Here is a 70,360-nt window from a genome sequence, read left to right on the forward strand (position 1 = left end):
GCCACCTGCTCCAGCAGCCATCCTCCCATTTCTGCAGTATAACTGTGTGAGTAGCTGTGCAACAAGGAGATATAAATGCTGCAGGGAAGATTTGGAGGGCTTTGAGGCATGCAGCTGTGATGAGTGTAGCAAGTGGGTATTGAACACATCAGAGCGATTCTGAGGGGTGTGTTAGAAACATTTCAACTATGCAAATTACTGTGACTTTTTCTGAGTGAATATAGCTCAAAGGAGAGTTGCATTAGACATGCAGTAGCTCATAGTGCTATGTAGGGTTACATAAGACTATGTGGTTATACTTTGTTGTTCACACAAGACATTCTACAGCCCTTCTACTATGAGTCATTACTGTTCTATAAGTAGTTTACATTTACTGTTCTTGTATTCAGTGATAGTAAGATAATTACAATTGTATTATGTGGGTTTTAGACTTTTCTCCAGCTTGAGCACATAACATCAAAACTTAGAGGTCTTAGTTGCATAATGTCATAAAAATAGTAGACAGATAAAACTTTTCTCAGCCCAGTCCATTCTATAAATGGCAAGATGGCGTGTGACTGCACACTTTAGCTTTAACGGCAGCCCAAAAAGTATAGGAAGATGCATAAAATATATCAGCTAGGGCTAAACAGTTTCCAGACATTCCAAAGCAGTCCTGTTTTGAGTACATTGTTGCATTATCAATTGTATTTAGAAGCTTTCTGCCAATTTTGATCAAAATTAAACAATGCTTTTACAAGTTATGGCCCTTTTTGTGATTTTATGATTTTTTTTTCAGGCAGGCACAGGAAGAGGACTGCATGCTCCCTGACAAGTCAGCAGGCTGGTTGGCTATGGGGAACAGGTGAGAAGATGGAATTTTTGCTCTTTAAGGTCCTGCTTTGAACCCAACCCAGGTCAGTACTGGCCAGAAATTGTCACCATCTGAGGCGGCAGCATGGTCTAGTACAGTGCTTCTCAAAGTGGTGGTCCACAGACTGCTGCTGGTCTGCGAGCTATCGGCTGCCGGTCCACGGCGAGTTTCCTCATAAGGGCGTCGAATAGGATGATAATAATATGGCACCGGTCCCCCACATCGGATAGCTTGAGAAGCTCTGGTCTAGTAGACAAGGCCGTGGCCAGGGAGTTGAGACCTGGGGCAGTCACTCCCCACTCTGCCTGTGTTGTCTATTTAGATGGTGAGTTCTTCTTGTACAACGTGCACATACAGTGCCTAGCACAATGGAGCCTCTAGGGGCCACAGTAATAGCCACTTAGTAGCCTAATGAATTGGTCCAGGTGCCAATGGGTACTTTAGCTTCCATGGTGTTTACCGCAGCATGTTTCCCTAGCAGTAAGATTCATATGGAATATTTAATTTAAAAGAGACACAGGTTTTATGGAGTCTAGATTCACAGATGGTACGGCCAGAAGGGACCATTATGATCATGTAGCCTGACCTCCTGCATAACACAGGCCAGAGAACCTCAACTACAGCCAATCATTTGTGACTGAACTATAGCCTATCTTTTAGAAAGGCCTGGAGTTTTTAAAATCAAGACTGGAAGTGATAGAGGCTGCAGGGCTGGAGGTTAATTCAGAGAAGAGAGAAAGCAATAGTCCATCTATTTGAAGACCCTTAGTAAATAATAATCATTATCTCTAGCCCTTATGTATAGGTGGTTGTCCAAAGACCTCAAAGCACTTTACAAAGGAGGTCAGTATCATTATCCCCATTTGACAGATGAGGCACAGGAAGGTGAAGTGACTTGCCCAAGGTCACCCAACAGTCCAGTGACTTCACTTACACCCCTTCTCTCCCCCGCCAACAAATAAAATAGCTTCTGGCACACGTTTTAGTTGGGTTTTTGTTTTTTAATTAGTCATGTTAAACTAATGACCATTGGGTCGCTCTCTCAGAGAAAACAACAAAAGGCACACACAAAAAAAGTAAAGTCAGAATGCCTGAGACAACAACTCCAGATTAGGAAAGCAACTCTTGAGACACTGGTTGGAGTTTTATTGGCAACACAGCTCTCACTTTTACGTTCTCAGATCCTCCAGCCTCTCCAGCAATTGTTATTTGACTAATGCCACTGGGACTCTCTTTCCAATAAGAACAACAACTCAAATAATAACCAGTGCACTTTGGTCCCCCGGGGATATGCCGAGATCATCCCTTGGAGCTGAGGGAGGATCTCCCCCTGTGAAGAAATTGGCCCCAAGAGATCAACATTTGGCACTGAGATGGCGCCTTCCAGCAGGAATAAAATGTTACATTAAAACATTCAAATCTGGGTTTTTAAAAGCACATTGAGGCAAGGTCTGTGTGTGGAGCATAGAGAGGGAGGAGTCATGTGGGCATAAGCCATCTCCTCTGTTTGCTCTGTTCTCCAGGAGCGCAGACAGACACACAAGAGAGCCCAGGTCTTTCTCTTCATGGCCCTGAAGAGTCAATGGGACAATCTGATAGAGAGGCAGGAGAAAAGAAGCAGATTGATGCACATTCCCCTTTAACAAGGATACTGCAGCGGCGTACAGTAATGGCCCAAACTGCCACAGCAGATGATAACCACACTGCAGTGCTTGGGGAGATCACTGGAGTACTCTTCACAAGGGCACGGCCAAGTGTGGAGAAGGCTGGCCGACACCCCACAGTTCACATCTCTGCTCTTCCAGGGGCTGCTCCTCCCCCATCTCCTCAAAATACCCAGCCCCTCTTGCACTGGAGGCCACTTGAAACTGATTTGTAAGTTTCTAGTTGAGTTTTCCTAATAGGAATTCAACACTCGTCTCTTAATGTGCTAGTGCAGAAATGCCTACAGCTCGGCAACCCCGAATGCCAGAGAAGACTGGAGCCCTACCGTACTTGTACCTAGGCAGCCTTTGCACGCATGAGACGCATATTATAAATATAAAATGATATCTGCTACAAACAGAAGACGTATATTGTACATCTCTTACCCATATACACAAGACCACAATATACACATATGCCTTGGAGGAAGAGGAGTGTCGTCATGGAAAGAGGATTTCAAAAGGCACAGCTCCCCCCCTGCCAGCCCTGCTGGGGGGTGGGGTGGGGGCTGTGCGCACAGCAGGTCAGATCAGTCACAGGAGGAGTCTTGTCCAGTGGACATGTGTCACTCAGGACAGTGCATGGATGGGCCAGTCTCCCTCACACACATGCACCCCCCACAACATGTGTGCACCCATGTGCTGCATGAGAGGAAGAGAGAGAGTGCGCAAGCATGTTGCCTGTGATCCTTGAAGCGCTGCATTTCTTCAGATACTTGGAGTGAAGCTAGGCCCTGAGAGCTTTTTGCATCCTACAGCACTGGCACCCTCGGAAAGGGTTCCACCCAGGCAGGTCTCTGGTAAGGCATTTTCATCTGGGAGTTGGATCAAACTGTGTCTGAAGGGAAAATGGACCCAGCTGGGAGTGTGTGCACGCGTGTGCCTGGGTGGGTTAACAAGAGGCAGCAAGGCTAACATGGCTGGTGACAGCCAGGCCTGGCCTGCAGGGGCATCCAGAGGCTCAATCCTTGGCTCAGTTTATACTTAAAGCCACAGAAGCTGCCACTCTCTGCCTCCTTTCCCCCCAGACTTGGGCCACAGAACGGCGTGGAATACTGATGGTCGTTTGAGTGGCACATCCACACATGGAGTGGCAGGCAGGCACACATAAAAGTTACGACAAAAGTCGATGTGAGCTTTGTACAGCTAGGAGTGGCTGCTGGCCAGCGTGTCCAAGGACTTCGATGATGAAGTGCCACAGTGATTAGATCAGGCCGGGATGGGGAGACCGAGTCCTGGCACCTATCGGCGGTAGTGATTGGGGGCATCCGCAAACATGTACTTGAGTCTGTAGGCTTCAGCAAGGAGGAGTCCAATCTCTTCGTTGCCCCAGTGTATTGTGGGTAGGTTTTGTAACAACATTAGAAGACCCTGAAACAAGGGGAAAAGGGCTTCTTATTTTGGGAGGCAGTGGAGCAGGGATTTCAGCTGTAGGGCAAATTTAGATCTGGTGTAAGCAGGCACAGCAGAACTGAATAATGATATGTTCTAGCTTTAGTATACAGAGCACTTTCCATCCATTAATCTCAAAGTGCTTTACAAAGGTGGTCTGAAGGGGAAACTGAGGCACAGAGAGGGGATGTGACTTGCCCAGGGTCACTCAGCAGGCCAGCAGCAGAGTTGGGAATAAGACCCAGGTCTCCTGAGCCCGAGTCCAGTGCCCTGTTCATGCCTAGCATGATGCCTCCATCATGTCAATGGAGTTGCACCTGTTTACACTAGATCTGAACACAGTCCTGAAGGTAGAGATAGACATAGCTTCATCAGCACTGCACATACACAGACACACACATCACTCCTGCATGCTGGTGGCCACCCAAAGGTGGACAGCGCACCCTTTATTAACCATCCTCACTTATCCATGGAAAATGGGGTCACATCCCCCAGCCCTTTTCCTGATGCACTGAAGCCTTCATACCTCAAGTCTGCAGCACACAAGTGTTTATAGCAAACAGGCCTGATATCAGCACACATGAACTGCTCCCTCGTTATCCAAATGGATTTCACATTCCCTGGTCCATTGAAACGATAGCACTGCTCAGACCCCAGCAGCAGCAATAACTGCATATCCAGCTCTGTGAGAGTCGGATACACACCCTGGTACACCTCTCTTCAGCTTCCAGAGGATGTCAAAGCACTTGTCAGAGGTGCACTAACGGATCCTTACAACCCCACTGTGAAATACAGCATTAACACTCCAGCTTTACAGATGAGAACCACAGCACAAAGAGACACAAGGTCAGACAGTGAGTCTGTGGTAGAGGATTCCGGAGCACTTGGCTCGGCCCTATGCTCAGTGTAACCAACTATGTGTCCTCTGTTACGTGGTTATGGGGTGGAACCTGGGTGTAGATTTTATGATCTGATATATCACTTGTGTGCAATTAACACACACGCACAGCTGCATGCAGTGCATCTCACTGCTTGATGTTTAACCACCTACATATAAACCACCCAACAGGGGCAATTACGTCGGCCACCCTCCTCCCCACCAGTAGGGCTGCCCCCCCAGGGATTCACCTGGAAGTCCTCCTCATCCAAGATCTCTTTTCGCCACTTGATCAGGAAGGCGGCACAGACATACAGGTGGAAATGGGAGAATCCTTCTGGCTCCGACTGGAAAGGACACAAAACTCTGGGTCAATCCTTGCAGCAGAGTCAGTGTGAGGATAGCACTGGCAGGCTCAGCTTAGCCTGCCTTTGCTCCAAGCTCTCCCCACAGCAGGCCTGTGGCAGGCACTCAAGGCTGCGCTGCACGAGGCAGACAAGAGGAGGGAGCAGGTCACTTTGCTGCTGCTCATCTCTGAGCGCCAGAGCCTTCCTAGCACTGCAGTTGCCTCACACCCACCACTGGTGAAGCTGTGCTGGGGCCCTGCCCTAGGGCAAAAAACAGGGAGGCTGGGAAGTTTTAGTCCTATGTACCTGGTAGGTGTCCCACAAGCGGATGGTGCAGCGCAGAGGGAGCTCCCTCATCAGCAGATTGTTCATCCAGCGAAAGGCAAACTGCAGGTATTCGACCTCATACTTCCTAAAGTGATTGTGTACCTGCTCTGAAACAGCACATTCCATTACACATCTGGATCCCCATAGGGCCCAAGGCTCTGTGTGCTAATGCCCTGCCCCTCAAAGCACTCTCAGGACCAATCCCCTCCCCTGTCCAAGTACATTTCAACCCAATCCCCTATCCCCATTAAACCAAGCCTCCTCCTACTATGTGCATTAAAGTCCCCTGTTCTGTTAAATGACGCCCCCCCGCCACATGCATTTCAACCAAGTCCCTCCTACCATGTGCTCTCTGGTGAAATGAGTCTGACTCATGCCAAACCATGCCCTCACTCACATGCCTTCCAGCTGAGCCCTCTCCCCTGCCAAGCCATGGCCCCAACTGTGTGCCTTCCACCCGAGTCCCTTCTGCCACCAATTCACCCCACCAAAACCATGTCACCTCCTGAATGCCTTCTAGCCAACCCAGCCCCCTTCCTCATCAAGCCACACCCGTCCCAACTAACTCTGTCCCACTTCCCCTCTCCAAACCAAGCCCCACTTCCAGCCCCTTCCCATGGTTTGTAGCTTCTGTTCTGATTTGGATACCCTCCGGCACGACCACTGGTCTATGGGAACCTCGTGGGGAATGGGAGAGGAATCGTTACAGCACAAGCCTGCTCTCTACCTCAGGGTGTATGCTAGAATTCCAGAGGGAAATCATGTCCATCAACAATTTCCACCCTGTTGAATTTTCCAGAAAAGACCCATCATATCACTGCAATCAGGGATTACTAAACAGTAATAAGTCACCAGGACCAGATGCTGTTCACCCAAGACTTCTGAAGGAACTCAAATGTGAAATTGCAGAACTACTAACTGGTATCTATCGTATCATTTAAATCAACTACTGTACCAGATGACTGGAGGATAGCTAATGTGACACCAATTTTTAAAAAAGGCTCCAGTGGTGATCCCAGCAATTACAGGCCAGTAAGCCTAACTTCAGTACTAGGAAAACTGGTTGAAACTATAGTTAAGAACAGAATTATCAGACACATAGATGAACACTATTTGCTGGGGAAGAGTCAACATGGCTTTTGTAAAGGGAAATCATGCCTCACCAACCTACTAGAATTCTTTGAAGGGATCAACAAGAATGTTGGAGAAGGGTGATCCAGTGGATATAGTTTACTTAGATTTTCGGAAAGCCTTTGACAAGGTCTCTCACCAAAGGCTCTTAAGCAAAATAAGGAGTCATAGGATAAGAGGGAAGGTTCTCTCATGGATCAGTAACTGGTTAAAAGAGAGGAAACAAAGGGTAGGAATAAATGGTCAGTTTTCAGAATGGAGAGAGGTAAATAGTGGTGCCCCCAGGGGTCTGTACTGGGCTCAGTCCTGTTCAACATATTCCTAAATGATCTGGAAAAAGGTGTAAACAGTGAGGCAGCAAAATTTGCAGATGATACAAAACTACTTAAACTAGTTAAGTCCAAGCAGACTGTGAAGAGTTACAAAGGGATCTCACAAAACTGGGTGGCTGGAGAACAAAATGGCAGGTTAAATTCAATGCACACTGGAAAACATAATCTCAACTATATGTATAAAGTGATGGGGTCCAAATTAACTGTTCCCAAGATCTCTTTCTTGACTGGTGTCATTGTGGGTAGTTCTCTGAAAACATCCATTCAATGTGCAGTGGCAGTCAAAGCGAACAGAGTGTTGGGAATCATTAGGTAAGGATAATAAGACAGAAAATATCATTTTGCCTCTATATAAATCCATGGTACACCCACATCTTGAATGCTGTGTGCAGACGTGCTCGCCCCATCTCAAAAAAGATATATTGGAATTGGAAGAGGTACAGAAAAGGGCAATAAAAATGATTAGGGGTATGGACCAGCTTCTATATGAGAAGAGATTAGTAAAACTGGGACTTTCAGCCTGGAAAAGAGATGACTAAGGGGGGGATATGATAGAGGTCTATAAAATCATGACAGATGTGAAGAAAGTAAATAAGGAACTGTTATTTACTCCTTCTCAGAACACAAGAACTAGGGGTCACCAAATGAAATTAACAGGCAACAGGTTTAAAGCAAATAAAAGAACGTATTTCTTCACACAATGCAGAGTCAACCTATGGAACTCTGTCAGAGGATGTTGTGAAGGTCAAGACTATAACAGGGTTCAAAAAAGAACTAGAAAAATTCATGGCGGATCGGTCCATCAATGGCTATTAGCCAGGATGGGGAAGGATGGCGCCCCTAGCCTCTGTTTGCCAGAAGCTGGGAATGGGTGACAGGGCCTGGATGACTTGATGATTCCCTGTTCTGTTCATTCCCTCTAGGGCACCTGGCATTGGCCACTGCTGGAAGATAGGACACTGGGTTAGATGGACCTTTGGTCTGACCCGGTCTGGCCGCTCTTATGTTCTTATCAAACTGCAAGGGGTGAGAAACAAGAGGTGTGTACAGCAAGACCTCCTCCTCCTGTCTTGCTCCCATTTGGATCTCCTCACCACCTACCATCGATCCGGCTGACTAGCTCCTCCAGTGCTTTGACCTTCTTCTGGATCCCTGGCTGTGCAAAGGTGTAGTTATCCTGCAGGAAGACAGTGAGAGTCAAAGGCAGCAGCTACTGTAGTGAAAGCATCCTGGGGCTTGGGACCCAGCTAAGAGACCTGCTCTCCTTCTGCCTACGCTTGGGATCACTAAGATCAGCTGTCACACTTTTGCTAAGAGTCCCTGGATGTGAATTGTCCAGAAGACAGTGAGTTTGGTCTTGAATTCACTTCCCTGTTGGGGAAGCTTGTTGCCAGACCAAGCCCAGTGTAAGCCAGAATCCCTAGAAATCATGAGCATTAGGGTTTTGCTTAGTGAGCAGGGCGGTCTAGTAGTTAGATATACAGACTGAGAATCAGGAGACTTGAGATGAAATCCTGACCCTACTGGGTCTTGTGCTGTAGACTTCCATAAGACCAGGCTTTCCCGCCTGGATTCTATTCCCAACTCATGCTGTGACTTTAGGTGAGTCCCTCAACCCCTCTGTGCCTCAGTTTCCCCATCTGTAAAGCAGGGGCAATTTTGTAAGGTGCTTTGAGATCCCCCAATTGGTGCTAAGTGGTAATTACCCTATTTTAAGTAGAAGGTGTTCGACTTTGATGTGTCTAATTGTGTTTTGTTTCTTGCTGTGTACGGGGGGCTCAGATCACAAGAGAGCACGCTTGAGAAATCTCGAAATAAGTGAATTTGTGTCAGGCTGCAAGGAAAGCAATCTTGAGCTTACAGAGCAAAATTCCTTTTTAATGGGGACATAAATAGGCAGAGAAAGAGAGAGTACTTAATTCTCACTTTGTTAGGAAAGTCGATCCTGATAAAAGAGGGGAGTGTTGTTAATAAAGGAGACAGAGGACATCTGTTACTGCCACTTGTAAGTCCATGTTTCTTTCTGGGATCCTGATCAAGGAGGTCCGCAGGCCTCTGTGGGACCACAAGCCAAGGAGGGAGGGGTAGAAGTCTACAGCTCTACAGGGCAATGACAGGCAGAGAAGTGTGGAGCTGCACATGTCTGGAGAACAAGATGCAGCATGTTTATTAGGGGACAAGAGGCATGAGAGATCGGAGAGCATACGCATGGGGACAGTTCTCATCAGAGAGGAGGGGTGTTGGATGTGGGAGTCGCGTGTGGGAAAGTAGGATAGCAGCCAACCGCTGAACAAGCCGTTTCAGAAGCCAGGCTAGAAGGGGGTCAAGAATAACCTTAGCACAACAGCCCTGGGAGGAACAAAGGGGGACTAGACACAGATTAGTGACTTGGACAAGGCTACTGAGTAATCAGTAGCTGAGCCAGGATTAGAACTCAGAAGTTCCTGGCTTTGAGTTCCCAGCCTCTAAAACTAGGCAGGATTCAGCCTGTAACCAGAGGGGTTAGGTACAGGGAGATCACTAGGAATGTCACTCAAGTTGGGGGTGTGGCCTGAAGGTGGAACAAATGGCGGACACTGAGACTGCTATCTAAGAGAGAGGGGGGAGCAGAGGGAAATCTGCTCAGGCCCATTTCCCGGTGCACTTACCTGTATGCCATCCAGTAGTTTGCTCATACACCAGAAGCTGTCGGCTTCGATACTCCGCAACACATCCTGAGACAGGGTCGTCACGTCAAAGTTCTCCACATCCTCTTCTATAAAAAAAAGGGGGAGAGAATCCAGAGGACGTGTTTCCAAGGTTGTGGTGAGAGGAGGAGAGAGGTCACGTAAGCACCTAGTATCTTAGTCAGGATCCTTTAATGTGGAGGAATGCCAGGCTGAGTTCCCCATAGTGCCACCCTCCTTGTAGCAAACACATTTCTGTGTCCCTGGCTTTGAGTCACTCTTCTGCAGCTGGGATCAAGGGGGAAAGGGGTGGGTAGAACTGGTTCATGGCAGCTCTGGCTTCTAGAACAAGATCTGTAATAAAACTGCAGCACAGCGAAAAATCAGCCTGGGAAATCTGGAAAGCCCAGTCCCCCAGCACATGGAACACCACGCTGCCTTGGGTTCACCTGTAACACAATTATTCTTTGCAGGGCAGTAATGCCTATAAGCCCCAAGCACAGATCAAGACCCCGTTGTGCCAAGCGCTGCACAAACTGAGAACAAACAGCGCTTACAATTTAACAGTGCCTTTTACCTTGACAGGGAAGCTCTGCCCAGAGCTACAGTCCTGTTCTGTAGATAAGCCAGTACAGACACTCCAGTGGCTGTGGGCTTCCTTACCAGCTCTGGTGCTACTGGCTAGAACTGTGTATCCAATCATCTAGCAGGCTGCTAGGTGGGTACCAGAGGCCTACAATGCACAACATACCATCCCCAGGCACCACCTCAAGGTCACCACAACCAGTGAGTCACTTCCTTGCTTACAACTAGGCTTGGCAGAATTTGATTTTTATTTTTGAGAATATTGAGGTTTATTTGTAAGCATTTTCATCAGTTTAAAGTGTCACCGTTGTGGGAAATTGGGGGTGGTGGCGCCAAACAATAATTATTTAAGGACAGTAGGGATTGAGATTCCAAAAGTGAAAGCTTTATAACCATTAAAACCTGAAGTGTCAGCATCACATGTCAGAATATACAAAATAAATATCCTTAAATCAACAAATCACGTTTTGACCACTCATTTGCTAGCCCATTTGGAACAAGCCTAATTCCAAAGCCTAATTCCCTGGATTTTTGACTCTTAAGTTCTCAAGCCCCTTGCCTAGCTGTACATTTTGATTGGTATTAATGGAAATATTTTTTCTGGGTTTGTGTGCACTAAAATTGATGTTTCTCGATATTTACCAATAAAAACCTGATCCATCCAAGCTTACTTACCACTTCCTTTGAGAGTGCTGGTGGTGTATTAAAGCAAGTCCCTAAAGTCAGGCCCGCAGGTCCAAGAGAACCAGCCATCATCTTGGATCAGTGAAACAGTCTATCTGGAAGCTGGGTGGGGAAGATCAAGGAGACCAGTCTGGGAGGAAAAGCCTGTCCAATGGAGCATTTTGGGGCGGCAGGGGAGTTGGCCCCATTTATAGTCCTAATCCATCCCTGGAGGCCATGGGGATGGCAAGGTGGTCAAACAGCAACTCCCTCTGTGAAGGCAGGGGGCTTATGCCCTAATCCAAGATGAGAGAGGTGCCCGAAGAGAAGCACACAGCATAGATCTAAAGCCTGGGATTCAGACAGGGATGAGGAAAATGCCACCAGCCACTCAAACCTTGCGTTCCTTTGCAAAGGCAGAGAAGGGGCTTCCTTGATTGCATATTTGATCTGGGCTTGGTTCCTCCAGAGGCTGCTTGCAGCAGTTTCTCCTTGGGCTCCTTCCTACTACACTGATTGCCAAGCCAGAAACCCCAGAGCTTGAAAGGCAGCAGAGACGTTACCAGCATGCCAGCTCTCTGTGTTCAGTGGCAGTTGCCCTGCTAATAGATCTGACAGCTAGTGGCAAAAGTGCTGCTGATAAGAGCTGGTTCTGCTTTTAGAACTGAGACGCTAAATGTTGCCCACCACATGCAGCCACCAGAAAGATAAGGACAGGCCACTCGAGCCTCACGCAGAGTTAACAGCTACTGAGCAACTGACCTAGTTCTCTGAAGGCAGGTTAAAGGGGTGGAGAGCTCGAGCCCACAGCAAAGTCAGCAGCCCTGGGATGCAGAACAGACAGCAAGCCCTATGTAGGGAATTCAGGAAGGGAGGGACCCAGTGACACTGCTGCTTAAAGTCAGAGTGCCTACCACACCAAACAGCTTCACACCCCAAATCAATTCACACTCCAATGACATGCACCCCCCCTCTGAGGTGGAGGGTAGCAGCTGTTTAACAGGAAGCAGCATCACAGGGCAGCAAGGAGAGAAGACTGCTGTCATGGCAGGGGAGATTTCAGGTACATGGAATTTAATTGCCTGAACTGGAATTTGGCTGACACCAGGGTCTTTAATGATGCAAAGCAATCAGGGCCTTGATTGTATCTGGAAGAGGGTAACTAATGCCATAAAGGGAACAGCGCCATCTATTGGGCCACCAGCCACCACATGCAGCAGAACATGGGTTTGCCTGGGAAGCTGCTGTTCCAGCACTAGTCACTGATGCTGCATCCATTGTCTGAGGAGATCACAACCCAAGTTATCCTGTCTCCGCAGGGGAAACCTGCTGTTTGGCTGAAGTTTCATAGATTCCAGGGCCAGAAGGAATCATTGTGATCTAGTTGGACCTCCTGTGTAACACAGGCCAGAGAACTGCCCTGAAATAATTGTTTGAATTAGAGCAGATCTGTTTAAAAAAAATCTCCAGCACTGGCGATTTTTATATGAAGACTGAATAATCCACCACAACCCTTGGTATGCTGTTCCCCTAGTTACTTACTCTGTTAAAAATGTACCCGATTTCCAGTCTGTACAGAACACCATGTGACCCCAGTCTTCTGCCTAGGCCTGACAAGCAACACCCCACTGCTCACCCGCAGAAAGGGTGTGTTGGATTTATGGAGGATTCATTCGGGCACCAGGCACAATCTTGTTCAACAGGAGGGGCATGTGGGAGATACTCGGCTCTCACAGTCTACTTCCTGTAGGCCCAACTGCTGCTGAGTTTGGTTCTGTGTCTGCACAGCTGTCATTCATGATTTTATGGAGGAAAAGGCCCACCAAGATGCACCATGCTTGGCTATAGAGCCAGCCTGCCAATGGCCCCAAATGCCGTATGTGCAGAAACCATTTGAAACCTGAATGCTGCCAAGGTACCTCCTCTGGTGACCCTGTTCCTTCTAGCACCTCCCCTCATCAGTATCCCAAAATGCCTTGCAGGGTGGAATGGGCTCTTACTCCAGGCAGCAGCCTGGTCATTCTGTCCACTGCCCTCCCCTCAGATCACTCCCTTACCCGGTACATGCTGCTGCTTCTACACAGATGGGGATGGTCAATGACACCTGAGCAGTCGAGTCTCCCCACCCGCAGTGCCCAAAGCCAGTTGCTCCTTCAGTCCACGCAAGTACTGACGACGACAGTGGTGTGCTGTGCCCTCTATAGCTCCTTTAATCTGAACAGCTCCAAGCGGCTTTTCCCACAAGTCACCCTGCGCCCCTAGGAAACAGGGAAGCCTCATGACCCCTCCGGCTACTGATGGGCAAACGGAGGCAGGGAGAAGTTAAGTGACTTGGCCATAGTCACCCAGCATGTCGCAAACAGCATTAGACTCGGTGATTTGGGACTCCCAGTTCCATCTCCCACTCCCAGGCTGCAATTCACAAGTCCCTTCAGAGCACAGCTCAGAGTTTGGAGAGGCCAGTATAAAAGGCTACTGGATAAAAAAAAATCAGTATTGGCCTTGAAGCTAACACAAGTGTCTCCGGCGCCAGCTCGTTCTGAACTGAGCTGCTCTGCTGGGATGAGAAGCCCAGCTCCCAGCAGGAGAGGCAGCTGATCAAGCTGCTTTGGCACCAGCTGCATCATAAATACAGATCTCGTTTGGGCCTTGGGTGGGAGCCTCTTTTCTCTCTGCATTTCTAGCCTTAGACATGGCCATTCTCAGGGTAGAAAAGGCTGTGGTTTGATTCTGCATCGAAGTAAAACGGAGGGTTGAGTAATCGGAATGCTATGAATCACTGACATCGCTCCCCCTGCCCCTTCCTGGGCAAGTGATGTTTATTCATGAGTCTAAGAACAGAGACACTGATCTAGGCTACAAACGTAGATCCTGAACTTGAAACTCAGCAGGACTATGCCATTTTCCTTGCCCAAAATCATGGGAGTTAGACATGCAGATTTCATGAACCTCATGCTCAGGGCATAAACCAATTCCTCGTTACTAGGAGGAAACCTAAGATTATCCCACAGCTGCCTAAGTGAGGTTTCTTGAACCTTCCTCTAAAACACGTGCCAGAGAGAATCCTGATCCAGATGGCGGAATGGACAGGCCATCACTAGGGATGTTTAAACATCCATCTAAAAAGTTGGCTCATCACATCCACACCCACTGCAGTTCCACAGTTTAAAGCAAGATCTCACAACCAGGGTTTATCCCGGCAGCTGTAAGCAACATTTCTCCTCTCTCCACTGCTGCTATTGGCTGCCTCTCTCCACCCTAGAGACAGCTGCAGTTCAGCAGTGTTTGGAATAAACAGCGCGGCAGGAAGCATGGTCTAGTGGTTAAAGCCAGAGAGAGCTGGCTTCTATTTCTGGGGCTGCCACAGACCATGCATGGGACTGAGCACATCAGCCCCCTTCTCTGCCTCAGTGTCCCTTGCTGTAAAACAGGGCTCATACCTCCCTACCTCACAGGGCCGGCAGGAGACTCGGGGCCCCATTTCCAGAAGTGCAGAAGCATCTGCGTCTCCCCTCAATCTCCACTGGAGCTGCAGGTACTGAGCACTTTTGAAAATCAGGCCCCACTGAAAATAAGGGATGAGGACTGTCAGCTTTTGGGGGCAGGGCCAGCTTTTTGTTCTAGGTTCGTACTGCACCTAGCACACTGGGGTCCTGCATGTCACCACAACAGACATAATGAATGGTAGGTGCCCAACTCCCCTTGAAACGGAAAGGGCACCGCATTCTCTCAGCCTGTGCCCACCTGTCCTAACAGGTTCCTCAGAGGGAAAGTCCTAGAGACGTGCAGTGAATTGGGTGCTGGCTGAGAGCTTAAATCACTGGTACTCGTTTCCAGTTAGTGGAGTAACCGGATTCACCTTGCCCCTTAGCATCCCCCGCTTCCAAATCGCATGCGACAGCCCTCCACGGCAGCAGGGCAGATTGCACGGCCCCACAGGGAAGGCAGCCTGCTGGCCTCCCAGCAGCAAGGGAATGGAGATAGCAGCGGGGCACTAAGCATTCCAAAAACAGCTGATGGAATGGCAGTGAGGCAGAGGCCACTGCTGGAGTCTCTTACACTCAGTCAGCAGCGATGGGGGTTTGTTGGGAGGTGCGTGACCAGGCCAGCAGGCGTGACAGCTCTTAAACATCTTCTGAGCCAGCACAGGTCTGAAAGTTAAATCTGGCTCGGAGCAATTAGCTGTGATGAACTGACAGCGGCGCCCCTGCTGTGCAGCTTCAAAAGGGCCCCTTCCCTCTCCCCTCGCAAAATGTGAAAGGACCGTGCCAGTCACTGCAACCAGCCTAGTGCATTAGAGGAGCAGCATGAAAGATTTTCTTCTGGGAATGTGGCGGGGCGGGGGACTCAAGATTTCCACAGACTAGTTTTTTGAATCCAGCTAATTAGAATCACAGCAGGCACACGCTGCTGTGGTTTCAGTCCCTGAAGGGCATGCAGAGCACAAAAGGCAGTTCTTCCCTTTTAACAGGCCCGTGAGCCTCAGGGAAGGGGCAGGAGGAAAGCTTCAAACTAGGATCAGTGTGTGACGAGAAGTCGTGAGCCGCAGAGTGAGACAACACTGCCTTACACACAAGGCAGTGCCACTCCAGGGACAGTCCAGAGATTGCCCTGCACAAGGCAAGAGCACAGCGGAACTCGCACCCAGCACCTGGTGCTTGAAGTCAGGGCATTGGGAGAAGGCAGTGTGACCTAGTGGATAGGGCACCAGACAGAGTCAGGAGACCTGAATCTCATTGCTGGGTCTGGGCAAGTCACTGCACCTCTCTGTGCCTCAGTTTCTCCACTTACCCTGTCTTATCTAGTTAGACTGTAAGCTCTTTAGGGCAGAGGCTGTCTGCATCTGTCCAGTGTCTAGCACAATGGGGCCACTAGAGACTACTGTAATGCTAATTAATAACAAGAAGATGAGCAAATTCATTTGACTGAATCCCAAACCCACCCTGGCCCTGAAATTCTTGATTTGCTGCCGCTTAGGAATCAATGGAAGAGGAGGGGAAATGCAATTCTAATGAACGACCTGTACCCCACTTAGGCCCTTCCTGGGCGTTTCGCTTGTGCTAGAAAAGCTGGAGATGACTCACTCTAGGGGGACTCTGACCCCTAACTAGTTTAAGAAGTCAGTTTCAGGTTCATCCAGCAGCCACCATGGCTCATATCTCTACCTGGGGATGTCTGGCCTGGAACCAACCCCAAAGCTGAGGTTTATATTTAACAGACTCTTATTTAATCCTTTGCTAATTTCTGCTCATCATCTATCAACAGGAGTAGTAGGAAGTAGGTTCTCTGGCTCTGGGTAGTTTTCATAAGCATTGGATTGTTTTTCTGTGTCTTCCCCCTTCCCCCATGGTTCAGAGCCACAAAGGATTGTGTTAGTATTTTAAAACTTAGCATCTTTCCTCCGTGACTCCCCCACATAGGTCCAGAGCAGATGACGACACATCCAATGGGAGACCTCCACCACACGTCTACATGTTGTGGGAGCAATGCTCCTAATTCAGTGGGGAACATGCTGGTAGCAGGTTCACCCTGAAACTAGGAGAGGGAACATGAGACTGGTGAAAGATGCCATCTTTCAGATGCCAGGTCCCAGTCCTGACCAGCAATGATCACAGAAGATCTCCTGGTACTGCCCACAATTGGAGAGCCCAGCTGGATTCTGCCACCTTCAATTTCAGTCAGATACAGCATTCTTTGCCTGTTGTCCCAAGCTAGACTCGGGCAGTGTCGCTGTGCACCAAGATCTGCTCCTTCCCACCCCAGAGCTGGCTGCAGCTCATGGATTCAGAAGTGAGCCCACTGTACGTTTGTATTTTTATTTCTATAGTACCCTGGGAGCAGCTGATGCTTTGCAGACCAAAAATAAAACAAACAAACAAAAAAGGACAACAAGTCTCTGCCCTGGGCTGCTTACAGTTCAGCTCAGACCAAGGAGGAAGGCACTAGAGATGCCTGAAACTTAGCATATGAAGAACAAAAGGAGAGAAGTGGTGGATCAGAGATCAGAACAGGAGGGACAAATTAAGGAGCAAGACTAAGGGCAAAATCCACATATCAGTGCTGATCTTGCAGGGAGGTGGTATCGTGCTACAGGAACTCAGTATTATTCAGTGGACTCCCCCCTGCAGGGCAAGAAACCTCCCAAGGCCAGGAGCCCTGGAAAGCCAGGACAGTAAATACAAGTGGGCAGGGGAAGCTTGTACTGCACCTGGGTGTAGCATACCAAGCTTGAGGCAATGCTGGTAGAGGAAGAAAGCCTGCAGCACGTGTCCAGCTCCCTCCTTCAGTACTGCTGCTCACAGCACAGATCCCCGCCCCCTTCCGCCACTGACTGGTTCGGAGAGAGGCACGAGCCAACTCTCCTGACAAACAGAAGCTTTGATAAACCATCTCCCCAGAGCACAGTGCTCAGCACAAACAGCTGTTCTGCAGCATCATTAAGAAAGCCCCACAAAGAACCTGGCTAATCAACATATGGCTCTGACTGAAACTGAAAGGGAGCCAGCAGCTCTGGGATGCAGGACGCTCTAGCACAGCTGTGGCCGCCACTGCAGCACAGGGCGCCTGGGGTGGCATTGTGAGCGAGTGAGCACGCCCAGCTCCCTGCTGTGCCAGGTGTCCCATTGAGGAAAACAACACTCCTGGCACTGGAATCTCACCACCCCCAGGATCTGGTTGGGGAGCTGATGAAACTGACTAACCTTAGAATTCCAGACCACCTAACAGTGGGGCAGGAGCACCAGCACCTTCCTATGAACTTTGACCCCTTTTCCCCTCTCCATTCCCATTAAGGGATGGATCATTCCAATTCTAATCACAGCACCCCAGCTGCAGGGTAGGTTGCTGTCTCTGTATTATGGGCTAGGGAGGAGCTGCTTGCTGGATACTTACACCTGTTCCTAGCTCTGCTAGGGATTGGACATGTGTACACTGTACATTGATGGTAGAATTACTATACTAATGGCTTGGTCAAAGACAGACTGTAGGATAAAAGGGCCCAGCCTGAAACATGCACACTGCTATGTCTAGCATTTGGCTAGTTGAGTCTAATGTCAACACTTACAGTCAGGTCCAGGAGCCAGTCAGGACTCTGGCCAAGCACCACTCACAGTGGCTGAATAGTTCTCTTATTAGCTGCTGTGAAATAGGCACTGTCTTAATTACCATCAGTAAGCTTCAGAGTTAACACTAACTGGGATGTACAGGGACAGTTCAGAGGGATTGTTCTTATTTGCAGACTTGGTGAAGAAACAGAACAAAGCACAGAACTGAGGTTCCTTTAGCAACGGCCAGGGACTAAAAGCTTATTGTTATTAAATAGAAATGTAGACGTTACAACAGAAGCTAGTGGGAGCACTAAGCAGTGCTGGTACAATGCCCTGCAGTACCGGCTCCAGCCAACAAGGAGAGAGTACCTTTACAACCTCCTTCTGATTTAAAGGAGCAGTATGGATCCCTAGTCCCACTGCTGTCATTACCCTACACCACTGCTTCTCTGAAAGAAAGGTAATGCTGGCAGCTGTAGAGATCATCCTTCCCTCCAGAGAAATGATGTGGTTGTAGGTGCTTGGGTTGTTAAGCAGCCCATGTTCTCTGGAAGTGCAGGAACATTCAACCCCAATGACCCTGACCTCTCCCCTACCTGCCCTAACTCAGGTCAGTATGCTATGGGCTGGTAAACTGGGGCTGCATTTCACCTAGAGGTGGGTGCAGGGAGGCCAGGGCATAGTGCAAAGTGCTCAGAGAGGAGCTCAATAAGCACAAGATAAGCAGCAGTGATTCCTGGGAATTACATGTACCTATCCTTGCCTCCTTCCTCAGCCATTTGCAGCCACCTGCGCTGAAATGAGCCATCTGCACACGTTACTCAAAGGCCAGCTTGCACCTCCCAATTGATTGCTCAGCCACCCACACCTGCCCCACCTGTAGGATGCAAAACAGCAGGCACAGCTGCTGCTGCAGCCTTGAGGCCTCCCACAAGCTTTTCTGGCTGAAGGCATCAGCTGAAACAAGCAGCGCTCAGCACTCTTCAGCTGGAGCCATTGATCAGATGGGAGCAGCAGTTGCTCCATAGACAGATCTGTTGCTGGCGGAGGCCCAAGTCCTCTGCAGGCTCTGCCAGCTCGCTGAGGCAGCTGCGCTTGGTGCAGCAGGCTGACACAGAACATCTTGGGAACATATACACTGACTCACTGCTGTGGAGGCAAGGATGGGACCGAGAGACTCAGCTGCAACCCACCTGCTAAAGATCTCGAAGCTGTGAGCATGGGGGGAGGGGGAGAGGGAGACAAGAGGAACTTCAGTGAAAAGCAAATGCAGAGACAGGGCTGTTCTCCATCCCAACACCACCACACTGGGAAGGAAAGAGGCAGCAGGAAATGACATCGTGGAACTGAAGAAGGAAGCTGCTGGCTTTGAGCTTGTGAACTGAGCACGTTTGATACTGAAGCCATTGAGAGTAGACAGTGCCCTCCCTGTGTCTTCTATGAGGTCACTTAACCAAAACCTCCATGCATGGCTTCTCCCAGAACCTCCCCCTCCGCTTCCAGTTGGTCTGAGCCCAGACAAGCCCCTTGGAGAGATGGTTCTGGCGGCTGCTTGTTTTAACTCTTGGCCTGGCCCTTGTATTGACTGCGACAGAGAAGCCCATCAGCCAGAGACACATATTGACCAGCCGATCAGTTAAGGGGAGAGATTGTAATTGACCTGCTTCTTGGCTTGGAATACAATACCTGCTGAGGCATGAGGAAGGTTAACAAGTCCCAGTGACCTTCCAAGCTGGGCTTATCTATCATTGGCGGGGGATGCTAAAGGAGAAACTAGTGAGTCTAACAGTAAAAGGCTCTGCTGTCAGCTTGGACTTGTGCTGAACAGTTAACTCCCACCTCCAGCATAGCAATCATTTCCCTACACCAGCCCTGGGAGCTGCTTTGGTCCTGCTGACTCAGCTGGCTGCAGACTCTGCCGTCAGGGGAGGGAGACATTTGGAAAACGCTCTAGTCAGCGATCTAGAGAGGATGGTGGGCAGCCAACTAGATGAACTTACAGGGGAGTATGATGCAGGGAGAGAGAGAGGAAAAAAAAAAAAAAATAAGGTTCTTTTAGGCTGCACATACTGAGTGACTTCTAAGAGCCAGCCAAACACACAGACTGTGGTGGGGCAGACAATTGTCTGAGTAGGAGAAAGAGCTGAACAAGGGGAACAATGGTTTCAGATGGTCCACGGTGGGTAGGAATAATGGGATGAAGTGATAGAGGAAGCTCTTCCCAAGGAGCTCTGTTAGGCTGAGGTACAAGCCCCAGGGTAAATGAGGGGAGCACCAAAATGGAACATAAACTTAGACCAAGAGGTTTGGAAGATGAGCTTTTTAATCAGGAAATAAATCGGTGTCAATTTCATTGTACATGCCTAAACTAATGAAAAAAATCTTCCCATCGATAATCGAAGTTTAGAGATGGGAAAATGTGGCAGAGAATTTAGTAGAGTTTAATTTAAGCTGATTTCTTTTGTATATTTTGACCCATGATGTTGACATCTGTGTTTAAATGTTTACAAAGTGTCAACTGTTTGCATCTCAGCATCTACCGTCATTGCATTATTGTCTAATTCCCTCTCCACTACCTGATCTCCCCACCCCAAAGTTTCCCACAACTGTGAACATTTAAAATAAATTGAAAAAAAAAGCTTCAAAATGAATATTGATATTATCCATCAATCTTAACTGAGTTCTGCCAAGCTTAATTATAAAGAGACAATCCTGCGCTGGCAGGGACTGATAAAGGACTAGACAGGCTAATGGCCTCCTTCCCATTGCTGTAGTCCTCCGAAGTCTCCAATCGCATTCCTGACAATAGGGCTCCGGGGACCTGTTGGGATGACTCTTTGGGCCCCATTTACTCCATCAAAATGAACACAACAGACTCTACCTCAATCCTTTTCCTTTCAAACCACCTGCCAGATTCACTACTAGAGGAGACCGTCCATCGCTGGCTCATCCAGTTGCCAAGAACACCCCCCCCAGATGTCTGCAGAGGTGTGAAAGCAAGTGGTGGGTCTGAGAGGTTACTGCTCTCATGGTCGAGTGCCATCCTCCAGGAACTACCCCAGTCAGGTCTCCTCTGCTACCACTATGATTCATCTGCTATCCACAGGCATGCTAGACGCTCGGGCCTGGCAAGCCAGAAAAGGGTATGGCCAGTCTGCCATATGTCCTTATCACAGATGGACCTAATGGGCATAAAGTCTGCAAATGGCTGAAAGACCATTGGCTGGAAATAGTCTCCGCCCTCCCTCCCCTGCAATGGCCGCTTCTGGGTAACCACATTGAACCAGCTTTGGCCCCAGAATGCACTCCCCGAAGTGGGGCTGATACAACGCTGTGGGTATATGCCAATATATGTCAGAGGGTGTAGGACCGCAGGAGGGCCCCCTTGGTGGGGGTGGCTCTTTGGGGCTGTGCTGCACCTATCCTAGAGAGCGAAGGCTTGTACCTCCTGGGGACAATACCTCATGAGATGTGCCTTTTAAAAGTACAAGACACAAGGAAGAGTTGCCTCTGGAGGGGAACATCTCCTTACAATGAAAATCCACCCCAGGGGACCTCAGTATAACAGGCATGAGTCTCTCCACGTTACATCCTATGCAAAGCTGAATGATCAGAGTTGAGCCTCTTCAGGCACTCCTGTTGCAAAAGCCCAGGTAGTACCCCAGCTGTTCCCAATCCTCGGGATCACAGGGCTTAATGACTGACAGAGCAAGAGACCCTCCAGAACAGACATTTCCAGGAGTCACCTGCTCTGGTACCTGCCAGCAAGGGCTGCTGCACTAGGGACCAGCCCCGGCTCCACACTACCAAGTGAGCAGTAAGTAGGTGAACTAGGGGCTAAATAGTATTATGCACCAGTCCAGCGTATCCAGATACCGTGCAGGGTTCTCCCACCTCTCTGGACCAGTTGCTCTCCGGAGAGATGAAGCACAAGTCACTCATCCTGCCCCAGGCTTTTGTTGAGCAAAAGCTTGCCACAGAGTCAGAGCACTGGACAGCTATCCCCTTAAGAGACTAAAGCTCATTTCACTTGTGATCCAAACTGGATTTGAACCCAGGTCTCTTGAGATGAAAGGCTGAAGCATTAAGCTGCTGTGCCCCTGGAACCAACTCAGTGAAAGGGCTAATCTCTCAAAAGTCAAAGATTTTGCTCTCTCTCATGTTTCAGGAGCAGCTTCCAGCAGGAGGGAGCTGTTCAGCGAGAAGTCTTTGATCTTAAGGGCTAACAGGAGTGAAACCCAATCAGGGCCTGTCACCGTGTGAGACAGACAGACATTCAGACTAGCATGTCTGTTACAGCACAGACTCCATACTGTATGGGTGCACGTGGACACAGAGCATGAGGCCCTATGGCATTTTCAACCATAAGAGACCAGCCCCATCGCCCACCGGCGATGGACACAGTGTACCAGAAGTTTTAGACTGGTCCTGCACTCAGCCAGACAATTCACTCGGCTCTGCCTCTAACTCAGCCGATCAGACACAGCAGGGGCTTGGGGCCATCGTGCACCATGGTGTCACTATAATAGCACTTACAGAGCACTAAGTTACAGACTAGCCAGGGGCCTGCTCTCAGCTGCTTCCAGGGCACAAGTTTGTTCCATTTGTGGATACTTACATAGGAAAGGAAATTCACTAGGGCAAAAAACAGCAAGCCCCTTTAGGCTTCGTGCCATTGCTTCCCCAGACCCTTACACAGAACACAATCCTGAGAGATGCTGAGCACCCTCAGATCCAACTGAACGCAAGTGGAAAGGACTTAGCCCCTCACAGGATCAGGCCCTTGGAATCAGACACTGTCATCACAGGGACTGATCCAAAGCCCAGTGAAGTCAGTGGGAATCTTTCCATTGACTTCAGGGTACTTTGTATCAGGCCCTTCATGGGAGTTTGAAGATGTGTTGAACCTCATGACAGACTAGCCATCCCGTTCCTAATAAGGTTTTCTAAACCCCTATGTTTAAAAAGCAGCAACGAAAGCTTTTGTGGGGCAAGGAGCAGTTTGACTTGAAACATTCTCCTGCGAAGCAGTGAACCCAAACAAGACAGCAGAGATTAGAGAACTGGCACTTCAAGTGCAGATCAGACAGTAATGAAACTGACCAGCTAATAAGGTGAAAACTTAAAAAAAGGGCAGACCAGCAGAAGTGGGAGAAGTCAGTTCATGTTTTAAAAGCGCTCTGGTTGAATCAGCTGTGGCTGCATTAGTAACACGGAGCAGCAATCTTATTTTTATTTATTTTTTTAATTTAAACAGGGTCCCTTTATAGCTCCTGTGTTTGGGCAGTGAGTGAGTGCCAGCTCGGAATTCCAGCCAGAGAGCAAAAAAAATTCAGTTATGGGTTTAAGCAAAGCCTCAAAATGAATAAAAGCCTCCACTATGTGGAAAACGACAGCCGGATTAAGCACATTCAAATGTAAATACACCCTTGGCACTTTCGCCTCTGCTGAGCCCTGTACGTTAGGTGACTAAAGCCAATCCAAAAGGAGGAGAGAAGTGGCAGGAAGGGTAAGGTGCAACTCCAGCTTTGTGCAGCAGTTGAATAGCAAAGAGATCTTCTCCAGCAAGATTAGCTTGTCTGATCCTAACAATTCAGAACCACTGCAGCACCACCTCGAGAGGCAATTGCATGTTCTGATCGTCAGATGTCACTTACCAACATGTTCGGAGAGGAACACGACAAAGAATGGAGTGACCAGGTCATTAATCCCCTGGACGTAGCCACTGGCTGGGTGTCGGATGGCCCAGATAAACAGGATTCTTTCAAAGATCTATGAAAAGCAAGGAGGAAAGCCAGACACCTGTGTTAGCCAGGCCCAGAGGAGTGGCAGAGAAGCATGCGTGATAGGCAGATGGGGCGTGGGGGAAGGGGAGAATTATCATGGTTTGGCAGAGCCATTCCTAGCAGCAACAATGATAGGATAAAAAACAAGCTAAAGAACCAGGATTCCCTTGGATGTATATGAAGCACAGATCCCCCCCTCAGCCCAGCTCATACCTCCCCAAATGTCAGCGTTAGTTTCCTTGGTGAGTGAACATGGAGCCTGAGTTTCTAAGATCCAGATGCAGCCCTGAATGTGGTGTCAGGCCCTTCCAAAGGCCAGGTCAAGCTTTTACAGTATTACCAGAGCTGGCTGTCTGTGCTGAAAATTGCCAGAGCAGGTCACCCAAGACGTTCGTCTGCACACAAGCCTGAGCCCTTTAACTCGCAGCACTGTTAGACAGCTCCCGACTAAGCCAGTTTCCGGCTGTGGAACGTCCAAGTTAGACGCCAGGCTGCTGTGTCTCTTTACTGCAGTAGAACATCCTTGTTATGGACCCCAAAATAGTTCTACAAGTAGGACACCCCAGGGCTCTTCTGATTTCCCGGTGGGTTACAGAGCATGCTGGGACTGACTGCATATAGGCTTCTTCTGAAGTATCTCTGTGCCTAAATCCCATGTCCTCTTCTGGCATGTCAATAGCCTGTGATCTGAGATACTCTAGTGGGAAGAGAGATGTCAGGTTCCCAGTGCTCTGGCAGAGCTCTGCCTATGTGGAAGTCCTTGAGTTCCTCCTACAACATACTCTAGTGGGTCCTCTCAGGAAACTAGCAGACCAAGAAGTCTGCCTGAAGTGCAGATCAGTTCAGTTCCATCTTATCAAGCTGCTTGTACATCCTAGCAACCTGCTAAACCTTCTGTGTCTCACACAACAGAGGCTGGGATTCTCATGCCAGCTCCCACAGGGAAAAGCCTTGCACATCCAACTTTGATGGCCAGGCTTTAATGCAGCCTACTCTGGCATGATGATCTTGGGCTAGTTTCAAATAGAACTTCAGATTTTTGACCAACTCTGAGTTACCTTTAACCAACTATATTTCCGCCCTTCATAATCGGAGCTCCTGGCCAGTGTCCCTAGAGCAGAGCTTTAGCCTTTAAAAGAGGGCTCCAAAAGGTTTAAAGCAACTTTGCTGATAAGTTGCAGGACACATTAGGACTGGTCTACGCAGGGATATTTACCCACAAAACTATATCAATACAGTATTGCTGCTACAACCCTCCACTCGCACACACTTATTCTGGAATCACAGGAGCTTGGCCCAGGTTAGCCTGTGATTCTTTCAAAGCCTGACAGAGCCCAATCGTGGTTTTGTTCCTTCGAAAGAAGAGCCCACGGCAAAAGGGACTGGATGTGCCATCCACCAGCCAGAACACAGAACTGAAGGTACAATCAACGTGTTTGTGGTCAGATGGATAGAGCACTGAATTGGGACATAAGAGACCAGGGTTCTAATCCCAGTTCTGCCAATAACTAACTTGCTGTGACCTTGGGCAAATCACGTCCTTGCTCTGTGCCTCAGTTTCCCCCTTTGTCTTGTCTATTTTCTTGGGGGCAGGCACTGTCGTTTACAGCACTCAGCACAAAGGGGCCCCGGTTGGGATGCCAACAGTTCCCCACCTGTTCTACCCAGAGGAAACACCCAGGCTTATGCAAGATCCCCCTTCCCATGAGGTGCTGGTGTCTGAACAGTGGGGTGGCCACATTAACATCCAACATCCCACTCCAAACAGATGTAGGAAAGGCTGATCCTAAAGTGCATATTAGAAAGGAGGGAGGCCGGCCGGCCCTGGGTGGAGGTAAATCCCCAAATCCAGATGACTAGATTAACTCCACTGGGCCCTCACAGCACGGAATAGGTGCCCCTAGCAGCACACCCCAAAGCCAGATGGGCCTGATGCCCTGGGTAGAACGGAAGAGTCTCCCGCTAGAAGCCCTTGGTCACCAGCAGGACTTGGCCTGCCCCACTGCGGGGAAGCTAGAGACTCGTCCCGCCTCACCTCCTGGACTAGCGGCTGCTGGAAGAGCGGGATGAGAGGGTTTGTCCTGGGAATGTCGATGTGAATCTGAAAAGGAGAGAGGCAGAGCGGGTTAGACTCGCTGACCTCGATGGCCAGGACGGGGGAGGAGAGGGAGCGGTGATCCGATTCGCATGTCGAGGCACTGACGGAGAGAAGAGGCTGAATCCCTCAGCCACCCCCAGGGACAGAGACCTTGCTGAGAGGCAGAAGGAAGTGTCTAAACTCCAGCCCCCATCACTCAATTCTGGGGAAGGAGGGGGAGCAGCTAGAATGTCAGGTGCCTTAAAGCTAGCGATCGGGTGGCAAATCCAGCTGGTGAGAACCAGTGACGCACCTGATACAGCCACTGATGAGGCAGGACAGGGGCACTACCCCCTGCCCTCACTGGGGGAGATGGACTCCACCTTGTACTGCTTTTCCCAGCTTTAGCTGCTGTGATCCTATGTGGGCCAGAGAGCAGCGGCAAGCACAAGAGGCAGAATGGGGAAGAAGGGCAGCGTCATGGGGGGGGGGGGGGGGAAGGGGCCCGGGGGCGGGGGGAGGCGAAGTCCGGTGGCAGGAGGGCTTTACCCTTGGGCGCAGGGACCAAAAGGAGGAAGAGCAAGGCCCAAACCTGCCGGTAGGTGTCCTGATGATGCTCTTCATTCCTGGAATCGTAATACTGCTCGATGAAGCCAAAATACTCCTCTCGCTTGCGCTGTAAGGTCAGCTTCCTCCGCTCCTTATTCGCAGGGAGATAGCCCTGCAGCAGAAGACAGCCTGTCACAGTAGGTCCCCTTCCCCTCTCCCTCCTGCCCTCGCCACAGTCAGTCCCCTGCAATCCTGCCAAGCAGCAGTTTGTCCAGGAAGCGCTTCCAACCTGCATGCAAAAGGTTGGAGGAGGGGAGATCTCTAGGGCTTCAAAGTTCCCAGCACATGACGTCTGATATCCTTCCTGACTGACCCCAGGACAACCTGCCAATACCCCGCTGCATGAGATCTCATTGCTTGTTTCTACATGAAGAGCTGAAGACAGCGCTGGGTGTGACTATTTGTCAACTGTTCTTTAAAGCTACAGAAAGATACCGAATGGGTATGTGAAGCGGCAGGTAGGGCTCCACTCCAAGCAGAAGGCAAGACTGCACTGAAATGGGTGTTCAGATCATGCGGTGCATGGAGGCGCTGGATAGCACCAGTGTGTTCCTAGAGCCTGCGAGGTCTTGTGAGGAGAGGGGCTGATGTGGAGAAAATGAATGTGTAGCATATGCAAGAGGACAGCTCCGCTGAGGGAGAACTCGTTGGCTTTAACACAGAGGCCAAACAAGCAAAGGGGATAGGAGCCATCCTTGTATTTTAATGTGGCTTTTGCTAACGACCGCGCTGCTCCCTGGGTGTGCCTATTTCAGGGCGTCCATCAGCGGCCTCAGAAAGTGTGGGGATTTGAAGGTTAGGAGTATCAGCTCTCCCCAGGTTTGCTGCAGGACTCCTCAGTGGATTGGAGAACTGGCAGCACTGAGACAGCCCACCCGACTCTGAAACCTATGCGACTGCGGGGAGGGATTTTTAAGCATGAGAGATGTTAGCTGTGCAGCTTAAGGCACTGCTGGGAGGTGATCACGTACTGCGGTGCTGAGTGTGATAAACAGCTATTCTGTGCTATAGAGTCCATTAAAAAAGGGAAGAAGCCGAGCAGAGAGGCTCTCTCTGCTGGAAAAATTAGGCCATTTTAGATCACAAAGGAGCAGTGAATGAGACAGGCGACAAAAATAAAAAAAAAAGTCTTTACAGATTCCCCTTATAGGGTTGTCCCAAGGCCACTCGATGTGGTTGGTGGGGTCTCTGTTCTGTGCACCATCTGCATTCACATGCACCAGTGTACATCTCAATGGCATGCTAGTGATGCTCTCAGACCCTGCTGCTGGTTTCTGTGGCTGGAGCCAAGTACGACCACGTCACCCCACTGAGGTCTCTGCCCTCCACCCATCTGGGAGTTCAGGCCCCTTGCTCCTTAGGTGCCTCTGTCTGCTCCTCATGTTCTTGTGCTTTCTCCTCCCAACAGTCAGAGCAGCCTCCCATTCTCCAGCTGATAAGTGAGCCCCTCCCTAAAGCCCATTTATTCCACTGAGCCTCCTGCACTGAGGAGCTCTGCACTTGGAATTCTGTTTGCCCAGGTGAGACTGCAGGCTCCTCACGGCAAGGCTCTCCGTTCCAGTCTGCCATATACCTTTAAGGTATCCTGCAAAGAAGAGCTTAGATTCTTTGCTGGGTAGCATATAGTGTGGCCTGCACAGGAAAGGGCATTTTTTAACAAAGGAACGGCTCCATACTCAAGGCCATGTCCCACCAGGGAACTGAGCAGTCCCGTGTCTAGATGGTCATACACGGATCTGCTCCTGGGGCCATGCACTGAGAGCTGATCAGACCTAGTTCAAGGCACATAGGAGCATTCATGTTCATTTGCATGCCCTTCTCCACGTACATGTCCCCGTGAAGACCTCTGGGCTGTGCTCACCCTCGGGCTCCCGCCGATTGCGGTGCCAGGGCAGATTTGACTGTGTCATGCCGGGTGTTGCTGCACCCAGCTCTGCGCGAGGCTGCTCAGCCTTTCCCCAGGAACCCCTGGCCACAGCGGTCAGTACTCACCGACAGGAGTCGCCATGTCACGGGCCGGACCTCTCTGGGCACACCAGGCCAGCTGCATTTCCTCAGCTCATCTGCAAACGGACAATGGTGTCAATGGATTAGATCCTAGGTGCGTCCCAAGTGAGGTCCCCGGGTAGACAGAACTACACCTAAAAGGAGAGGAAACCCCAGTCTGCTCCTGCAGGCTCCGGATACTCCAACCCCCCAGGAAGGCTCCATGTCTCTGATGCCTGGGACACAAGTGCAGAACAAGTGGAGACCTGATCATACTCGCTGATAACATCAACAGGAGACTGCAGCTGATAAGGATATAGAGCCCAGCTCAGCAGAACCAGCCTCTAACAGAGCCCAGCCCCCTCAGCAATCCCATCCATCAGCCCAGTGGCACTGTCCCACATCTGACTGGCACAGAAGTGCCCTCATGACCCAGCCAACTAGCCCTGTGCTCACCCAGGTCCGTGTTGTGGCTGGAGAGGAGCTGCCGAAACTTCTCCAGGCGCGTTTTCTCCCGCACTGTCATTGGGGGAGCCCCCGACGCATTCTGGTCGGAGATGCGAGCAACGAGTGGAATGATGGGTCTGAGTGGGAGAGACTGCTGTTTGTGCAGGGCGTTCCGCATGCAGGCATCCTCTGGAAGAGGGTTCAGAGAGTTCGGACAGGCTATGAACAGGAGGGTGGGGATGTGGCAGTGTGCAGTAGCAGTTAAAGCACAGCAGTGGGGCTCCGGATATCTAGGTTCTACTCCTCATTCTTCTACTGATCTGTGCCTCAGTTTCCCCATCTGCATAACAGGGATAAAGCCCTCCCTCAGAATTCATTCCCTCACATTTGTACAAGTGCTTTGGGAGCCTCAGATGGAAAAGAAGCATCTCAGGAGCCCCCAGACAAAGGAGAGTCCCCCCCAGGGTCAAGCTGCTCTCTAGTCACTGGAAAATGCTTGGAAAAGTTTATTGATCGAGAAAAGAGACCAGATCACATTCTGAGTGCGCCCAGGCACCTGCCAAGATCCCCACCCTCAGAATCGGAGCGTTTTAGGCCAGAAGGGCCCACCAGGTCACCCAGTCTGACCTCCTGTATGGGACACGCCACCTCTCCGCCCCCAGCTCCCACACGCTAAACCTGAACCAAAGTGGCACAGCCCACAGGAGACTGGACTGTTCTATTCCACAGGCAGAGAATAGGAGGGACAGAGGTGCACCAGTGCCCAAAGCCCCCACAATGGCAGGGAATTGAATATGTGAGAGATACCCAGATAATACTGGCAAGTGACCCACCCTCATATGCCACAGAAGAAGGTGAAAACCCTCCCATGGTCGCTGCTGATCTGACTTGCTGGAAAATTCCTTCTCGCTCCCCATATGGTGATCAGTTAGACCCTGAGCAGGCAAGTAAGAACCAGCCAACCAGCACCTAAGAAAGAGAATGCTGAGTGCCACCCCAGAGTCCTGGCCCTCCATCTGGTGTCCCATCTTCAGCCCTGGCCAAATCTGATATTTCACAGACAAGGAGACCAAAAAAACCCCCCAAAACAGAACACCTTGGGGGAAAACATCCCTTCCTGACCCCTGCATGTGATGGATGCTCTGAAGCATGAGATTTTGGGAACAAAACAAAAGGAGACCCCAGGGCTGCCAAGCCCTGCACTCTGCCATCATGAGCAACCCAGCCCTACAATCCCACTCACACATTTGTCCAGCTCTCTCTTCAAACTAATTACATTGTTTGCCCCGTTCCCCCCCACACACACACACAACTGCTAAGTCTCCCATCATTCCAATGACCATCTCACTGGCTTTCGCCCACCCTGTACTACATGCACATTCCCACAGTTGGGGAGCCAAGCATCCCCACTTTGCAGTAGTGGCTCTCACACTTTCATAGCATGAACCACTGATCCAGCCTGAGGAAGTCACAGCGCAGGAATGGGATGCCAGGAGGGCTGGATTGCAAACCCAGCAGCCAGGATGGAACAAGGCCAGCTCCCTGCAGCTGTTCTTCCATCACTTCCTCCTGATCGACCCTTTCCTCACTTCCAATGTTCATCCTTGCCTTCCTTCCTCCCTTTCGCATTCAGCATGCCTGCCCACGCATTGACCAGAACTCCTCCACACTTCAGCAAGTGAGGGGGCTTGGGAGTCACAGGGAAACTGAGCTTGAAGGCTACCCCACCTTGCCTCCTTTAGCCTACCAAGCTGTCAGAGCTTGAATAGAAATGGAGACATTACGTGGCCTATGCCACCACCTGGTGGCTGGACTCATCTGCCAGCTCCTTTTCACATTGTGAGTATTTAGCTGGGCATTTCTAGGTCTACTGGCAGCATGGAAGGACACGTTTACATGACCTCATAGACTGTAAGGCCAGAAGGGACCATCATGATCACCTAGTCTGACCTCCCGCAAATCACAGGCCACAGCCACTTCTGGAATCGACCCCTAACCTCGGCTGAGTTACAGAAGTCCTCAAATCATGGTTTAAAGACTTCAAGCTACAGAGAATCCACCATTTACACTAGTTTAAACCTGCAAGTGACCCGTGACCCACGTTGCAGAGGATGGCAGAAACCTTGTGGAGGTTTTGCCTATCTGACCTGGGGGGAAATGTCTTCCTAACCCCAAATCCGGCAATCAGTTAGACCCTGAGCATATGGGCAAGACCCACCAACCAGACACCTGGGAAAGAACTCTCTGTAGTAACTCAGAGCCCTTCCCATCTAGTGTCCCATCACTCTGCAGCCTCTGACAATAAAGCAATCACAAGTCTGGGATCAGACCAGGATGCAGCACTGACCTGGCAAGACACCTAAGCCAGAGGAGTTAATCTAACACACCAGGTAGAACGCTCTGGCTGTGCGCTCAGGCCAGGATCAAGACAAAGCGTCCCATCAGACGCAAAGGATCATATTCTGACCTGTCCCAAGTGGGCGCAGCTCCACCAGAGCTCTATTAGCTTAGGAAAGGTCTGAATTTGGCCCAGAGAGTCCAAGAGCAGCACGTGGGGTCCTGAAGAGCCACAGGCAGAGCATCTCTGACACAGCTGAATCAGATGGCCTGGATCTGAGGCACTGGAAAGAATGGAGGATCACCTGGGCAAACCAAGGCTTTGAAATTAGTAGCCAGAGGCTGAATTCCGCAGTCAACCAATACAGCACATGGGAACTAGCTTCAAAGCCAGACAGCTAGGATAGCATATGAGCAACAGATTGGTCACTGCCTCTCTTACCAGGTGATCTAGCCAGCTGGGCCTCGCTGCTGGACTTGATGACCTTGCAGTTGGTTGGCATCTCACTGAGAGCAGACTGGGCCCGCTCAGGTTTCATGCGCAGCTTGCTGTGGTTCTCCAGCACCTGGGCTGCTGTGGCCTTGGCCACTTTAGAGTTCAGGGTTTGGAAAGAGGAGAAGTCTTCGTCTTCATCATCGCCGATGTCCCAGGCGTCACTAGTGTTGCGTGCAAACTCGTGAAAGCTAGAGGCCTTCTTATTCTTCAGGGGCAGTGAATTGCCCTTGGAACGTTCCTTAATGAAGCTGGGAGCCAGGGAAAGAGGGTAAGTGCCACAGAAAGAGCCAACCCCAAGCTCCTTACTCCTCACACAAGGCCATTCCATGTACCCTCTTCTCTTCCTCCCATGGTACAATCCCTTCCCCTTCGCTTTCTGGTATACCCCCCAATGCCTCTTCATCCCACGGTACATCTCCTTCCTAGGCATGAGCTAAGGAATGCAAGAAATCCCTCCACGCAAGCCCCATGGCAAGTAAAACGCTGGAAGGCAGACCAGAGCTGGTACAGTCTCAACATAGGGAAGGCCAATGTTCCAGCTAACCGTTCCTATCTACTCTGCCCAGCAGGGCAAAGGAGAGGAACTGATTCAGCTCCAGGCTGCATAAGACCACTCCTAGGTTTGCAATTGCCCCAGCCGCATACAAAGAACAGGAAAAATAATGGATACTTTCAACCCAGGGAGAGGTACAGGAGCAGCTCTGTGCTCACATGCCGGCCAGACTGGCCTGCTGATGATTTCAGACACAGGGAGAGCGCTCCCACTACCTTCAAGCTCCAAGAGTCAAAAAGTCCACCGTGATAAGGGGCCAAAGCCAGGAGATAAAGTCTCCCTTTCAGTGCTAGGGAAATGTGCTAACTCGACAGTGCCAGGGCTGAAGTGCTGCCCATTCACAGGGCAGAGACAGCAAGGAAAGCAGCAGAGATGTGGTTCCCACACATATGCTGCCAGGTCCTCTCCACTGCCCAGGAAGGATCCCCTCTAAGAGCAAAGGGAGAGCTCAGCCACCATCGCCCAAGAAATCCTTGGTCTCTCTGCTAGGCGGTGGCTATGACAGTAGTTCTATGATGGGGACTCCTTGCTACAAAGGCGAGGTCACAGGCTCATGTCACACAAGCCATCAAACAGCCATCAACTGGAAACGTGGGCCAGAGTCAAACAGATGCCCTATAGGTGCAAGGCTTCAAGGGAATACAGGGACTCTGGAGAGCCCCTGTCCAAAAAGGGACAGAGAACTTCCCAGCAAAGCAAGCCCTCCAATGGAAACAGAGCCGGTGGGGGGGAGGAGAGGGAGCGGCAGGAGATGCAGCACTTACTTTTTGCTGAGCCGGGGATCCAGAGGAGGATGCTGGGCTCCGTAGACAGGTTGAATACTGCAGGGGAAACAAAAGCCACAGATTTGCAAATAATTGCCTCAGCCTCGGACAGGATCACATTCCTCAGCTGTTCTTGGGAGCCATAAGCAACTTCAATAAGGTTCAAAGGTTCAAAGCCTTAGCTCAAAGAGCCACAGACAGCTGAAGGTTTATTCTTTCTGAGAGCAGAAAAGACACTGTAAATGATCAGCTGCACTGTGGCTCAGCTGGGCAGGAGGGACCGGGGTACTAGGTGTCTGGGTTCTATGCCCAGCTGTGTCACTGATTCATTGCGCAAGTATGAATCTCAGTTTCCTTCACCTGTAAATTCAGGCCAACAGTCACCTACATCAATGGGGCATCAGAGGCATAATTTGTTATGCCTTGAAATCCTTGGATGAAGGAAAGGGCAAAGTATTACAGCCAGTAGCATGTTTGTGTCTTGGAGAGAAAGATGTGGGTTTGAGCTCCCCACCAGGTGCTGGGCTCACAGTCATTGCTGAGCAGTGCAGAAAGTTATGAGGAAAACACTGCACTGAGAGGCGTGATTGGAGCTCAACTCCCAGCTTGGTGAAGGATGCTTGGGCAAGTAACTTCACCATCATGTCTTGGGCTCTCTACCTGTGGAACAGACTAACACTCCCCTCATTCAAAGGAGGGCAAGGATGCTATGAAGCTCTGAACCGCTACGCAATAAGGCCTAGCCTTCACAGATGTTAAAAATGAGGATATCGCTAGTTTCACAGGCAATTTAAAGATCCCCAAGGCCATTTACACAGAGCTGTAGGGGATTCATAGAATATCAGGGCTGGAAGGGACCTCAGGAGGTCATCTAGTCCAGCCCCCTGCTGAAAGCAGGACCAATCCCCAACTAAATCATCCCAGCCAGGGCTTTGTCAAGCCTGACCTTAAAAACCTCTAAGGAAGGAGATTCCACCACCTCCCTAGGTAACCCATTCCAGTGCTTCACCACCCTCCTAGTGAAAAAGTTTTTCCTAATATCCAACCTAAACCTCCCTCACTGCAACTTGAGACCATTACTCCTTGTTCTGTCATCTGCTACCACTGAGAACAGTCTAGATCCATCCTCTTTGGAACCCCCTTTCAGGTAGTTGAAAGCAGCTATCAAATCCCCCCTCATTCTTCTCTTCTGCAGACTAAACAATCCCAGTTCCCTCAGCCTCTCCTCATAAGTCATGTGTTCCAGGCCCCTAATCATTTTTGTTGCCCTCCGCTGGACTCTTTCCAATTTTTCCACATCCTTCTTGTAGTGTGGGGCCCAAAACTGGACACAGTACTCCAGATGAGGCCTCACCAACGTTGAATAGGAGGGGAATGATCAAGTCCCTCAATATGCTGGCTATGCCCTTACTTATACAGCCCAAAATGCCGTTAGCCTTCTTGGCAACAAGGGAACACTGTTGATACATATCTAGCTTCTCATCCACTGTAACCCCTAGGTCCTTTTCTGCAAAACTGCTGCCTAGCCATTCAATCCCTAGTCTCTTGCAATGCATGGGATTCTTCCATCCTAAGTGCAGGACTCTGCACTTGTCCTTGTTGAACCCCATCAGATTTCTTTTGGCCCAATCCTCTAATTTGTCTAGGTCCCTCTGTATCCTAGCCCTACCTTCCAGTATATCTACCGCTCCTCCCAGTTTAGTGTCGTCTGCAAACTTGCTGAGGGTGCAATCCACGCCATCCTCCAGATCATTAATGAAGATATTGAACAAAACCGGCCCCAGGACCGACCCTTGGGACACTCCGCTTGATACCAGCTGCCAACTAGACACGGAGCCACTGATCACTACCTGCTGAGCCCTATGATCTAGCCAGCTTTCTATCCACCTCATAGTCCGTTCATCCAGCCCATACTTCTTTAACTTCCTGGCAAGACATATCTATTTTCAGTCCAACGTTAGCCAAGATTCAGGCTAGTTATACATGTCCCCAGCCCAGTCTCCTGCCAACATCCAGGCCTATTGCTCTGTCTCCCTCCACACCAATGCTCTGAGAAGCAACAGCATTCCTGGAGGATAGTTCTCTATATAACCAAACCCCATCCCTCTGTGCATATGTCACGTACCTTATTTAACAGCTGAGCCCATTCTCAGCTGGTGTAAGCAGACCGAGCTCCACCTGAGTCAATGGAATTGCAATCGCTTTCACCAGCTCCGGATGGAGCCAATGACTCCAGGTACAGCCAGCAGCACAGAGAACGGGCCCTGTGGTACAGGAGGGAGAATGCAGTCTGGCTGCAGCTGGAGAATGCGCTGAGTGCTGGGAACTATCTGGCTATGGGGAGGGGGAAGGCAGCAGCACAGGTACAACGTGGCAGGAGGGCGAAACAGAGGAGCTGCAATACAGGCACAGGGCGACAATGGGCCCTAAACCCAGGAAAAGCAATGGGTGACAAAACCCAGCATGGGCTTTCCTTGCTGCATCAGCAACTCCCATCTCTCAGCCTGAAGCTTGAAAAAGACTAGCTGTATTTCTCCAATAGTGATTAGGCAGGGAAGGAGTCTGCCGGCTAATTACGGTAGAGCTGTCAGGACAGCCATTAAACAGAGGTGGCTGTGTTGGTGAGCATAGCCAGCAGATTAACCAGGGCAAAATGAGATCAATGCTGCTGGCAAATGACTCATGTCAGCTTCTTTTGGAAGCCAGGAGAAGCCAGACAAGTTGTTTTAAAACTTAATGTGAGTTTTACAAAAGCTCACTCCTCTGTATGCTAATGCTGATCAGTGTCATGCGTGACACCAAGAATCCACATGCTCCTTCTGGGAGAGGGTCCTCATTTACACACAGGAAGGGTACTGGGAAAAGACTGACACAGGAATATTGGAGTCCCCTTTGGAAATACACCACTGGTCCCTCAAAACTAGAATCTCGCCTCAGGCTGGCTGTGGTTGCAAGCAGCTAATGCTCAGAAGTACAGACCTAAACTTTTGAGTGCATGCACCCAATGGGAGATATCTTAAGGGAGGCAGGAGTGTCTGATTTTCTAAGCAGGTCCCTTTAAGCTGTCTCAAGGCAGACACCCAAAACCAGAGATAACCCAGATCACTAGTCACTTCTGAAAACATAGCCCACAAGCCTGGGTTATTTTCATATGAACAGCTAAAAATGTCATTGGTCAAGTATTTCCCAGCCCCCTTTGGGATGCTAGCTGCAGTATCTGATGTTGGTCTCCCGCAGCAGTGAGTTCTACAGGATGACACAAAAGCAGCATTTCCTTTGGTTTGTTCTGCCGTTTGTTTCACTGGCTGAGCCTTTTGTCCTTGTATTATAGGATGATGTAAAGCACAGAGTGAGGAAGAAACACAAACACTCCCAAGGAGAAAGCAACAATGGGATTGATTTCTAAGGTATGCTGGCAATTTCATGAGCTTCCACTTTAAAGAAAAAACCTTGTTTCCTTAGATGGCCATCCCCGGCCAGTAAACCAGGCCATAACACCTATAAGGACCAGCTGAGGACACTGCTGACTTCCCCTAACTGGGCTATTTATAGAACTGCTGAAAATGACTACAGTTAGCTCTAACTTTATAGTGGTTGGAGTTTTTGTAGAGGTGGATAGGAAAATCTATGTAAAAATCATCTTCAAGAACCATTCACATCAATAATTTGCGTGAGCCAGCCAGAAATATAAAAATATACAGAACAAGACTGGAAACAGCCTAGCAGCCAACGTGGGACTATTGAAAAGTAATAATACTCAGTCCTTAGTGTCTGATCCTGTTCCCATTGATTCAAAAGGGAGGAGGATCCAGTCATTAAAAAGTCCCCTTCCTTGGAGGATCTCAAACGTTTTCATGGAATGTTCAGATTTCATTTCCTTTTGATGCCATTTACTTTTTTAATGCAAAGGCTTAGCTAGTGAAGCTAGTGTGATCAATTCCACTTTTTATATCTAGTTAGTTCCATTTGCTTGTTCTCTGCTCCACTAGTGAAAGTGTGCGAGTCAACAGAGAGATGCAGTGAATAGGGAACTGGGTCAGAAGATGTATGCTTTGTTCTCATCTCGGCCACCATCTAAGGTCACAAAGCAGCTCAGGTCACTTCATCTCTCTGTGCCTCTCTTCTCTCTCCCACCTTTGTCTATTTAAGTTAGAAGCTACTTGGGGCGGGGCTTCTCTCACCACAGTCATGTACAGTGCCTAACACAATGGGGACCTGACCTCAGCAGGCCTCCAGGGTCTACTGTCTATAAATAGAGAATAAGGTTGCTTGGGTTCCCACTGCCACAGCAGAAAATAAAAACCAAGAAGCCTGTCAGTGACACTCAAAATATTTAAAATTTTTATTCTCATTAGGCTTTGCAACGCACATTATTATTAAAATCCTAAGCATAGTGCCCAAACTTCCCAGGGCCCTAGAGAACCTCTCTCTGTAGAACAGGAAACCTGAACACCAAGCCTTGGGCAGGAGAACAAGTGAACTGACCAATCTTGTTTCACTGAACAAAATCCAAGAAATCAACTAGGTTCATTATTCCCACTGTAATCATTTATGGTTATTAGCAAGAAAAAAACCCCATACAGTTTCTTCACATCTGTTTCTGATTTTCAGTCACCTTGACAGCTGTGACCTTTCAATACTGATGTGCTGTTGAACCAGCCTGTCTAATCTGAGAGGCCGTGTGGCTTGGTAGACAGTCTGGGATGTTGCCAGCTGGGTGACGACAGGCAAGTCACTTCACCTTTCTCATGCCTCAATCCCCCCTTGCACCTTCCCCAACACCCCAATTTCTAAAATGGGAATGATACCACTCACAAAGCGCTTTAAGATCTACAGATGAAAAGCACTATATTTGAGAGATTTGGTGGATGAAGAAAACATGAGTGCTTATCCAAACCATCTCCAGTCCCTTCCAGGGTGATCAGCATAGAGGGAAGGAGCCAGCAAACACACAGGAAAAGACCACAGAAGGTTTGGTTAAGCAACTCTTAAATAGCCTTAACCTCCCTGAGGCCTTAAACCTAGCATCTCCTGCTTCCTTCTCTACTATCCACTGACCTGCCAAGAGTGACAGCGTCAAAATGGGGGTGAATCAGAGCCAGGATTTAAGAACAGAAACATTCCCACCTTACACTGATGGATTTGACAGAATATTAGCACACTGGCCTGTTGGGAGAGAGGAATAGTTTATCCAGTGCCCTATGAAGTTTGAGTTTCTTGTCGGGGCTGGTTGGCTCCTAGTTCTTTCCCCAAACCGGTTTGCCTGGTTAAGCTCTCAAAACTTGAGCTCAAAGCGGTTAGAGATGGAAGAGACTTGTTATCTTAGAGACCACCCCTCTACACAGGCAGGATGTGGACTCTTGATAAACAATGTACCAGACAGGAAGATTACACTTAAAAGACACAAGCTTACACATTGTGGAATTTATTTTCCAGAAGAAAAGGAGGAGTTATGGGTTACCTCTGCAGCTTCACCCCCCTGCCCCAGTCTGAATTGTCCCAACAACCTGAGTTTGGGCAGGGACAGCAAGTGAAAGTGAGAGCACATTAGAAAGAAAGAGAATTAACTGGCCAAGCAGGATTTAAAGCCAGCTAAGCATTTCAGAGGCTGTGCATTTGCACACCAGGAGGGCATTGCAGGGTCAAGATGAGATTGGGTGGAGGAGGGGGAGGTGGAAACCGTGAAGCCGATATGAACTGCTCAGACTTTAACCTAACCTTGTAATACTCCTCAAAGGGAGGTGGGTGAAACTCCCCAGTCTTTTCCCTTTCTCTTGGGGATTTGGTTTGTGTTTTTCTATAGGAACCTTCCTCTCAAAACCACATGGGAGGAGCCAGCTCTCATAAATCTATTTTAACGCAGTGGTTTGTACATTTCTCCCTCCAAGTAAGCATCCCTTGCTCTAAAGGAAGCAACACCATGCTGCTCCGCAGCCAGAGGAAATGAGGAGGGGAAAGTGACCTCACAGACTGTCATTGATGCTTCCTGAGGACAAAACCCTCAATGGAAGCAGAGTTTAAGGGGAGTGCAATGACACAGTCTCATGGAGTATGCAAGGACACTCATTCTGCTGCTTGGGGGCGAGGGGAGGTTTTGCTGTTCAAGGAGAAGCCTTCAGGGCAGTGCATGACCCTGCGGGGATGAAGGACTTCTGCTTCAACTTTTGCAGGAGGGGGGCACCGTATGCCCCCCAGCTCTGAAGTTGCCCTTTGGATGCCCAGAAAGCCCCTCTCCACATTGCCTCCTACCTGTCCCACTCCCGGATGCGCTGTGAAGAAGAAAGAACTCACTGATTCCTCACCCTGCAATATCCAACCCAAATTGTTCCTTCTCATGCTTGGCTTCCCCCACTGAATGGAGACTTGGGGTGGGGGGACGGGAGGAAGCAGGTGGACAGGAGTTTAGTTAACCAGCTCCTACACTCCCTCTTTTGTCACTGGCTCCCATTCCTTTGCAGGAGTTGCATGGGGGCAGGGATACAGATTACAGGTCCCCACAAATCGATGTGGGAAGTAAATCCCATTCCCAGGCAGGTCCCCTCCTCTTAGGCCCAGGCTGGAGCTGAACATCAGTTCATCAATTAGTCAGGATCAAGCAGGAGGAACATAAGAGGGGTTGTCGTCCTTCTCCCTCCCTGGGCAAACTGCCCAACTCCACACATGTATGAGCTGGGGGAGGGGGAGAGGGGTTGGCGCCCACAAAACACTAATTAACGGCCTTCCCCCGACTCTCCCAAGGAATGGATGGAAAAGGGGGTGCCCCTTGCCCAGGCTGGGAGGTCACCACTCAGTCAGTATCGATAATTGATCGGAGGACAGGAGAAAGGAGTGTGTGTAGCCCACTCCTCTGCATCCCAGCCCAGCTGGGCTGAGGGTCTCACCGATTAACTGGTGCTGGGACCGAGCCTGTCATCAAGTCCGGGGGGCGTCACCGATTAGCCAGGACCGAGCCCGGGGGGAGGGGTGTCACCGAGCCCGCAGGTTGTCACCGATTAGCCGGTACCGAGCCCGGGGGGGGGGGCGTCACCGAGCCCGCGGGTTGTCACCGATTAGCTGGTACCGAGCCCGGGGGGGGGGCGTCACCGAGACTCCGCGGGTTGTCACCGATTGTCTGGTACCGAGTTCCGGGGGGGGGGGCGTCACCGAGCCCGCGGGTTGTCACCGATTAGCTGGTACCGAGCCCGGGGTCCGGTGCCCCCAGCCGCACTCACCTCCCCGGCAGTTTAGCGCTCCGCTTCCAGAACTGCTTGCTGCTCTCGGCGGCCATAGCTGGGCCTGGGCCTGGGCCCCGGCCGGCTCCGGGGGGATGAGCAGGGGAAGCAGGTCCCGGAGCCGCGGGCCGAGGCCGCTTCACCTCCTTCCTTCGGAGGCCCCGCTGCCAGGCTCCGGCGCCGCCATTTTGGATCCGGGAGGGCAAACCCCGGCCATTGGCTTCCTGGCTCCACAGCCCCCGGCTCGGCCAATCCTGAGCCGGGATCCTACCGGGTCGTGAAGCGAGGGAATCCGGGGCCGGGCAGAGGGGCGGGACCACGAGAGGCGGGAGAGACCATCTGCGTGCTGGGAGGAATAAACCATTTCCACTGGAGGGATGGAGTGGAGTGAACCACCTCCACCGAGGAGGGGGGAGGGTTAGGTTAAATCATCTCCACTGGTTGGGAAAGGGCAGAGTGGGTTAAACTATTTGCACTTGGAGGGAGTTACACCATCTGCACTGAGGAGGAGAAGGTTAAACCATGGTCACCAGGGAGGCGCTGTGGAGTGGGATTAAACTAAGGAGTGGGTTAAACCATCTTCACAGGGGGAGGACAGATGGAGAGGGTTAAACCATCTGCACTGGGAAGGAGGGGCTGATGTAGGATTAAACTATTTGCACTGGGAGGGAGTGGGTGTCAAAGGTCGGGGGCACCTGCTGGGCCCCCTACAATTCAAGTCTAACCAGTGTTTCCATATCACTCCCCTTTTCAGTTGCTTGTAACTGCATTGCGGAGTCCTGAAACTTCCCACCTCTGGCCTGTGCCCAATGACAGAGTTTGGTTTTATTTATTTTAAGTTAAATTGATCAGGAAACATTTCTGACACTTTCAGCCGAGAGGAAAAAGAGGGGAAGCACTTTCTCAATTAGCATAAAAAAGTCTTAGATGTTTCAAACAGTTCTAGTACCTGAGTGGTTTGGGGCCGAATCCTGGATTGCATCAAAAACACAACTCCCAAGTTGAACATGTGCCTCTTGGAATCAAGGTGGAAATCCACCTTGATTTGCCCAACCTTAAAAAAAAATCTTATTTTGCTCATGCAAATGGGATTACACAAGGAAAATGGTCATACAAATTTGAAAACTTGTAAGGCACTCAGTTACCCTGGTGATGAGCATGATAGGCAAATCAAAAAATAGGTCAGGTAGATGGGTATGCATGGCAATTAGATAAACAGACATTTCTCTCTTCTTGTGAAAATGTTATAGAATTTAATAGAAATTCCATCGTGTTTTTGAACCATCCTATCAAATACAATAAATAATTATAACTCCGCTATAGAATTCTGTAGGATGGTAAGAAAAGAATTCACAGAGAGCAGCGGTGCCCTTTCAAGCCTAACCCCCCTTTCATTTACACAGAAATCACACTGACCCAGGGCTCAAACCCAGGGTCCCAGGGCCCTCCAGATGTGCAGGGTCTGACCCTGCATCAAGTCAGGACACAGGGGTTCAAGCCCTATTGCTTTTCATTGTGGATGCAGTCCCACTGGACTGGGAGTCCACCAAAATTATCCCACAATCCCAGGGGAAGACTTTCTGTGTCCTCTGAACCATCAAGTTTGGTGAACAGCCAAATTTTCCCACAATGCATCATGAACAAAGGGCTAGAGTGGCCACATTTTGGGATGACGCTAGGAAGTCTGGGATATGGGTGGTTGAAGTCGGGCCCACATAATGCAGTGTAGATGCTAGAGCCCCAGGTTGGGACCTAGGGTTCAGCACTTCCTAAACTGGGGTTAGTAATGAATGTAGATGCTCCAGCCCTAGGTTAACAAACCCAGCATCTGCTAACTCAAGTTCTGCTAATCCTGGGTTTATATTACAGTGTAAACATACATCATATGCTCTGGTTTTTCATTTGAGTCCCTGGAACACCTGGGATGGATGTGTCTGTGTCTCAGTGAAGGTTTTCCCCCTACTTGTTTTTGTTTTACATTAGACATTCAGGGTTTTTTTAAACCCAGAAACTCTCTTGGAGATTGGAGGGCTGTTGGCCTTGTAGAATCTATGGAACTCAAACATGGGAGAAACACTTGGGACATCTTTGTTAAAAATCCCACACCTTTCCATTGAGGAGTAGAGAAGAAAGAGACACTTCACACTACACAGTTGAGATCTCCAAAGAGTTATCCACCAAAAGCAGGAAGGAACTTTCCATTGTTGCTATTGCCAAGGTTAAAAAACAATCAGAGCCATACCTCCCCCAACGCCCCATGCTCCATGCGCTCCCCTTTTTTTTCTAAAGGGGGAAAAATCTTCTGAATGTGAATGTGTGATACGAGTGACGTGTTGATCTCCCCACCCCATCCTGCGGAGCGGGGGTGCAAGTACCGACTATAGAGCTGCTGGCATTTAGTTTTTAGGTGGGTGTGGGCTTTGTGGCTGCTTCTCCAAGGAGCTGATCAGCCAGGGGGTTTACTCCACTTGTGCTGAATCTGCTGTTGAGGGAAGGAAAGAAAGCTTTCTGCTCTACGGAAGAAGTGAAGTTAGAGGCTGTGCATGGGATCCTGCAGCAAAAACTTGCCAGCCCCAAGGAACTTGCTGGGGTGCTGACTTTACCCTGGCAGTTCCTACGTGGCTCTGGCTGCCTCCAGCGGGGATGCAACAATTGCCAGCCATGCCCACTAACAGGGACTTGAGCAGAGATGCCAGTTCCTAGACTGGACCATCCTTCTTCTCTGATGACTTCAGATCAGGACCTTTGTCCAGGACACTACACTTTACCATTGTCCAGCAATTATAACCACATTATAGAATTTCTTTTCTGTCTCAGTTTTCTTTTCCTCTCTCTCTCTCTCTCTCTCAGAATAACAACAACGAAACCCAACACCTTAAACATTGCATTACAATCTCTGTATCCATGAAGAGAACACAAAGGCTGCAAAGCCAGGCACCCAATGCCAGGACATGCCAAAGTGAACGTTTCCCAGGCACTCTTAACGCTGTCGCTGGCCTGGCTGCATTATTGGCCAGTTTTCAAGCCTGCAGCACTCACAATTGGTGCCAAAGTTTCCTGACAGCTCAGCTCCCGTGTAGACATCTAAGGAGGGGGCCACTTTGCAGATGTGCTCAGTGCCTGGCAGCTCCCATTGAGAACCATGGCCTCTGCTTTTGGGTGTCTAAATGGAAGCTGAGCTCCTTTGAAAATGGACCCTGTCATACAATGTTTAATGACATGATTCCCTTGCGGGAGCTCAAAGCCTCTGATAATCAGGTCCTAAGTCTCCCAAGGTGGCCACTTTTGAAAATTTGGACCCAGGTTTATTTTTCCTACCTCATTTTGTAAGTAAATGAGAAGGGGTGGTTTGGCTGCTAAAGCAAAGAGCTGGACGCTGGGCCTCCTGGGCTGTCTGTCATAATCTTCACCTGTGTGCTGGCCTCGAGTTTGTTCCTTTGAGTCAATCAAGGCAGCTAAGACCTTTGTGAAGGCCAGTCTGGACCCTCCCTAAACCAAAGAGACTCAGACTGAGGCTTGCAAGCCACGGGTGATTCTTTAATGGGTCTCCTGTGGCTCTTTTCAGCACATGATGTTAAAACACTGTGTGACTGAATCATTAGCCAATCTAAGTTATTAACCAGTCAGGATGCTTTTACTATGTTATTAACTAATTGAGTTATTGACTTGCACTAAGTTATTAACTTATTTGCTGTGAGAATAATATATATATTTCCCCATCATTCACATGACTGTAGCTCTTTTGGGTAATGTTGATTTCTAATTTGATTCCTGAATTACTGAGGTCTGAGTATCACTGCTCTAAACTTTTGTTACAGGCTGATAAACTCTGCGGTAAACAAACATTTGCAATTCTGGAACATGTATTTGGGGAGCATTCAAACTAGCCTGTGCAGACATATATTAATTTCCGTGAGATAATTAGCAATCGATTTATTCAAGGTTAAAACTCAAGTGTCAACTTGTCCATCTGACTGTAGGCAAGTCACTTCCCCACCTTGTGGCTCAGTTTCCCCATCTGTAAAGTGGGGATAATAGTACAGACCTGTGCCCAGAGGAGTCAAGAGGATTCCTTCAATACTCTCAAAAGTGCTGTGAGGCCCTGAGAAGGAAGGTATTCTAGGTGGGCAAAATACTGTTATTTGTGTAAAAATTCAAGAAGAGAATGGGTCTGAATCTCCGTTTCTCTGCACCCTGCATGGTCACTTACACCAGGGCTATGTGAGCAGAAAGTCAGTATGAAATGCTGGCAGGCTGCTTTGCTTGCATTGTTTGCCCACTGTGTGTGAGCCGGAATGATTTACACAAGGTGTAAGGTGAAGGAGAATGGCCCCCAGTGTTTCTCTTTAACATTCAAGTGAGGCGAGGAAGTGTCTTTTTAAAAGTTAGACAGAGATTCCTAGGACCAGATTTTCTAGGGCTCAGCAGACACAACTGGGGTCAAGATTTTCAGAAGAGCCAAGCGCTGAGCACATGAAAATCTGGCTCTTTGTTTCTGTGCCTAAATAGGACATGCTAACACCAGAGGGCAGTACAATTCTACAGCTGATAAGAAGCCAGGGCATCTACACCACTCTGTGTCATGCACCTTACAGAGCTTCTCTTTTCTCCTGAACCAGCCACCCCCTTGGTGCCAGCAGGAGCCCAGCTGGAAGTGGGCCAGAGACAAAGGCCAACTTTCAATTCTGAACAAGACTGAAAGTGAAGGGACAAGAATCACTTCTCCCTCCTGTGCCCGGCCAAGCAGGGGAAGGAACTTAAAGCCAAGTGAAAATTGAAAGTTAATTTTGTAGCTCCCAGCTGCAGTGAGATCAGCCCCTCCAAGGCAGGGGCAAAGTGGGGGGCACGCGTGCTGTCTCGAGTCCTATCAGAACAGAAAGGTTCAGAGTTTCATACTTCCATAGCCTTTAAAGTCAGAGGGGACCATTAGATTACCCAGTCCAGTGAATCTCAAACTTTTGTACCGGTGACCCCTTTCAGATAGCAAGTCTCTGAGTGTGACCTCCCCCCTTATAAATTAAAAACACTTTATATATATATATGTAACACCATTATAAATGCTGGAGGCGAAGCAGGGTTTGGGATGGAGGCTGACAGCTTGCAACCCACCCTGTAATAACCTCGCAACCTCCTGAGGGGTCCCAACCTCCAGTTTGAGAACCTCTGACCTAGTTTGACTTCCTCTATATCATGAGTTCTCAACTTTTTTCTTTCTGAGGCCCCCACAACATGCTATAAAAACTCCCCAGCCCACCTGTGCCACAAAGATACAAAAATAAAAACCTGGAATATTATTTTTGTTTTACTTACTCTGTGTGAAACTCGTTGCTGGTGCTGAACCACAGGCTGGGTGGCCTGCTCTGGTAAGTAAAGGGGAGGAGGTAGCACTCCCTCCCCCGAGTCCCACCGCCTGGGGTAGATCCCCTTGAAACCTGCTCACGGCTACCCAGTGTGCTGCAGATCCCTACTTGGGAATCACTGCCCAGAGAATTGCAGTTGCTCTTGTACTGAGCCCAATAACTTGTGTTTGGCTAAAGCATGTCTTCCAGCAGGCACCCAGGTCTGATTAGACAACATGAAGAGATGGAAAATCCATCCTGTCCCTTGGCCATTTGTGCCAATAGTTAATCACCCACATTTTAACAAATGCATGCCTTATTTCTAACTTGCCTTGTTCCTAATGGGACAGGTCCTGATCCGTGACAGGGTTCACAGGCACTAGCAGCAATCATCATTGTGATGTCTTACATAGAGGTCAGCCTGAGTCACTACCCCCCGCCTTCAAATCCCCAACATCTGGCATTTGGCATCTCATTTTCATAAATGGCCCCTCTCTTTATAATGGGCTGGAAAAGACTTAAGATCAAAATGCATCCCCACCAAAGATTGGGCTGATCAAAATCTGCAATCAGCTTTTGCAGCTGGAGCTCAGCTTTCTCTTCCATCTGGTTCACAAACTCACAATGCACCATAACACAAATCACCAAGAGACAACACAGCTTTGCTCTGATAGCAGAGGCGCTCAGAACCCCTTTGCAAACCATGAACGCTCTAAACCTCACAACTTCACAATCAGCAGGAGGTCAGATCAATATCACTAATCCTGGTTTGCAGAGGGGGAAACTCTGGCACAGCGAGTCCAAAGGTCAATGTTTTCTAAAGTGGCCATCGACTTGGGGCACCTCCAGGTTTGGGACACCTTGGCGCCTGATTTTCAGAAGCATGAAGCATAAGTGCAGCAGAAGCCAAGGGGGGCTGTGAATACTCAGCATCTCTGCAAATCAGGCATACTTACTGTGGCCCGGGGAACTGAGCCACCTTGAATCAGTGGACATGCTTGAAAATCTAGTATAAGTGCTCAGGGTCTGTCCCAACTCTCACTGAAGTCTGTGGAAAGATTCCTTTTCATGTCAGTGGTCACTGGATTAGGTCCTTCGCAATCCATCTGTTCCATCCAGGCCTCAGGACAGGGAGATAGAGAAAATTCCCTCTCTCTTGGAATTTTACTTCTGGCTTCTCCACAGATTGGCCCCACAGGCTTTGTTCCTTGGGAAAATTATTTGGGAACAACTCAGATGAAATCAGCCCTAGTTACAAGACATTCCCCTCCTCCCTGATGGGTTAAGCCAGCACCCCAATTAGTGCCCCCCAAAGGAAGGTGGTGCTCAGGTTTTAACCCCTTACTTGCCATCTTACAGCGGGGCGGGAGAGGAAAAGTTTGACTTTAAGGTTTTATTCTACCCAAATCCTGGTTGTCCCATGAAAGGTGAAATGCACCCCAGGGCAGAGGGCCCGCATGGGGCTAGATCAGCAAATGAATGCAAGGACAGATAGTCAAGGACTCAGCACCTGCAGCTGGGACATGGTTTTCCAATGAGCTCATTCAGACACCTAAGTAAGGGTCAGATTTCAGCAGTGCCCAGTCCCCAGTTTGCAAACGTGTCGGAAAGTCCTGCCCTTAAGGCCTATTTTGAGGACTTAAGTAGTGCCAAGGCCTCGGGCGAATGTCACTCTAAAATGATAGCTATGGAGTCCCACTAGCACGTGCCAATGACGCACATAGAGGAAGGCATGAGCCAAGCAGGACAAATATAGGGCAATACACAGACTGAGGAAGGGGATGAAATGCCACCACCTGCCTACGGGGACTGGGTATTCACTCAGTAAATAGTTAGCAAGCTGAGGAAAGGCACCAATCAGCAAAGGGAGCCAGGATCCAGCTTTCTTAGCACAACTCCCCATTCCTGTGTGACATGAGTTTGGTGGGGTTCAGCCCAACTCCCAGCAGCCAGGTATTCACCTCACACAAGCACCACAACTGGTAGCGACTCAGGCCGCCTGGTCAGCAGCCTCTGCGGAGAAGGCAAGGCCCTATTGAGACTAAATCCCTGCATCAGGCCCTCCACAGCTGAGTCTCATTGATAGAGCAAGATGGGGGAAGCTGGCCATGGGCCAAAGCAGAGCAAGAGGGATGGGAGGAAGTCCCCATTAAAAGAACCAGAAGTCCTAGAGATGGCTCCAGCGCTCAGCTTGAAAGCCTCCCAGAACCATGAGAACGTTCATCTCCAGTCCAGGTCCGTCACTAGTAAGCACAGAGCGGGGAGGGAATACTACAAAGTTTATGGTAACGCTGGTTCTGGGGGTAGCCATGGTAGGGAGTGATGGGACGGAATAAAAAGCGTGCGAGCGGTTAGGGAGCTCCCACTGGGGTCAGGTATTTACGGCTGGGGGTGGGGTTTGTAAGGGCCAATGTAGGGAGTATTTAGGGGAGCTGGTGCTGCTCACTCAGTGTGGCACGGACGGGGTATGCTAGACCCGTTTGCGCTTTCAGTGCCACCGGTGTAAACCTCCACGCGAAGAGGGGCTCTGGCCTACACACGGTGTAAGGCGAGAAGGCTCTGGCACAGCACAACGCCAGGGAAGTCAAGAGTTACTCCGGGCTCACGCTGGCCCAGGGTTTGCATTGAGAAGGCTTCTGAGACGAAGCTGACGAGACACGGTCCGGGAGCTATGGGAGCGCGGGTGCGAGTGAGCGCACATCGGCTCATGATGATTACTTATTATTGGTATTGTGGACGGGGGCACACCCTGTGCTAGGCGCTGTACAAACACAGTTCCAAAGGCTGTTTACTGCTGAGGGCTCCAGCATAAAATGAGAGAGAGAGCCAAGACCATATAACACTGAGGCTTTATTCATTCCCCCCAACATGTACTGGTTTCTCTCATCAAGTACTTCCTGCCAGTAGAGTTCCCAGATATTAACCTCTCCACACTGTCGTCCTCTGACGCCCTCTACTGGGAAGCTGTCTAGCGCAACACTCTCAGATGCACTGGTACTTATGTCGTCCATGAATGCCCAGGAAGCCTTTGACTGGGCTAGAATAAAGCATTATCAGGCTGTCTTATGTTGGATCAGTGCTGGAGTGGTGTCGGAGCTGCAAGGAGCTCATCTCTCTTGTGATAGCAGCCCCCTAAAAGGCTCCCTGAGGTGAATAGCAACCTTTGTCAAACAGCAACTTTAGGCAAGTTTGTCTGAGCCTCAGTTCCTCACTGGTGACCTGGGGCTAATTGTACCGTTCCTCTCTCCCACTCGTTGCTGCTCCATCTATTGAGATTGTCAGCTCTTTGGGGGAGAGATTGTCTATTGTGCATATATATGTACAGCACCTAGCCCCACATACACAACACAAATAATAATAATAATGATAGAGTCCACGCAAACAGACTCACACAACCCTGAGCTGGGTTGGGGCCTGTAGGCACTCTTATTAATGTTCCCTCTGGTCTGGAGATCACAGGGGATGGTGCTGTTTGGCAGAAGGGTTGCAATAACACACATTAATTAATAGATTTCCATTTATTTGGATCTCTTTGGAATCCACATACACCAACCTAGGATGGCCCCCAAACGTATTTATTTTTTAAAGCGTAGAGAGGGGGGAACGGGAATTGATCAAACCTGACGTTGATATACATTCTTTTTTAAAGTTGCAATAAAAGGCACTTGTATGTGGCTGTTAACAAGTACTCGGCAGGACTGGCCACCCAAACCTTGCAGCTTCCCGTTAAGACACAGATGCAGAAAGTGAAACTGACAAGGCTAGTTCCACTCTCCCAGTTGGAAACATATGCAGTGGTACAGAGTAATAGCGATTTTAAAAAAAATTCATCTGAATTTTTTCACGCTTTCAGGTTATTTTAAATATGGATTGCTTATTATGGTATGATATGCTGCACAGAACAGGTAGAAAGTTCTAGTATGCCCAGCCCCAAGTGTTCAAAAGTCAGGGGTCAGGCCTCAACAATTATGAGATTGGCTTAAAAATCATGTTTTTTTTAATTAATAAACATGGGTTCTTTGTCTTGCTTTTAGGGGGCACTTGGGTAATATTTTCTGGATTTTCTCCACAACCATGAGGGCTAGAAATGTTTTTTTTAAAACAGAAGTTGACATTCTCACCAGTTCACTTGCCTCCAGGAGCTGGGGCTTTAAGAAAAAACACCAAATATCGCAAGTATCACGATAAAATAATAGGAGTTGACAATGCTGCCATTCTTGCCCTAATGAACCTACAATCTAAGGCCCTGAGCCTGCAAATACTTGAGCAGGTACATAACTTTGCATTTGTTTAAGAGTTTGCGTGATGGGGGCCTGAATTCTTTTTGGATTCTTTTAAGGGAGGAAGCCAAACAGAGTCACGCCCCATCCTAAAGTATAAGATCCAGGGCTGGCAGTAATGCACCCCTGTCCCATGTGGAGTCAGAAATCTCTCCATTGTCCAAACAGGCCAAGGAAGCACTACTGATTTCTTGGCAATGGACACAAGTCCTCTCCCAGGCCCTTGTCCTGGGTGCTAGTCTCCAGCAGGGGGAAGCAGCCACCTTTTGCTGGCTCTAGGCAGGTGGATAGTTTGGTTTCTGCCAATATCTGGGCCAGGTGCCTTCTGTTTGGCCATAGTTTCTGTTAGATTAGCCCATTGCTACCTTCTGTTTTTTGTTTGTTTGCATCTTCCTCTGAAGCATCCGGCACCGACCACTGTTGGAGAAAGGCTCCTGGACTAGATGGACCTTGGTTCTGATTCCATCTGGAAATTCCTATGTTCCCTTTGTTTTATAGGTTCCTGGTGAGCTGAGTAGTTGGAGGAGTTATTCCTTTAGCAAAGCAGGGTTCCAGTAGGAAGAGCACGTGGTCTCTCAGCCATTAGTGGCCAAGGTCAGTGGTGTTGTAGGTAGGCATCACTTCCAGACGGTGCAAAGATATCGCAGCCGATCCATCCACCAGGTCTCCTCCCTTTTCTCTCTCAGAAGGAGGTAAGTTGGCCCTGACCTGCTCACTGAGTCTAACCTTTGAGAGGCTGAAAATGCCTCCTGTTGGTGGGCATGAAAGATGGAGATGAAATATAAACGGCTACTTCCAGATGTCGCCATTCAAACAAACTTCTCTTGACACTGATTGGAGTTTGCTTGACTAAAGCTCCAGGCTTTGGCCCTTTGAGTTCAGTGGGAATTGCCGGCAGCCATAGCCCAGAAATCTGGCCAGAGCACCACAATGAGAGCTGCTGAGCACCAAGCTAATTTTTTCAACCTGGCCCAGATTGCAGGTCCTGTTGGGCTCTTGTGAATCTGGTCCTGAGCTCTTTGGAAAATGTGGTCTGCGGATTTCCAGGAGAGCTGTGGGCACTCACCCACCCTGAGTCGTCAGCCTGCAAGCTTGGCATTGCACCTTTTCTCTTAATTTATTTTATTTTGCAATGCTTTGTTTAAAACAAAGTTCCGGGCCAGTACAGAGCTGGCTCAAGGGGCCTGCAATCTATAGCTGAGTGGTTACACTGCAGCAAATACTTGATTCAACATATATTTAGTGATTTTAATGAAATAATAATAAAGACCTCACTCTAATCTAGCACTTTTCATCTTTAGTTTTCAAAGCGCTTGACAAAGCACAGTATCATTATCCCCATTTTTCAGGTGGGGAAATTGAGGCACAGAGAGGGATGTGACTTGCCCAAGATCACCCAGCAAGACAGTGGTAGAGGTGGGAATAGAACCCAAATCTCCTAAGTGCTCTATCCACCAGGTTGCACTGAGGACGCCAACAGCTGTGAGACTGTTAGACTATGTTAGTGAGATTACAATAATGAGGAGACTGAGCCAAGGGTTTAGGCACCCTAATGTCATTCATTATTTGGTAAACACAATTAAATTTAATCACACCACCATTAAAATCAGTTCCATGGGAACTCGAGCAATCAACCACTTGTCCCTTTCACTGTTTCTAAAAGGGGACTAGGGTGGCCCCCCTTTAAAGCTGGCAGGTCTCTCAGTTCAGGAGCTCTGGAGCATGGCCTGTCATTGATCAAGGGGGCTGGGAGCCCTTCTCTGCACTCGAGGGTTGGGGGAAGTGGAACATGGTGAAGAGCGCATAGGATCATGGGGGACATAACCAAGTTTTGGTTTAGTAGAATCTTGGTGAGATGGGGTTACAGAGTGTGTGTGTGAGTGTGGGATGCAGTTACTGTGTGTGTGTGTGTGAGAGAGAGAGAGAGAGAGATAGGGTTAGTGTATGTGTGTGTGCATGCTGATCAACTCTCCTCCTTAGATGTTCCACATGATGACATCCCCTGCACACAATGTTTTAGCCTGATCCTTTTCTTTTCCAGCACAGGCTTGAGTTCGCTGCGCTTCATCCCTAACACAAGCCCCGCCGACGTCTCTCCTAGCTTGCCTTTCTACTCTGCAACACTCCTTCGGTTTCCTTGGCCAACGACGTTGCCTGTGGAGAAAGCATGATGATCATCTTGTGCCCGGGGGGGTTCTGTGGCATGTCTCCCAAGGCTGGGGCCACTGTAGCTGCTGTCTACATGATCCTAGTGACCAACATGTACCTGATCTTCGAGGTTGGCCACTTGGAACGAGCAATGATGGACATGGCACAAATCAAGCCCTTCAACTTGACCAAAGTGGGGAAGATGCTACCGTATTGCTACTATACAGCCATCACGCTGGCCGTCATGACCTACCCGGTATGTGTCTTCCTCATCTACTCAGTCCACAAGCGGCTCTACATGGGCATGTTCGCCTATGTCGCATGGATCACCTTCTATGATCTGGCTAACTGCCTCGTCGTGGCCCTGGCTTACCGGATCTCCAAAGAAGCCTGGTTTTCCCTCAGCCCCCTGGAGTGGTTTGGGCTGGCCACCAGGATCCCCATGGATTGCTTCTGGCTCGCCTTCGTTGTCACGTATGCCCTGATGATTATTGAAAGCAAAGGGCAAGGAAGGATGTCGCTCAGGGTGAGGCGGATCTCTAGGAACGTGTCAGAACCACCCAGGTTTAGGTTGGGCTCCACTGCTAGGAAAGGCGTGTGAGGGGAGGTATCGGAGCAGTACGTTGGGCCCCATTTTCGTATATTTCCTACTGATGGAGATGAAAGACCATTACCCGTGTAATCTCCTCCCTCTGTTGTATAATTCAGTGTTTCTCTTACTGTTACTGCATTTTCCAGGCTGTGAGTTCAAGTCCTGTATAAATACCTCAAAAGCCCATGATTTATATTTGTGTTTTAGGTTTTTCCCCTGGGTTTTATTTTGCATCAGGAAGCCACAGGGCATGGGAATCAGCAGAACTGAGTCTATCCACAGATCTGCTACCGAGTCACCAAATGACCTTGAGCAAGTCATGTCATCTCCCCTTACCTCAGTTTTCTCATCTGTAAAATGGAGAGAAAGATATTGCTGTGCAGTATATATGTAAGGCTCTTGAAGCTTGAGGGATGAAAAGACTGACATAAGGCCAGATTTTGAAAGATACTTAGGCATTGTGGGGCTCAGCGTTGCAACACCTAACTGATTTAGGAGCCTAGCTTTCATTTTCAAAATGGATTTAGGTGCTTGGGACAGCTGTAATTTATGATCAGGGTATCGTAAGAGCCCTGTAGCGGATGTTGCTGAGAGGATGCATTCAAGTAGACCATGCCGCAGGTCTTTGGCATCCAGCCTAACTAAATCGTTGCATGGTTGCCATGTAAGAGTAAACAAATACAGCACCACCCTACTGACGTAACTACAGCAGCTCCTCTATATAGGACGTAGGCTGCCACAAAGCTATTTACAACACTTCCCAGGAAGCCCTCGCTTTTGAGCAGCACCTCCTGTAGGATAGTGTAGGAACTGGAGCTTAGCAGCGCAATTGCACATTGTGGGCAATAGCCAAGCAGAGTGAGGTTAGCGAACACAGGTGCAAGCCCAGACTGCGGGTGCACCTTGCTTTGCAGAATAGCCTCTCTAAAAAGCACAGGAACCTCTGGGGTTGCCAAAGTGGAGAATAGTGCCAATAGGTTTTGTTATATCTCTGTTGCCCATCAGAGCTCTTGACTCTGTGTTGGGGACATTCCCCACTTAGCTGCCAAGATTTTGGAACAACTGGAGAAGAGACTGGCGTCCAGAAAATGCAGCCCAGTGCATGCTGGAGCAGGACTTTGCAATTATTACCTGGTGCTGGCGGAGGCTCCAGCTATCCACCTAAACTCAAGCCCATTCTACCCCCGGGGTCTAAGATCATGTGGCTAACACTAGCCTCCACCAGTACCAAGACGTCCACACTGCTATTTTCTAGGGTGCCCCCAGCTGCAGCGTAAACATACTCATTTAGGTGCCATCGACTTCCCAGGGCTTCAGCACATGTTTAAATGTTTTTCTGAACCAGGCTCTTAGATGGATTTAACTCTCAACCTCAGTGAGAGTTATGCCTACCTGACAAAGGGCCGAGTTAGGCTCTGTTCTCTCCTTGGTACTTTGTGCCATTTGGATGTCATGTCTCCCTAACAGCATTTCCCTCCTACTGAGCTGGCCTGGCTGGGAAATAGACATAAGCTGCAGCAGAAAGCATAGTGACTATCTCGGCATCGGTCCCTGCGGGCCTTGACACTCTGATCTTACTTGGCCTTTCTGTGGTGAGGTTTCTAAGAAGTGGAGTAGCAGTTGAGCAGTGTTTACGGGAAGGAGGGAGAGCCTGCACTCAGTGGAGAGCACTTTGCTGTGATACTGTAACTTAGCCCGGCTAAATTTCAGTCACTGCGAAACTCATTTGCTGCTATAAATGTGTGAGATGGACTTTCTCGAAATAAGGAGCTATAAAGTTTGTTTTGGTCTAGCACAAGAGCCTGCGGTTGAACGAAAACCACAGAGCTAAGTAGTCCCCAGCCTTTGAAGACGTGGAGCTGAGCTTTCTTGTTCAGCCTACCTACAAAGAAAAATTAACTCACTAACGCCTTTCCTCAAAGGGACCTGCAAGGGCTGTACAGAGGGGCTCTTTACAGATGGGGAAACTGAGTTATAGAGCAGCAAATGACTTGGCACATGGTACACAGCAAGTAAGTTGCAGTGCAGGAATAGAACTCCTATATCCTGCTGCTCATGCTAGTACTCCAGATCCATACCTAGAAGTCTCTAGGCAACTCCAGCGCTCACTTGGTGGCAGGCACCTTGCTGGAGATTAGCAGCAGCAAATGGGTAGTGCACCGAGAGGGTAAAATATTTCCTTGGGAGGCTACAACCAACAGGGTTTTAAAAAGAAATGCACTGTGCAAACAATGCTTGCAGTCATTGCTCCATCTTTTAACATTACACAGCCCCACACTTGAACCAACAGCCTAGGTTTTAGACAACGCCATGAATATTACAGCTAGGTGGAGCATGCTGTTCCATTCAACCTGCAGGCAGACACCCTGTAACGTAACAGTTAAAGAATAGATCCTAGCTCCACCAGCAGAGTTTTAAAGTTTGCCTCTTGGTATGAACAGTAACTTGTGCAGTACTGAATAGAACAGCAGTTGCATGCAACATGTGGGCGCTTTAGTTTAACGAGGGGAAGCCCAGCATGTTTTGCTGAAGAGTGTGAAAAACGACAGTTCTCCTAACCTGGACGCCAACAGCCCCCGTGGCTCTGGGCCAATCACAGCCTGGCTGCTGATGGTAATCATACTTAACAAATCAGACATCTGTAATAAGGCAACTTTTAACAATCCCTTCACAGATGTGAAGCATTACTGCCTCCAGAGCTGCCACACAGGATCTATGTTACTGAAACACACTGTGCCCTGACACTGATGGTCAGCATCCAATGTACCATGTGCATGGGTAACATACTGCATCATCAATATAGCACTGATGTTTACCGCTTTATTCACACACCACTAGGCATGAATGGAAACAGTATGTAGATATTTCGTGCCTTGGCCATACACTTTTGATCTCACAGTTCAGTGAAGAGGGCTGCCAGAGATGGCCAGAACCAGGACACTGGACATGGACAGTGCACAAGTTCAGATTCAATACTAATAGCTGACGCCTTTAAGGGGTTGAACCAAAACGCTGTATGTGAGTGACACAGCTTTGAGGACATGTGAATGCAAGCTTTGTGGTTTGGGTTGCTATCTCTAGCTGTAGTGCAGGCTGTAGCTTACTCATCTCCTGCTCTGAGAATCGCATGCATTAGTGGTGCTCTGGGCATTCGGATCACATTACGAAGGGTCCTGAGTTTCGACAGCACTGCTTCTCTGCCCTGTGAAACTGGCAGTTTTACTCCACCCGAAAGAGAAGAGGTCTCAGGTTAAGTCAAGTGATTCATTTTTATTTAAAACTGCATGTATAAAAAAAATAGGATTTCTGAATTCCCCTGTACAATATTAACTATTAACAAAAGCAGCAGACTACACACTGATTACATATACAGGCTTGACAGTGTTGAAGTCCAGGGTACCTTCCCCCACAGCTCAGCAAAACCAGTGCTATATACACATGAGCACGTGACGTCCCCCCCCAGCCCAGACAAATACCCGTGGAAATGCCTTTAAAACAACTGAACACACGCTTGGAAGAGGAACACTGGCAGCCGGAACTATTTACAGACAGCTGGGAAGCGGTTGGCCATCCACACAGTGGTGAGACATTAACAGAGCATTCTAAGAAGGGAGTGCAGTTGGGGGTGAGGGGGAACCCCAATTGGAAACCAGCTCAGCAGCTATGGAAGCCAGGCATGGGCTCTGAACCCACGATTCATAAATAAATAAATAAGTTATCCTACAGGTTAGGACATTTTCCTTAACAAACAAACAAACAAACAAACAAACAATAACCCAAACCCCTGAAAATAAGTTAAAACAAAAGAGTAAAAATGTTACCATTATAAACTACAATCCTCTGTACACCAAGCTTCGCTCCTGTACAATTCTGTACACATTTACAGCTCTATTGGGTTGCATTGTTTGTGCATCTGTGAGGACACCCTGGCTTCTGAGGCTCAAAGTAAAGAGCTGAGGAAGGAAAGGTCCCGTTAACAGCATATCTCGGAAACAACTAGCCAGGGTGCATTGGTTTCACCCGTGGCTGCTTCTGACCTGTTCCTTAAGAAGGGGAATATAAAATAAACCCAGGGGAATCTTGGAGAAGCAGAGGTGTAGGAAGATTCAAGTATTTCCCCCAGCACAGCCCAGATCGCAACTGAAGGCACTCAGAACACGGTGACACAGTGAATAAGACAGCTATTCAAATCTGTACCTTCCCTCCCTCTCCACAGCCAGTTTCCCCCAAGAAAAACGTTCTTGCTAATTCTCTGGTCCTCGCTCAGTTCATATTCCAGGACTCAGCAGGTCAGGGACACTCATAGATGTGCCCATAAGACATCAAAAAAGTCTACTGGCAAGACATCAAGTAAGGCAGGACCTAACGAGTTCAAGACCAGTCCACCTGGGATGGATGGTAACCTCCATTCTCTCAGAAGATTCTCCAGTTAGCTGAGCTCTGGAATGAGATATGAATGTTCCCATGTAGCAGGCAGACAGTCACTGGTAAGAGTTTTCTTTTTACACCCAATGGATGAGAGGAGCTGCTATTTGCCAGACTCCTGAATTAGACTGTGCAGGTGGATCTCTGCTGTTTTCTGTGGCAAGAGGACATCTTGCATCCAAGAATGATTTAGAAGATCTTCAAAGGATGGCCTGTCGGAGGGCCTCAAGGCCAGACACCATTTAATGAGGTGCTGGCACTCTGGGGAGAGAAAACAAGCAGTTAGTGAAAATGCACTGACGAGTAATGTCTGTGAAGCCTACAAGCCTCCCTATTTTAGCATCTGCAAGTTTGCTTTGGGATCTGCATTTCTTGCTTCACAGGACAGATTTACTATGGCTGTGGCTAGGTGTGGTTTCTGAGTTACCCTAGTACGTGGGTGAACCAGCTCCCATCTTTGGAAGGAGACTCCGAAAATACACAAGGGACCAAATTTGCAATGCAAGTCCATGAGCAGCCCATCCTCCCCTGCCACTCATACCCAGGCTAAGAGCAAAAAAAACAAACAAACCAGCTTTCCCGTCCTCAGTGAGATGATTAAACCTGAGAGCTACTCAGTTGGTTCAATATATTTTGTCATTGCCACTTTCTGTAAGACTGCTTCAGCAGCCAACTGCAGTAGCCACATTAAAGACCCCAGCAAGTGGCAGGAGAGTGAAGTGCTGAAGTGAACTACCAGGTGAGCTCTGAAGCAGCTGTCTAAGACAGAGAAGACGGTGGGGTCCCCAGCACTTTGCTAGGATTCAATAGCATTAAACATCTCATTGAGTTTAAGACAAGAAGGGACCATTAGATCACAGAATCATGCCTTGCACGTCTCACTGGTTGCATGAAATGATGGTAATGCACTTCTGTGGCATCATATTATCGCTTTGTCAGTGTGGCATTCAGGCTAAGCAATTGTTTGCCCAACGCTAACACAACAAAGTAGAGTACTCACCTGGAGAGACCCTCTGTCGGAAGTAGACCTGGCCCCTAATAATCTCCTCATCATGTTCAAAGGGGATATCCCCACAGACCATGTCATACAGCAGGACCCCCAGAGACCAGACTGCTGCTGACCTGCCGTGATACCGATGATAGCGGATCCATTCTGGGGGGCTGTACACTCTGGTCCCTGTAGAGAAGATTAGAGGATCATTGGTTAGGAGAAGTATTTCATCTTTTACTCTAAGCACAGGAAATCAGAGCAATCAGTTATTAATTATTTTTTTCAGGTGTTATCAGGATAGTTTTCAAGAGGAACTTCAGCCCAAAATTTAGGTTGCAATATCTTAATATTGTTTAACTTTCAGCCCAGTTTGATTGGGATTTAAACCCCCAGTAGTTTTAGCAATTGCAGCGTTGCGCTAGGGCACAGACTACAAGTGAAGCAGAACCAAATGGAGTGCAAATAAACAAGCCACAATAAGTAACAGGTTTCTTAAGGCCACTGTTATCCTGACTTTATCTCTGTCAATGTAACCATTTCTCACCGAGGTAAAGAGAGGCAGCTTGCAGATGCTGCAGTCCATGATGACCCAGTACAGATGGAGCATTTGGGGAGGGGCTGAGGCCTTGTCTACTGCACTACAAGGAGCCCTGACCACCTTATAATCCTTTCTACATAAAAGAGTTTCCTTGCGTAACCCAAAGAAGGGCAGATACCTTGAGGAGTTTATTCCTTTTTTTGGCACTGACTACTGTTGAGTCAGCCAGGTATAAAGCCAGACTACTCCAAAGCTGTGGACAAAGGTTTGTTGTACAACATCAAGGGAGTTAGTACAATTGTGCATGTGATAATTGTGTTTGGAACTCGGATTCCACCCTGCTTCTGGCCTCTGCAGATGCTTACGCCCTTTGCCTTTGTTGTATTTGATCTCTTCCCTTCTGGCAGGAAGAGGAGACTGAGATCAGAGCTCAGTCTGGTTCCTGGCCACGTGACTGTTGTTTACAAACTTTGGGTTGTAAAAAATAACTTGATGTCCACCAGGGGGCACCACTAGCTTGACGAATTGTGCAGAAGAGAAGGTGGCTGGGAGGGGCAAATCCGTCATCAGCCGTTAAATTAAAAACAAAAAATGCAGCCTGGCAGAAGCAAAAACAAACCCCCAACAACAGTGATTTTTTTTTTTTTAAGTCAACGGCCTACCCTGAATATGCCTTTTCCGGTCAGAAACAATGCCTGCCGCCAGAAGCACAAGGCAGCTCTGGGCATTTGTCCCCACGCAGATCCCTGCATCCCCGCTCCAAGGTCAAACCCTCCTCCCTGGGTCTGGAGCTCTCCCCTCCCCAAAGATTTGACTCAGGTGCGTTTGGACAGCAGAGAAAGGGAGCCAGCTGTAAGCAGATCTTCCGCAGATCCTATTTCACAACATTCATCCAGTGACAAAACGCAACTTTCCAATGAAATGAATAATTTAGCGAGATGGCGGAGACAGCAGCTTCTCTTCTTGATCCACTCCCCACGCTGAGGTCCATCCATCTTCACAGAAAGAAACTGTACAAGAGCCCTCTTCTTTATCCTTGGGGTGCGGGGGGACATCCCCTCCCTCTGCATTCTAGCTGCTAGATTAGGTTAGGATCCAGCATCTAAGCAGCCATGGCTGCAGACAGGTTAACTCAATCTTTCCCCATCTATGAGGTGAGGCAGATCCTGTTTGCACCACCCCGGGAGGGTGGAATACCAGCCAGATCCCTGCTGAAATGCTACAAATATGATGGAGCTAGAGAAAACCAACCCATTGGAACCAGAGTCCAACTTTCTTCTCTCATTGGTAACAGGGACTCCAAAGATTGATGCTTGTGAGTTCATACCCAATTTCTGCCATGTGCCCCCCGCCGCTCCCTGTGTGACATGGGCAGCTACCACCAGTGCCTGCGGTTAACACCCAACAAAAGGGCAAACATCTGTGAAAATGCTTTTTGGATACAAGGCAGGGAGGAAAACCCCAAAGGTATCAAAGCTGCAGATCACACAACAGTATATTTAGCAAATGACAATGGCAGGAGGGAACAAAACATTCCCTGGCTGGGAAGTTACTGATCGTTTACAGGCAGGGAACAAGCCAATTCAGAGAGGAATTTCCCTGGCTTCCCTCGCTACGCAGATAAAATAGAAGGGGATGGAAATAGACACTCACCATCAAAATCAGTGTACACTGTGTCCTTGAGTAATGCCCCAGACCCAAAATCTATCAGTTTCAGTTCCCCGCTGTTCAGATCAATCAGGATGTTCTCGTCCTTGATATCCCGGTGCAATACCCCACAGCTATGACAGTGCCGAACCGCCTCCAGAACCTGGCGGAAAAAGCTGCGGGCCAGCTCCTCAGGGAGAGCACCCCGCTCTGTGATGAAGTCAAACAGGTCCTGCACAGGATCCGGTCGCTCCAAAACCAAGACGAAGCTGTCCGGTCTCTCAAACCAGTCCAAGAGCCGAATGACCCCCCGGAAGCCTGAGCCCACTTTCTTCAGGAGCAAGATCTCCATGGGCACTCTGCTCCCGCCAGGCTGCAGAGAGAGAGAACGGAGATCTCCATCAGAGGCAGGCAAATCGACCCACAACGTCAAGAGCTACCTGCGACACCGGCTGCAACCTTAACTACAGAGCCATGACCATGCAATGCAGAGCCACAGCAGATATTCCTGTCCTAGACACTTACCAGCTCTCCCCAGTCAGAAATCCGGTCCCGGGCCACGTGCTTGATGGCTACCTAGAACACAAACAGAACGAGACAGGCAATCAGAATCAGGTCAGGGAACCCCGAAAGAGGGGAGGCAAGCAAGGAACCAGTGAAAGGGATGCAAGATGGTGGTTATGCCAGGGCAAAGCAAAGGAGATGTAACTGGGTAAGGGACGCAAAGGTGGAGATCTATACATCAGCGTGCATGGGGGAGCGGGCTTCAGGGGTGGGGGGGTCACTGTCCAGGCTCTACTCACCGGGGCGCCGTCCGACAGGCGAGTGCCCGAGTAGACAGAACCAAAGCCACCACTGCCCAGCAGTGGGCCCACCTGGTACAGCTTCTCCAGGGGCTCCTTGTCCTTCCCTGCAGACAGAGGCACAGACACCGGGATCAGACCAGCTGTGTCCTCAAAAGACCCGGCCAACCCTCCAAACCGGAGCAGCCCCCCACATCCCTCCTCAGAACGACCTCCCTCCGCGAACTGGACCAGAGTCGCATCCCTCCCCGGAGCAAACTGGATCAGACCCCCATCCCTCCTCAGACCGAACCCCCCAAACCGGACCAGACCCACATCCCTCCCGGAACCGGATCAGACTCCGCTCTGAACCTACCCCTCTCGAACCGAACCTCCCCACTGCCCAGCAGGACAGGGCTCCTCTCGAGCCGCAGCCGGACCGCTCCGGGGCACCCCACTCCAGAGCCACCCCCTGCTGTCGATCCGAACCGAACCGGGCCTCACCTGGCTGTAGCTTGGCCGGGTGCAGCTCCCCGCCGGACCCGGAGCACAGGTGGGCCAGCGAGTTGATCTTGGAGAGCAGCATCCCCGCCCCGTCCCCTTGCTCCAGGGCCGGGACCGGGACCGCCCGAACCGAACCGGGCGCCAGTGGCTCAGCTCGCAGCCCCGCCGGGTCGGAACCAACGGGGTGGGGTCTGGGCTGGTGCGGGAGGGGCGGAGGCCGGGGGAAAGGGGGGGACGTCAATGAGAGCAGAGCCGACGACGCTGCTCCGCTCGGTGCCGGGCTCCCGTGTGGCGCCGGCTCCCTCAGCTCCAGCCGCCAGTAGTAAGAGGAGGGAGGGAGCTGGGGCAGGGGCGGGCCAGGGACAGCCAGGGGCGGGGCTTCGGCGCGGGGCCGCCCCGCCCCCAAACGCGGTCGCAGCCAATCATCCGCGGGGCCCGTCCTGCCCCTCCCGTCAGAAGAGAACAGGCAGACTAAAGACGTGGCGGGAAGGAAAAGGCGCCAAGAGGGGGGAGGGGTCGGAGGAAAGGGGAGAATAAAGGAGCGGGGCGGGGGGAGGAGGAGAGACTGAGGGAGATGGAGAGGGGGGAAGAGGGAGGAGAAGCCTGAGGAAAAGCGAGGGAAGACAGCTGGTGGAAGGGGCAGGGGGAGGCACGGGCAGGTGGAAAGTTTGGGAGGGGTAAATATCCCCGCCCCCATCCAAAAAAAAAAAATCCAGCGGAAAATAAAAGCCAAAATAAACTAACACCCCTATCCCTGGCTGGGCCCCCTGAGATCAGTGTGGATACAAGCATCTTTCATCCTGGATGAACCCAGAGCACTTGGATCTTTGTTTCCTCACCCACCCTCTGCCTGTCTCTCTGTTCAGATTGTAAAGCTCATCAGGGCAGGGACCTCCAGTAGGTTTCTGTACAGCTCCTAGCACAATGGCCCCTCCTAGACACTTCCATAATACACATCATAATCCAACTACACCCATGCACTCAGCTCTGGAGCAGAGGGTGGTGCATTCTCAGGAAAGACAAAGGAGGGGATTTCTGGTAATGCCCCTTATCCTATCACTTGGGCTTTTGGATCTTTAATGTCCAGCCTGACCAGAAAACCGCTGGAATTTTCAAATCTCATCTGATGTAGATTGTAAACTAACTCAGTGGGGTCTGATTCTGCCCTCACACCAATTTGACGCTGGCACGGTTCTAAATTATTTCAATGGAGTTACTCTCTTGATTTACACTGGCGTAAATTAACTCAGACTCATACCCTTTATCTTGTGTGTGTGTTTGTAAAAATAGGACCCGTGTATGGTAAATAACATGGCACCCAGTTCCTTTGACTGCTTTAAGGCAGTGTATAACACCTCACACTCTTGCAAGTAAAGATTTTTGCAGCATGTTCCAATAAACGTGTTTTTTTAAAAATGTCACTCCTTCACTTAAATTGTCTGTCTCAGGCAGCTCTGAAGGAGAGTTGTGTTGTGTGCTGTTATGTGTACATTGACCTAGAGCAATACAAATACAACCTTTAAATACTGTCAATTCAAATTTGGCCCCAACATTTTTATTTTGGATAAACAAGCTTTTATAAAACCTAAAACCAACAGAAATCTCTTCACAATATTTGTATTTTAAACAAATTCAGGTAGGAGTAGCTATATTTAAAACAAAAAAACCTTTCCCAGCAATGCTTGCAAGTCAAAGGCTGCAGCAACCCGAAAGTGAAACTGACTATAAACACAAGTGAAACTGACTAAATTCCATCATGTGAGATAAGTGAAAAAAGATGAACAAAGCACAAATGGTAAAAAATAAATACAACATTAAACATGTTTTCTTGCCTTACACTTTGTGTAGTTACTGACAACTGTGCAAAGTGGGTGTAAAAACATTATTAAACCAGAATTCTCTATTCACCTTCTGTATGCTCATTGCCTATAGGTTTAAATGACGGCATAAGCAAGGCAGTGGAGATGCAGGCTCCTTGTATTAAGTTATTGTCCAGACTTTCAGTCCTTCTATTCTTCTAAACTTATAAAGAGATAGGTAAGGGGAGATATGACTGAGGTCTATAAAATCATGACTGGTGTAGAGAAAGATAAGGAAGTGTTGTTTACTATGTCTCATAACACAAGAACTAGGGTCACCAAATGAAATTAAGAGGCAGCAGATTTAAAACAAATAAAAAGAAGTATTTCTTCACACAATGCACAGTCAACCTGTGGAACTCCTTGCCAGAGGATGTTGTGAAGGCCAAGACCATAACAGGGTTCAAAAAAGAACTAGATAAATTCATGGAGGATAGGTCCATCAGTGGCTATTAGCCAGGATGGGTAGAGATGGTGTCCCTAGCCTTTGTTTGCCAGAAGCTGGGAATGAGCGACAGGGAATGGATCACTTCATGATTACCTATTCTGTTCATTCCCTTTGGTCACCTGGCACTGGCCACTGTTGGAAGACACAATATTGGGCTAGATGGACCTTTGGTTTGACCCTGTAGTGCCATTCTTATGTTCTTATACAATATAACTATTTCAGAGTAGTAGCACCCAAAACATTATGGTCCAGATTTTAACCCACTATTCTGGCTCCTCTGTACAGGGTCGCCAATTGTGGTTGGATGAATTTCTGGAGGTTTCATCATATGACATAATCTTTAATTCCTGGAGACTCCAGGACAATCCTGGAGGGTTGGCAACTCACGCTCTGTATTGCTCTGAACCAGCTAGGAAGCCATCTTAACCAGCTCTCTGGGAATTTCTCTTTTGCAGAGAGAATCTTTGGATGGGATGGCCCAGTCTAGTGGCTTGGTGCCTGCCTGCCCTTTCCCCTGGATCCTAGTACCAGAGACGTGGATGGGGGAAATGTTATACCAATTTACAATAACCAAGACATATGTCAATATTTCCTCTTTTGCAATTCTCCATCAAAATGTTATATCAATAAAATAAAAACTAGCAGGATCTTATTAAAGGGGATAAGAAAAAATGCCACATTTATTGTGAATACAGAAAGAATCATAGTAAGCAGTCAGTTGCAAACTATAACATTCCATTCAATTTAATATTTATTTACACATTTATACACACACAGGTTCTGCAAGGTTGTTATCATAGTTACCAGCCTTAGAATTGCTTGTGCCAAGCCACTGGCCAGGTGGCCTGGGCACGAGGATGGAGCCGAGTCTTGTCAGATGCACATCTGATGCTCCTGGAGGGTGATTGCAGAATCAGACTCAAAGTTCTCAATTTTTAGAGTTTGTCTTTATAGGAATTCAGCCTTATTCAAATCCATAGGGTTTGCTTTGTTATGCTGTTTTTACCTTTGAAGTGATAATTAATCACTGTTTTTATGTTTAAAATGATAGTCCATCATGCAGATGGCACAGCAGTGATGGCTAGTTTTTATATTATTGATATAACAAAAAGTATAGCTGTGGCTTAACCAGGGGGATCAGTGTTGCCTAACGGAGTACTGAACTAGTTTTAAGAGACTAGGTGTTCAGTTCTTGACTCTACCACTTGCCTGTTGAGTGACTTTGGGCAAATCATATCCCCTCTCTGTGCCTCAGTTTCCCAGCTGTAAAACAGGGATAATGATACAAACTTCCTGTTTTGAGATTGCCGGTGAATCTATGAAAGCACCCTCTGGTCCAGCTATTCTTAGTATTAGAATGGCCCTAGTAGGGGTGGTAAGCAGCCAGGTGTAAATTAGGTTAGAGCATCTCTCAAAGGACAGGACTTCATAACAGAATTTGCTTTTGGTTGAAATGTCTCATTTTTCTCAGTCACATGGTGAATTTCACCTGGGGAATTCTGTTTGGCTGATTTGAAACCATAGCCATTTCACACAATGCATTTAATTTGATAACCTCTTATTCTTCAGTATCCTCTTACTGTTGTCTCTCTGTCTGTCTCTCATTTTTTTTAAACAAAAAAGATGATGATATAACCTGCTGGTTGAAGTTTTTACATAAAATGCTCAAGAAATTCCAAAATGCTACAGCTGACCCATCGACCATAATTTGGCCACTGTATACAGAGCTCAAAAATACTAGATTAATGCAAGGAGTTTAAGTTACATTTGTCCTGGAGAACCACCGTTTAGAATTTCCCCATTTCCAGTGGAAAGAAATCAGGATGGAGAGGACGTTGATAGAGGAGTCACGGAAAATTTGAAAGGTGTTAGAGCGAGGTATGGTAGCCGCATAAAAAGAATCGACTGAAACAATGGCAGGTGGTAGACAGAAATGAGAACAGAGCTTTGAGCATCTTCACGGAGGAATAATCTACTGTCAGCAGAGCAGCCACCAGGGATATAAAGAGGTAGGAGGAGTGATACTAGGTGAGAAAGAAGCCAGCAACACCAGTGTTTTCTTCAAAGCTTTCCAAGCGGAGAGTGTCAAACAGTGCAGTGGCTGTAGGACAGTGTCTGGTAGGGATAGCGCCTCTCCGTACAGAGAGGAAGGATGGGTCAGTAGTTAGGGTATCGGCTTTGCACTTAGGTCAAGTTGCTGCTTTCCTGTAGACTTCCTCTGTGACATTAAGCAAGTCACATAAACCTAGATCCTCAATGAGAGGAGGAGCTTTGAGGAGTTGGGCCTTGTTTCCCCATCCATAAAGTAAGGATCATGGCATTCCCCTCCCTCACCAAACTGTTGTGAGGATAAATACTTACCTGATTAGAAGGCACTCAGCCACTGCAGCAATGGGGTGGGAGGAGATACAAGTACCATGGATAGACTATGACAGTGAAGTTAAAAGATGAATCCCTGGTTTTGTAGGCAAGGGATGAAATACAGTGGGAGTAGTTTCATCAGCTGCTGCTCCGGTTCTGTGGGAATACAATGGCTCTCTTACTGGTCTAAATCCAAAAGTACTTCACTTGCAGTACTGAAGGACTATTTGGTAATAGGGTGGGATCCATGAAAGGATTTAGGTGCCTAAACCCCAGATTTAGGTTCCTAAGTCTCAGTTTTGGCTTCACTGTGATTCAAGAAACTCCCCCAGAATGCTGTAGGTGCCTAAACTCTCTTGGTACCTACATTTTGCAGGATAAAAGTTCCCCAGGTAAATGCTAAAATAGTCATTGGGGGAGGTGGGGAAGAGCAAGGAAAAAAACTCTAGCCCAGTGGTTCCGTCACCCACATGGGAGACCCTGGGTCCAGTTCTGCCTCTTGTGGCCATTTTCCTTAGCCAAGTCCCCACCTACTGTGCTGGCTTTTGTGCACTGCATTCTAAGGCATCTCTCTCTCCCCATTCATTGTACAGGGAATCTAGACACCAAACTCAGCTATGTGCATCACAGCATTCCTGCATTTTCTAGGCCAGATGATGATCAGTGTTGCAATGCACAAGTCCCTTCATGGATCCCACCCATAGTGCCTGTCAATGCTGGCATCATCAACACAAGCCAGACCCCTTTTGCTGCCTTGAAGAAGTCAGCTTTGATTGGCTTTGGGTGTTATTGTAATTACATCATTGCTTCCTGATCCACACACAGATTTTTCCCTTTTCTAGTAAAAGTGGAGATTCCAGCTGGGAGTTCTTGATCAACAGCCTCTTTCCACAGAAGTCGCTGGCTGAGATGCTTTGCTGAGTTCCAGAGATAAGATAAATAATTTACTGGATGTAGGGTTCTGATTACTCACTCTATTAGCATTTAGAGCAAAGAGCTTCAGTCACTGGGAGCTAAATTATTACAGATGAAGCCCATCTGGGCTGTTTTTCCTGAGAAGACCAGGGAGCTCCCAGCACCCACACATACTTGTGGAATGAATTGCTTAAATCTAATGGGTTTTACTGGAAATTCTGGTGAGCCTTGTTTTCTTTTATTATTTAAAAAAACACACAGCTGCTCAGGCTCCTTGCTGAGTCAAAACAAAACTCCCCAACTGATTTTCAAAAAGTACACAGACTCCAATAGTTGAAAACAGTTTCAATCTCAGACCCTGTTGTTGTCCTAAGAGACAGACGGTACGTGGCAGAGCACCTTTAAGAGTATTTTCAAGTTGAGATTAAATATCTTCCTAGCACTGAGCATCTCTTCTTTCAAGAGAAATATGTTACCATATACAAAAGGAAAACAAATGTTCACATCACTTCTACAAGTGGACTAACAAGCAATTATAGGCATAACAAAAGGGCCACACCTGTAGCTGCAGCACAGATTATTATAATTATTTGTGTTGTCATAGTGCCAGTCAGGAACCAGAACCCTACCGTGCTAGGTGCTGTACAAACCCAGAACAAAAAGACCATCCCTGCCCCCAAGGTCTACAAACTAGGTAGAAGACAAGTGACGAACAATGGAGACAGACAGGGGAACCCACAGAAACAATGAGGTATTATTGGTCAGCATGACAGACAGTGATCTCTGAGTGCTAACCGTTGTGGAGTTTTTGTAGGCATCACAGCAAAGGAGACACCCCCCTATTCCAGGAAGATATAAATACAAGATGTGGCACATACTCAGACGGGATCAAGCTAAGAGGCATGACAGTGAGCAGCGTGATAAACACACGCTTCCCACCTTACACTGTTTGCCAAGCATTCAAGGCTGCAAAAGAGTTTCAATTTTCTGTTTTCGGCTTACTCAGAACTTTCTGAAACATCCTCTTGTGCAGCTGAAATTTTCTAAGCTTGGTCTCCGGCCAAAGGTGAAATATTTGTTGCTGGAAAGTTTGAGGAAAATCTGTTCAGACTTTTCTTGAGTGATGCAAGGCTGCAAAAAACACCCTCCCAGAGCCCTGTGTCTCTTACTGCTCACACCCACAAGTAGTCTTGCGCCAAGCAATGGGACTACTCTTGGGAGCAAGCGCTCACAGTCTGGCCCTAACCAATTACTGAATTCCTTACAGTGATGACGAAAGGTCCCAAACCGAAGACCCTAGAAATGAAGGTTCTCTGTTTACAAACAGAGTGGGCGGAGCAACCAGGCAAGCTTTCCTGCCAAAGTGCCTCGATTCTCACCTGCAGGGACTTCCTCTAAAGAAAGGTGGAGGAGGCTGTACAAGCAAACCCCTCTGTTGAAGCTGCTAATCAGATCCAAATGTAGCAGTGCTTCTTGTAACATGGACTCCTAGGGCCAAATCCTCAGATGGTCTAAGTCAGTCTAGCTCTACTGATGTCAGTGGAACCAGAGCAATTTACAGCATAGAGGGTCTGGCCCATGCACTGGTGTAAATGATGTTTCACAACAGCTCTGCCTGTCTATGCTAAGGGATTGTCCCATTGCAGCTACCCTAATGGTCCCCCAATGACAGAATCTGGGGGATCCTCCCCAGTGTAAACAAGACTTTGTAAGTGGACTGAGTCCCACACTGACCTATTTCACGTGGTGGCAGCTTTCTATCCATACTGACTTGTGCTGGATTTAAACTGGCGATCTAGAGGCGAAAGGCTCCATCTCCTATCACCAATGGCCTAAGCTAGCCATGCTGGACCAAGATAGCATGGGGGTGCATGCAATTACTTGGTGTCAGTTTGTTGCTGGTGGTTCAGGCCTATCTTTCTCTTGTCAGCGTGTTCCATGAGGGAGTAGATCCATCTCCCAAAATGGACTAAATTGTGTGTGAAAAGCCTCATTCCGCTGAAACCAAGGTTTGCATGTTTGTATTTAACCTGGCCCTGATTCCAGTCCAGGCTTCCCGGCTTGAGGCAATTAGGATGTGTCAGATGTGAAATGCATGAATGAATAAATAAATAACCAACCAACCAAACACTCCGGCTCACTATCTGGTGTGTGCTTGGCTGGTAGGGTAACCTAGTTTTCTGGTTGATTCCAAACTGTCCCCTCCTGCCCCCCAGTCTGCAATCAGGATAAAAGCTGCAGAGGATGTCAGCCTCTCAATACCATCAGCATCTGTTCTTGCAGTTTAGCACTTCTCGGGAACACTCAGGCCTTCAGCCAGGGGAATTTACTGCCCATTTCAAGCAGGCCCTGCTATGGCAGCGGATGGAGGAGTCTTCCCTGGGCTTCGAATCAGTGCGGTAGCCAACAGGAATGCCCTAAATCAAGGGTGGTCCGCTTGTGTCTGTCTGGTTCTTCCTGGCTCTCTCTCCATCTCCAGGCCAAATTCAGCCCTCGGGAAAGCGGCTGTCGCTCCAGTGAAGAAGGCAGCGTTTGCACGCAGCGACACCAGGGCTGAATTTGGTCCCGCTGTCTGAGAGGCGCTCACATTTCTCGCAGAGCAGACTGGGAGAGTAAATCTTAGACAGTCTGGGGGGAAAAAAAAAACCAAGCAAGCAGGAGAGCTGGGCGTGTCGGCAGGCTTTCCCGGGACCTGGCAGTCAGCTCGCGCCCCATTCTGTCTGCAGCATGGTTTGTCGGCACAGGATTGCACAGTGTATTTGCAACGTTTTTCATTTTGTGGTCTGGTGACTGGCTGAGCCAAGCACCATGCAGACATCAAAGGATCAGTCCCCAGCCCTGCAAACAATCCCTCCAGTTTGCAGTCTCTTCAGCTGCATTCCAGTCGAACCAGGGCTGCCTTGCATGATAATCAGGTCTAATTGCCGCTTTATCCCTTGATTGTTGTGCTGGGCCTTTGGAGCTGCAGTGTCCATTTCTCAGTTTATATTTTTGTTTCCTCTCTCTCTCGCTTTCCACCCCCCCCCCCCCCCCCCCCCCCCCGGCTCTTTATATCCTTCAGTCTCCAGATTTTGTCATTATAATTAGCAAGTAGGTGAAAATGGTTGGTAGCAGAGCTGGGCTTTCTAGTTTCAATTCACTGCACACAAATAACTGGAATTGGCTGTCAGACAGGGGCTTGCACGCCATGCAATGGTCTGGACACCAGAAGAATTATTGCTGGGCTCACTGCTGAGGACTGGTCTACCCTACAGTTAGGTCAATGCTGCAGTGTTGCTCCTGGCAATGTAAGTTGCCCACTACGACTACTCTGACTTAATAAATGCACTCTGTGAGAAGTGTA

The 70,360-nt window shown here is 48.9% G+C and overlaps 3 protein-coding genes and 1 long non-coding RNA gene across 8 annotated transcripts; 2 read left to right on the plus strand and 2 right to left on the minus strand.

Moving 5' to 3' along the window:
• The first annotated feature begins 806 nt into the window (after positions 1 to 806).
• On the plus strand, positions 807 to 10,673 carry LOC142046730 (uncharacterized). Its single transcript, XR_012655715.1, has 2 exons — positions 807 to 896; positions 7,886 to 10,673. It is a non-coding gene; the product is annotated as an uncharacterized LOC142046730 (long non-coding RNA).
• On the minus strand, positions 1,834 to 40,477 carry TBC1D22B (TBC1 domain family member 22B). Of its 5 annotated transcripts, none has more exons than XR_012655714.1 (13): positions 40,189 to 40,477; positions 32,978 to 33,034; positions 31,607 to 31,908; positions 28,837 to 29,046; positions 28,387 to 28,457; positions 26,378 to 26,506; positions 25,744 to 25,809; positions 23,580 to 23,694; positions 9,611 to 9,717; positions 8,064 to 8,139; positions 5,479 to 5,601; positions 5,077 to 5,172; positions 1,834 to 3,927 (listed from the first exon to the last, which is right to left on the minus strand). XR_012655714.1 is itself a non-coding variant. In XM_075064944.1 (13 exons), exons 1-13 carry the CDS (start codon positions 40,242 to 40,244, stop codon positions 3,799 to 3,801), a joined length of 1,542 nt encoding a protein of 513 aa, XP_074921045.1. In that variant the 5' UTR covers positions 40,245 to 40,469; the 3' UTR covers positions 1,834 to 3,798. The 5 variants fall into 5 exon arrangements, 4 of the variants coding, with proteins under 4 accessions (XP_074921045.1, XP_032660790.1, XP_074921047.1 ...); XM_075064944.1 differs by having other exon boundaries at positions 5,479 to 5,606; positions 40,189 to 40,469; XM_032804899.2 differs by having other exon boundaries at positions 5,479 to 5,606; positions 28,837 to 29,016; positions 40,189 to 40,465.
• Positions 40,478 to 51,974: 11,497 nt separating this feature from the next.
• TMEM217 (transmembrane protein 217) lies at positions 51,975 to 52,556 on the plus strand. Its single transcript, XM_032804909.1, has one exon. The coding sequence runs from the start codon at positions 51,975 to 51,977 to the stop codon at positions 52,554 to 52,556; it is 582 nt and encodes a 193-aa protein (XP_032660800.1).
• Positions 52,557 to 55,802: 3,246 nt separating this feature from the next.
• Positions 55,803 to 61,739, minus strand: PIM1 (Pim-1 proto-oncogene, serine/threonine kinase). The gene is made up of 6 exons (XM_032804876.2): positions 61,435 to 61,739; positions 60,952 to 61,058; positions 60,674 to 60,724; positions 60,155 to 60,521; positions 57,973 to 58,149; positions 55,803 to 57,233 (listed from the first exon to the last, which is right to left on the minus strand). Exons 1-6 carry the CDS (start codon positions 61,514 to 61,516, stop codon positions 57,076 to 57,078), a joined length of 942 nt encoding a protein of 313 aa, XP_032660767.1. The 5' UTR covers positions 61,517 to 61,739; the 3' UTR covers positions 55,803 to 57,075.
• Between the last annotated feature and the right edge of the window lie 8,621 nt (positions 61,740 to 70,360).

Source organism: Chelonoidis abingdonii, chromosome 4 (assembly GCF_003597395.2).
Source record: "Chelonoidis abingdonii isolate Lonesome George chromosome 4, CheloAbing_2.0, whole genome shotgun sequence".
Lineage (NCBI taxonomy): Eukaryota > Metazoa > Chordata > Testudines > Testudinidae > Chelonoidis > Chelonoidis abingdonii.

Bases quoted from the DNA above. Each gene is read 5' to 3' on its own strand.
- TBC1D22B (XM_075064944.1), bottom strand. From the start codon at position 40,244: ATGGCCGCCGAGAGCAGCAAGCAGTTCTGGAAGCGGAGCGCTAAACTG. The intron at 23,695-25,743 runs GTGAGGCGGGAC...TGCTTTTCATAG, and splicing joins AGCAGCCGCTAGTCCAGGAG to ATCTTTGAAAGAATCCTGTT. The intron at 8,140-9,610 runs GTAAGTGCACCG...GTCTTCCTGCAG, and splicing joins AACTACTGGATGGCATACAG to GATAACTACACCTTTGCACA.
- TMEM217 (XM_032804909.1), top strand. From the start codon at position 51,975: ATGATGATCATCTTGTGCCCGGGGGGGTTCTGTGGCATGTCTCCCAAG.
- PIM1 (XM_032804876.2), bottom strand. From the start codon at position 61,516: ATGCTGCTCTCCAAGATCAACTCGCTGGCCCACCTGTGCTCCGGGTCC. The intron at 60,725-60,951 runs GTGAGTAGAGCC...TTTGTGTTCTAG, and splicing joins GCCTGTCGGACGGCGCCCCG to GTAGCCATCAAGCACGTGGC. The intron at 58,150-60,154 runs GTGAGTGTCTAT...TCTTCTCTACAG, and splicing joins AGTGTACACTGATTTTGATG to GGACCAGAGTGTACAGCCCC.